Source organism: Lolium rigidum, chromosome 5 (assembly GCF_022539505.1).
Source record: "Lolium rigidum isolate FL_2022 chromosome 5, APGP_CSIRO_Lrig_0.1, whole genome shotgun sequence".
NCBI lineage: Eukaryota > Viridiplantae > Streptophyta > Magnoliopsida > Poales > Poaceae > Lolium > Lolium rigidum.
Window position 1 is genome coordinate 247,125,264 of NC_061512.1, and position 72,089 is coordinate 247,197,352.

The 72,089-nt window shown below is 44.9% G+C and overlaps 3 protein-coding genes across 3 annotated transcripts; 2 read left to right on the top strand and 1 right to left on the bottom strand.

The window, feature by feature from the left end:
• Positions 1 to 7,188: 7,188 nt before the first annotated feature.
• LOC124657413 lies at positions 7,189 to 8,344 on the bottom strand. The gene is made up of 2 exons (XM_047195967.1): positions 8,020 to 8,344; positions 7,189 to 7,913 (listed from the first exon to the last, which is right to left on the bottom strand). Exons 1-2 carry the CDS (start codon positions 8,342 to 8,344, stop codon positions 7,189 to 7,191), a joined length of 1,050 nt encoding a protein of 349 aa, XP_047051923.1.
• A 7,986-nt stretch (positions 8,345 to 16,330) lies between these two features.
• LOC124654911 (seipin-2-like) lies at positions 16,331 to 18,995 on the top strand. The gene is made up of 2 exons (XM_047193884.1): positions 16,331 to 16,854; positions 18,483 to 18,995. The coding sequence occupies exons 1-2, from the start codon at positions 16,348 to 16,350 to the stop codon at positions 18,927 to 18,929; spliced, it is 954 nt and encodes a 317-aa protein (XP_047049840.1). The 5' UTR covers positions 16,331 to 16,347; the 3' UTR covers positions 18,930 to 18,995.
• Positions 18,996 to 24,826: 5,831 nt separating this feature from the next.
• LOC124654466 (endoglucanase 24) lies at positions 24,827 to 28,772 on the top strand. Its single transcript, XM_047193462.1, has 6 exons — positions 24,827 to 25,058; positions 25,681 to 25,964; positions 26,997 to 27,434; positions 27,531 to 27,678; positions 27,842 to 28,008; positions 28,141 to 28,772. The coding sequence occupies exons 1-6, from the start codon at positions 24,827 to 24,829 to the stop codon at positions 28,468 to 28,470; spliced, it is 1,599 nt and encodes a 532-aa protein (XP_047049418.1). The 3' UTR covers positions 28,471 to 28,772.
• Positions 28,773 to 72,089: the final 43,317 nt, after the last annotated feature.

Genomic DNA, 72,089 nt, shown 5'->3' on the forward strand with positions numbered 1-72,089 from the left:
ACATCACTCCGGAGGCGACCATGGCGGCGTAGAGTCCTCCGGGAGATGATTCCCCTCTCCGGCAGGGTGCCGGAGGCGATCTCCGGATCCCCCGAGATGGGATCGGCGGCGGCGGCGTCTCCGGAAGGTTTTCCGTATCGTGGTTCTCGTACTGGGTTTTCGTCACGGAGACTTTTTATAGGCGAAAGGGCATGTCAAGAGGCGGCACGGGGGCCCCACACCACAGGGCCGCGCGGCCAAGGGGGCCGCGCCGCCCTAGGGTGTGGCCCTCCGTGGCCCTCTTCGTCTCTCCTTCGGACTTCTGGAAGCTTCGTGAGAAAATAGGCCCCTGGGCTTTGATTTCGTCCAATTCCGAGAATATTTCCTTACTAGGATTTCTGAAACCAAAAACAGCAGAAAACAGCAAGATCGGTACTTCGGCATCTTGTTAATAGGTTAGTTCCAGAAAATGCACGAATATGACATAAAGTGTGCATAAAACATGTAGATAACATCAATAATGTGGCATGGAACATAAGAAATTATCGATACGTCGGAGACGCATCAAGCAACACAAAGGAAGATTAAGTTTCAGCGGTTGCTTTCAACTTGTAACATGTATATCTCATGGATATTGTCAACATAGAGTAATATAATAAGTGCAATATGCAAATATGTAGGAATCAATGCACAGTTCACACAAGTGTTTGCTTCTTGAGATGGAGAGAAATAGGTGAACTGACTCAACAATGAAAGTAAAAGAATGGTCCTCCATAGAGGAAAAACATCGATTGCTATATTTGTGCTAGAGCTTTGATTTTGAAAACATGAAACAATTTTGTCAACGGTAGTAATAAAGCATATGTATCATGTAAATTATATCTTACAAGTTGCAAGCCTCATGCATAGTATACTAATAGTGCCCACACCTTGTCCTAATTAGCTTGGACTACCGGATCATCGCAATGCACATGTTTTAACCAAGTGTCACAAAGGGGTACCTCTATGCCGCCTGTACAAAGGTCTAAGGAGAAAGCTCGCATTGGATTTCTCGCTGTTGATTATTCTCAACTTAGACATCCATACCGGGACAACATAGACAACAGATAATGGACTCCTCTTTTATGCATAAGCATGTAACAATAATTAATAATTTTCTCATATGAGATTGAGGATATATGTCCAAAACTGAAACTTCCACCATGGATCATGGCTTTAGTTAGCGGCTCAATGTTCTTCTCTAACAATATGCATGCTTAACCATAAGGTGGTAGATCTCTCTTACTTCAGACAAGACGAACATGCATAGCAACTCACATGATATTCAACAAAGAATAGTTGATGGCGTCCCAGAAGCATGGTTATCGCACAACAAGCAACTTAATAAGAGATAAAGTGCATAAGTACATATTCAATACCACAATAGTTTTTAAGCTATTTGTCCCATGAGCTATATATCGTAAAGGTGAATGATGGAATTTTAAAGGTAGCACTCAAGCAATTTACTTTGGAATGGCGGAGAAATACCATGTAGTAGGTAGGTATGGTGGACACAAATGGCATAGTGGTTGGCTCAAGTATTTGTATGCATGAGAAGTATTCCCTCTCGATACAAGGCTTAGGCTAGCAAGGTTATTTGAAATAAACACAAGGATGAACCGGTGCAGCAAAACTCAGATAAAAGACACATTGTAAACATTATAAGAATCTACATCGTCTTCCTTGTTGTTCAAAACTCAATACTAGAAATTATCTAGACCTTAGAGAGACCAAACATGCAAACCAAATTTAGCATGCTCTATGTATTTCTTCATTAATGGGTGCAAAGCATATGATGCAAGAGCTTAAACATGAGCACAACAATTGCCAAGTATCACATTACCCAAGACATTTATAGCAATTACTACATGTATCATTTTCCAATTCCAACCATATAACAATTTAACGAAGAAGAAACTTCGCCATGAATACTATGAGTAGAAGCCTAAGGACATACTTGTCCATATGCTACAGCGGAGCGTGTCTCTCTCCCATAAAGTGAATGCTAGGATACATTTTATTCAAACAAAACAAAAACAAAAACAAACCGACGCTCCAAGAAAAGCACATAAGATGTGACGGAATAAAAATATAGTTTCAGGGGAGGAACCTGATAATGTTGTCGATGAAGAAGGGGATGCCTCGGGCATCCCCAAGCTTAGACGCTTGAGTCTTCTTGATATATGCAGGGGTGAACCACCGGGGCATCCCAAGCTTAGAGCTTTCACTCTCCTTGATCATGTTGCATCATACTCCTCTCTTGATCCTTGAAAACTTCCTCCACACCAAACCCGAAACAACTCATTAGAGGGTTAGTGCACAATAAAAATTAACATGTTCAGAGGTGACACAATCATTCTTAACACTTCTGGACATTGCATAAAGCTACTGGATATTAATGGATCAAAGAAATTCATCCAACATAGCAAAAGAGGCAAAGCGAAATAAAAGGTAGAATCTGTCAAAACAGAACAGTTCGTATTGACGAATTTTAAAACGGCACCAGACTTGCTCAAATGAAAATGCCCAAATTTAATGAAAGTTGCGTACATATCTGAGGATCACTCACGTAAATTTGCTTAATTTTCTGAGTTACCTACAGAGAATTTAGCCCAGATTCGTGACAGCAAAGAAATCTGAAACTGCGCAGTAATCCAAATCTAGTATGAACTTTTCTATCAACGACTTTACTTGGCACAACAAAACACTAAACTAAGATAAGGAGAGGTTACTACAGTAGTAAACAACTTCCAAGACACAAAATAAAAACAAAGTACTGTAGGTAAAAATCATGGGTTGTCTCCCATAAGCGTTTTTCTTTAACGCCTTTCAGCTAGGCGCAGAAAGTGTGTATCAAGTATTATCGGAGGGTGGTGCATCATCCTTACCTTGGGCTTTAGGAGTTGCCTCAACAATGCATGTTATCTTATCTATGTAAGTTTCAGAGGCTCCCTTTTCATTAGTCTTAGACTTGCTACTCTCATCAAACAAATTTTCAGGAACAAGCCAAGCATAGTTATTTTCTAGTGCATCATTCATAGCTAGGAGTTTACATGGTATTGGTGCTTTGATCTCCCCTCCATCATCAATATTATTAGTGTATCTTATTCTATCCATGTCCATCTTTTCAAGGAGACTAACAAAATTAGTATGAGAACCAAGCATATTAAATTTAGCAAAGACATTTCTAGCTTCTTTTGCTAGACCACCAAATTCTCTAAGAAGGGTTTCTAAAACAAAATCTTTCTTTCCCCCCCCTTCCATATCACCAAGTGTAAGGAACATGTGTTGGATTATAGGATTGAGATTAACAAATTTAGATTCCAACAGGCGAACTAAATGCGCAGCAGCAATTTCATAAGTGGGAGCAAGGTCTACCAAGTGTCTATCTTCAAAATCTTCAATGGTACTAACATGATTGAAAAATTCTTCTATATTATTTCTCCCAACTATAAACCCACGTCCTACCGGTATGTCTTTCGTGGTAAAATTAAAAGGAAACATGATGAATCAAGTAAAGTAAATGCAAGTAACTAATTTTTTTGTGTTTTTGATATAGCAAACAAGATAGCAAATAAAGTAAAACTAGCAACTAATTTTTTTGTATTTTGATTTAGTGCAGCAAACAAAGTAGTAAATAAAACTAAGCAAGACAAAAACAAAGTAAAGAGATTGGGAAGTGGAGACTCCCTTGCAGCGTGTCTTGATCTCCCCAGCAACGGCGCTAGAAAAAGAGCTTGATGGCGTGTAACTCACACGTTCGTTGGGAACCCCAAGAGGAAGGTATGATGCGCACATCAGCAAGTTTTCCTCGTAAAGAAACCAAGGTTTATCGAACCAGGAGGAGCCAAGAAGCACGTTGAAGGTTGATGGCGGCGGGATGTAGTGCGGCGCAACACCGCAGATTCCAGCGCCAACGTGGAACTCGCACAACACAAACCAAGTACTTTGCCCCAACGAAACAATGGAGGTTGTCAATCTCACCGGCTTGCTGTAACAAAGGATTAACCGTATTGTGTGGAAGATGATTGTTTGCGGAAAACAAGAGAACAAGATTGCAGAGATTGTATTTCAAGATAGAGAATTGGACCGGGGTCCACGAGTTCACTAGAGGTGTCTCTCCCATAAGATAAACAAGCATGTTGGGTGAACAAATTACGGTTGGGCAATTGACAAATAAAGAGGGCATGACCATGCACATACATATTATGATGAGTATTGTGAGATTTAATTGGGCATTACGACAAAGTACATAGACCGCTATCCAAGCATGCATCTATGCCTAAAAAGTCCACCTTCGAGGTTATCATCCGAACCCCTCCAGTATTGAGTTGCTAACAACAGATAATTGCATTAAGTATTGCGCGTAATGTAATCAGTGACTACATCCTTGAACATAGCACCAATGTTTTATCCCTAGTGGCAACAACACATCCATAACCTTAGAGGTTCTTGTCACCCCTCCGCATTCACTGAGACATGAACCCACTATCGAGCATAAATACTCCCTCTTGGAGTTACTAGCATCAACTTGGCCAGAGCATCTACTAATAACGGAGAGCATGCAAGATCATAAACAACACATAGACATAACTTTGATAATCAACATAACAAGTATTCTCTATTCATCGGATCCCAACAAACGCAACATATAGAATTACAGATAGATGATCTTGATCATGTAGGCAGCTCACAAGATCCGACAATGAAGCACAATGAGGAGAAGACAACCATCTAGCTACAGCTATGGACCCATAGTCCAGGGGTAGACTACTCACACATCACTCCGGAGGCGACCATGGCGGTGAAGAGTCCTCCGGGAGATGAATCCCCTCTCCGGCAGGGTGCCGGAGGCGATCTCCTGAATCCCCCGAGATGGGATTGGCGGCGGCGGCGTCTCAGTAAGGTTTTCCGTATCGTGGCTCTCGGTACTGGGGGTTTCGCGACGGAGGCTTTAAGTAGGCGGAAGGGCAGGTCAGGAAGGGGCACGAGGGCCCCACACCACAGGTCGGCGCGGCCAAGGCCTGGGCCGCGCCGCCCTAGGGTTTGGGCGCCTCGTGGCCCCACTTCGTCTCCTCTTCGATCTTCTGGAAGCTTCGTGGCAAAATAGGACCCTGGGCGTTGATTTCGTCCAATTCCGAGAATATTTCGTTACTAGGATTTCTGAAACCAAAAACAGCAGAAAACAAAGAATCGGCACTTCGGCATCTTGTTAATAGGTTAGTTCCAGAAAATGCACGAATATGACATAAAGTGTGCATAAAACATGTAGATAACATCAATAATGTGGCATGGAACATAAGAAATTATCGATACGTTGGAGACGTATCAGCAGCCTTCGAGCAATTATCGGGATTGAAAATTAACTTCCATAAGAGTGAATTGTTCTGTTTCGGCGATGCCCAAAACGATATGACTCAGTATACAGAGTTGTTTGGTTGTGGGCAAGGCCATTTCCCTATTCGGTATTTGGGTATCCCGATTCACTATCGGAGACTTACCCCGGCTGAATGGAAGATTGTGGAAGAAAGATTACGTAAACGCCTTAGTAGTTGGAAAGGCAAATTGCTGTCTCTAGGAGGAAGACTGGTACTCATTAACTCGGTACTAACAAATATGGTATCGTATATGTTATCATTCTTTCTTCCGCCGAAAGGAATTCTGCATAAACTCGATTATTATCGATCCAGATTCTTTTGGCAAGGGGACAACGAGAAAAGAAATATCGATTGGTTAAATGGAGTATAGTGTGTAGTCCCAAAGATCAAGGCGGACTTGGAATTCATGACCTGGAGGTTAAGAATTCTGCTCGCTAGGTAAATGGCTTTTTAAGCTTCTTACCGAGAATGGGACTTGGCAAACTATTCTCCGGAGAAAGTATATTGGCTCAAGACGCTCTCCCAAGTGGTTTGGAAACCCGGGGACTCTCACTTCGGGCTGGTCTCATGGCAACGAAAAATATTTTCTTTCGTCATGGTACTTTTTCTATTAAGAATGGAGCACAGATACGTTTCTGGGAAGATGTTTGGTTGGACAATGCTTCCCTGAGTGAACAATATCCTGCTTTGTATAGTATTGTTCGTCGCAAAGGTGATACCATTGCTACCATCATGGCTACCTCACCTTCGAATGTGACGTTCAGACGGGTTTTACTTGGACAAAGGCTAACAGCATGGAATACTCTAGTTCAACGGTTGGGTGATATTCAATTATCCCCTGAACCGGATGAATTTAGATGGAATCTTCATGTAGATGGCTCTTTCTCAGCTTAAATCTTTATACAATGCAATCCTCCATTCTGATTTACCAGTTGATAATAATAAGAAAATTTGGAAGATGAAGATACCATTAAAAATCAAGATTTTTGGATGGTACCTTCGTCGAGGAGTTATTCTTACTAAAGATAATCTTGTTAAGCGGAATTGGCATGGAAATTCACGGTGTGTTTTCTCGTCATCATGACGAAACCATCAAACACCTATTCTTCCAAAGGCAGCTTTGCGAAATCTATATGGTCGATCATCCAAGTAGCGTCTACCCCTGTATCCCCCGACTAGTGTGGCAAATGTCTTTGGCAATTGGCTTCATGGTGTTGATTCAAGGTTTAAGTTGCTTCTTAGGGTGGGGGCGCTTGCAGCTTATCCGGGCGCTATGGCTATGTAGAAATGACAAGATTTTTAACGATAAAAACTGTTCTTTGTTGCAGGTCATCTACGGATGTACGGGTATTCTCCGTTCGTGGTTACCTCTTCGACGGGCGGAGAACCGAAACCTATTTACGGAGGTCTGTACACGGTTGGAGGCTACGGCGAGGGATACTTTTTTCCGACATGGGTGGCAGCATAGTCTAAGGATTGAAGCTCCACACTCGTCTTAGGCGTTATATAGTTTATCGTCTCGATATGTATTTCGCCTTTTTACTTTTATTGCTCGTTCTGGACATTTGAAACAGCTGTGTGCATCCTGGTTATGCAGAGGTTGGATGTAATTGCTTGCCAAAGTAATAAAACATCCTTTATCGAAAAAAATACACACCTTATTTCTTCTTGTGCAATATAGTTAATTATACGCGGCCAACTAACATGCATGCATGTTTGCATCCTTAGTTGAGTTATTCACTGATACCATAGTCCATAGATATGTGATTGAACATCTGATTGGAGGCTCAGTTTACGCTGCCGAGGCAAGGAAATGGCTACCGCCAACATTGCGGTGGAACTTGGAGACGGCGCAATCAGTGGAGAAGAGCCCGCCAGATGAGAGGTACTTTGGCGCCCCACCCATGATTGGCATCTTGGCGGTGACGTTCATCTTGTTGATGTAGTCCATCCGGTAGGTCTGGGCAAGGACACCATCGACGTTGTTCGTGAGAGAATGGAACTTAAAACGGAGGTCAAGGTGCACGAGGCTGTCCTTCATGGTCTTGCCATAGTTGTGGATCTTCGAGTCCTCGTCGCTGATAGGCACCGCGCTGGCCGAGATGCTAAACACACCGGCAAGGTCCACCTTGACAGAGTTAACATTGTCTATGCGCTTCACGGATAGATCGGGGAGGACCTTGGACACCCACCGAGCGTTGTTGACGGTGTCTACTTTTACAGGCTCGCCGTCGAGGGTGATCTCGATGTGGTCATCATCCTCGTCCCACTCGACGGCCTTGCGAGCGCCGACGTAGAGGCGGTGGTCGCCGAAGGTGATGCCGAGTGCTTGTATCCACGTGAAGGTACGGTCGTTGGAGGGGTTGTGGTTGCCGATGAAGTGGGCGTTGATGTGGAGATTGGTGTCAGAGACGAGGCAGAAGTCCTGGTCCCTCCTACCGTGGAAGTAGAAGGTGATGCCGTCGCCGCCTGTGAAGCTAGGGTCACCACACGATGTTCCCGGGAATACTACACACCCTGGATAGAAGTGGTATCAGAATCAATCGAGATAACTAATTAAGCAATGTCCTGATGTGTGCATGCTTGCATGGATGGATGGATGGTGGTGAACCAAGGAACATACTGCATGTCGTCTCGCAATCGCTGCAAGACATGTAGCAGGACTTGGGGCAGAGATCCGGGCACTGCGCGATGCACTTTTTACCCCAGTCATCGTCACATGTATAGATTTTGTTTGGCTTGCTGTAGTCAGCGCGGTAGGGCTGGCCGTTTGCGTAGGATTTTACCTCGGTTCGAGGATGACCGTCTTCATAGGTCCAGTAATTGTCAGGGGGAGGAGGAGGAGGGTCGTATCCGCCCCCGCCGCCCCAGGGATCGTCCCCATTCCCGGGATTGGGAGGAGGAGGAGTGTTGTCCTCATTCCGGGGAGAAGGCGGTGGCTGACCCATGGCGCCTAGCGCAAGCGCCACCACTAGGAGGCAGCACCAGCCTAGCCGAGCCGCCACCGCCACGCCATTGCACCTGGCCATTACCTTTGCCAATCACTGGTGAACGGATCGATCGAGATGATCTAAGCTTCAGTGTGTGTATATGGATGACTTGTACTGTGCTGACCACAGCTTCTTATAGGCGATGGATGGCTCTGACTTTGTGAAATAAAGGGGCTAAAGTAGAGGTCAAGTGACTTAGTTTTGGCAAGTGGCGTAGGGGAGGAAAAGATACTCACAGATTGCAGGAACATTATGACCAAGTCAGTGTCGTCCAGTTGACATTAGCTATACCTATAGGCTATACATAATGAATATGTAAACAGTCTTACAATATGCAAAATTATGCATCTGTCCATGTCGGCTTCTGGATCCTCATTATCCATGAAGTGATGCAGTATGAAGAGCGTAACCAGCTGTAAAGCCCGACGCCATGTCGGCATATCGCTGCTTCTTCGGATCACGTCGTCAACCATGTCCTACGCAGATGCGTTGAAGCCATTAGGCCCTATTACTTTTTAAAATAGCAGCCTCTATCACGAGGAGCCAAGTCATTTAAATTTTCTACAAAACAAAAAAGCCCTAGAAAAATTAGAATCAATAATTTATATCATCTAAAAATATGGCAAGAAATTCAGTAATACAAACTTGTACTTAACAATCATGATGATTGTAGTAATAAAATTAGTGCATATGCATATTTCATAAGTAGGTCTAACTTTTAAATTTAAATGTTAAAATATTTGGGTTTGGCGGAGAAATAACGCTATTTTTAGCCATATTTAGCGTTCTAGCGCCATTCAGAAAGCTGTTAGCGAGTGATTCTATTTAGCGCTGAAAGTGCTTATTTTTAGAAGGAGTGTTGTGAATCCTCTATAGCATCGCTAGCGCGCTGTTTAAAACTTCGGTTAGGAATGAGCATGCTATTTTTCCAAGTAACTCAAACCGGTTGTGAATTTGGTCATGTCAACTAGATGTATTCGGAAGTGGAGCTCGTTCCTGGCTAGTATCAGCTTGCTTTGTTGCCTCTGCCCCCAACCCTAACCCTCCGCCCCCAACCCTCCGCCGCCGCCGCCGCCGGTAGCGCCGCCGGGGAAAAGTCCCTCGGGGTGTGGCGGCGGCGGGGGCCCTTCCTTGTCGCCGCGTGGAGATCGGCGGCCGGATCCCCACCTCCGCGATGCTTGGCGGAGCAGACGCGCATGTGATGGGCGATGGCGGCGGCGGCCCTCCTCCCGTCGGCTGTCCCCTGGCGGACCGGTCGGCGCGGGTGGGATGGGCGGCGCTGCGGTCTCCCTCTTCTCGTCGGCTTCCCGCAGCACTCCGGCAGGGGTTGGTGGTGGGCGGCGGCCAGACCCTCGGCCTGCGCCATGCCATCCACCCCCGCCTCGTTGGTGCGTGGAGGCGATCTCGGGCATCTTCCGCGACACGAGGGCGCCCGGGGCAGCAACATTGGGTTTGACGGAGGAGGTGGCCTCTTCTTCGCCGGAGAGGGTCGGCCTGCGGTTGGTGGTGGTGGATTTTTGATCTATCATCGCCATCCGGCGGTGAGATGGAGGTGCATGGAAGCCGGCGATGGTGTCGCCGGTGGAGGGTTGGGTTGGCCAGCCCGGGATGGTCGCCGACGTGGGGGTCCGGCCTGAATAAAGGCGGCCGTCCTAGGGCCTCTCTTGCATGAAGAGGAGGAACTACCGGAGGCCTGGACTCGTGATCTGGCCGGAGGGTTGAGTTCCGGAAGGCTCCGCCGGCGAATGTAACAGTGCTTTGCCTGAGTTTGCTGGATCGGAGGTATTCGGTCGTGCGCACCCATGCGTTTATTCCGACCGTTTGGTTCTGGAGGGAGCGGCGCGAAGCTCTTTTTCGTGTTGACATCAAGTGACTATGGATCCATGATGAAAGTCGGAAGAAGAGAATTTCATGAAGGCCGGAGGGGAGGACTAGCTAAGGGAGGTTCAAGTCTCCGCGCTGTTGAGGGGCTTGCTTGGTGTCCGGGCTTCACAGCAGCGGTATGAAAGTGGGGGCGACAACACATGTGAAGCGCAGAGTCCTACCTTTCGGGGTGAAAACCCAAGGTCCGGCCTTAACTCGGTTGTGCTCGGCGGTGACCTTGGTGGAGGCATTGTTTTGAGAGTTGGGACTATCTTCAGGGTGAAAACCTAAGATCTTTGATCGGGCGACGACGGTGTTGGAGCACTGTTCCCTTCTTGGAGGCGTCGTTTTTTGGAGAGTCTGCAATTCAGGTGTTGTCATGGTGGTGGATATATTGCTGTTGTTAGGTCCGTGATACTGTAGCGGGACTTTTGTTTCTTAGTTTTCTTTTCCTTTTTTTTGTTGTGTGCATCCGTAGTGCCATTAGGGTGGTGCGTTGTTGCAGAGGCTGGGTATAATTGGTATCTCTCGATATTAATATATTCCCTTTATCGAAAAAACTAGATGCATTCGGTCCTCATTATCCATGCATCCCCTTCCCCATCGACCAGAGACGGACGGAGCGACCGGAAATCTAGAATCGGTTCCTCTGCTTTTTTTACGTGCGTTGGCTGGAGGCAACAACCAGAATCGCGGGGCGGAGTTGGATGGATCGATAGCTCGTCGCGCATATGCATGGAAGGAGATTTGAAGGAAGAATCGACCCATGGTCTGGCTCTGACGGAAAAGCAAAGATAGTGCCCTCATCCTCCTCGTGTCCTCGTGCATGCATGACGCAATAACAAGCCGCTCTCGATCAATCGCAGACTAGAGTACCTTGATAATCTGAAGAAAGGTGCTCATGCAGGTATACGATGATCCTACAGGAAATAATGCACATGAGTACCTATCTCTTCCATGAGGCGATTTTTAGTCATGACACAGGGTTTTCAATGTAGATGCTTATAATTTAGCAAAGACTGCTTCTTCTCTTCAAGAGGGGCGCCATATTTAGCTTATGAATATGCCAGACTTTGTTTGTATTCCCCAGAATATTATAAATGAGAAAAACGCTATGTTCGACCTCAAAAAAAAAAAAAAGCTACCGCGGCCACTTAATTTCCATTCAGGTCAAATCATCCATATATAGCTAAAAAAACTGTTTTCAATCTTGGGATCCAAGGAACCCCGGACAGAAGGTTGAAAGGTGGCCCCTGGTCAGCAATATTGGATGTTCACGTTAAGAATGACATCGAAACTATCATGTAAGACACCTGGGATTTACCAGTGGCGGACCTTGATCATTATTATTGGAGGGGTAAAAAATGCTAGACGGGAACTGAGGGGGCGAACTTGGAGTATTTTGTGTTTTCTATGGTAAAAATTGGTAAACAATAAGTGGTATTGTGTACATTTCAATTAAGTTGGGGGGGGGGGGCATGGCCCCCTTTTGGCCTCCACTAAGGTCCGCGCTAGGCTCAAAACAGGTTTTCGCATAGCTATATTAATATAGCTAGGCGCCCATTTAATTTTCAATGATGTCAACTGCATCCATTGGATACACCGAACGAAGCATCACTCCGTAGACTCCCCCATCCGCTTCAATCCCCCGCAGGAGCCTCATGTACCAGGCCTCCCCCCATGTCGTCGACCACAAATTCTTCAGAATCCAGAAGTCGGCGCCGATAGGCTCATCGTATGGGTCGCCCTCTACGGTGGTGTTGTAACCCACTAGTAGCATTGCGTGAGTGAGGTGCGCGGTGCACGACCCTCTGAACACACCACCTCTGTAGTTATAAAACTCCGTGATGTTCCCGTTCAATGCCACAACAACAGGCCGTTCCGCCATGGCCACCTTTTGAGTGTCCTCTCGTTCCTCGGCCTCATGAAGTCCCAGTCCCAAATACCCATCGTATAGCGAGCCGCATAGCACTTGTCGACGACCATGTGCAGGTAGTCCATCTAGGAAGAGACCCCATGAGAGAGCTTCACACTCTGAAATGCGGCAGCCGGGTCGCCACCTTTGTAGCCAAACTGAGAGTAGCCATCACAGTCCACGCTCATAAATCCACTCTTTTTCTAGTCTTGAACGTGTCCTGGAAATCGAGTGCGGTCGTGATGGCGAACGCCCAGCAACTCCCACACGAGCCCTGGTTCTCTTAACTGGAGCTCGCCAAGCCACATGAGGGTTCAGAGGGACCGGAGGATACACTAAGCTTAAGGACATGTGTCTTTGCGAGGTGTTGATGGAATTCAGACAAGATTCAATTTGAGGTTTCCCACAAAAGGGAGACACATTTTGGAGGAAGATTTACAACTACTTTCATGAGCACAAGCACTTGTGAGCGATCAGGTGAGGCCTCGCTCACAGTAAGGTGGTCGCTGATCAGTAAGCAATGCACCAACTGCAACGCCTCGTATGACACGATGAAGAAGGGAAAGCTAGTGGCATTGGCGTTGGGGACCTGGTGGATCGAAGCTTTGGCCCACTTCAAGGTTGCCAACAAAATTAAGAATTTCAACATTGTCCATTGTCGGACGACAGTCGTGAGATCTATGGGTCCTATGATGCGAACGCAAAACACGGGCAATCCAGTCTCATCGATGTATATGGTGCCACCCAAGCGTGATGCCTCGTTGCAATCGATCACAAAGACGATCAAGACACTTTTACCCAATAAAGAGGTGTCAAGTAAGAAGATGGGCGAGAGGAAGCACCGGAGAAAAGAGGAGACAATCAGGAACTACTATGAGATACAAAGAAAGAAGCTTGAGATTGAAGAGATTAATGCACGTGCATCAACATAGGTGGTAGATAACAAGTAAAAGAAATTGGAGCTCGCCTTACTCACCGAGGAAGCTAAGATCATGACAACCCCACTGACCGACGCCATGTATTGTATTTCCCGGACATGGTTGGAGCCTTAGCGGAGGAGAAGAAGATGATCTTTGATCGAGACGTGCGATTCACTCGATTCCCTCTGTATCTCATACTTTTGGAACTTTGGGTATGCCGGCAAGGCCGGGATTGAACTACTTAACTTCCAATCATTTTCACCAAAATTTAATGAATTTGCAATTTATTATGTTTTACTTGAATTACTTAAAAATATGTTTGAAATCTGGATGTAAAAATACCTAAAATAACCAGACCGTGGTCGAAACGTGAGACGTTGTTGGGTCCGCTGCTAACTAGTACATACAGGCCTGGGCCTCTTCCATATCCTTCGCCTGCCGCAAACGGATCCAAACAAATAGAGGCTGCCCAAAATACGGGCCGTTGTTGGAGACATCCTGAATCCTGATACTGCTAGCGGAGGCGCGCAACCTGATGATCACGAGCAAGGCCCATTCCATCATTTGTCAGCAAGGAACGAAACACTACGCGATGTGTCATTTCGGAATCTGGTTATCAACGACCGCTTTTCCCAGCTGTCTCTGCTCCTTCCAAGGCCACGCGATGACACGCGGAGCGGTGGCCCGACGAGCGTGGCGACGTTTCCCAGACACGTGTGAGGATTCTCAGGTTGAATTGCACGAACCACCCTGTGTCTTCTTCGCAAACGCCGGTTGCACCCCTTTGCCTTGAGAGCCGGCTCACTATTTTGTTCGTCTGTCTGTAGTTATGTACAAATGCTCTACAAAAAGATGATTGTAATCTGATATATATATATCCATCACCTAAGCGATATTTCATTGGTCATACACATATATATAGTACTTTCCGCCCATAAAAGAATATTGATAGTTTATTTAAATTTAGATACCCCCACAGGAGCCTCATATACCCGGCCACGCCCCATGTCGTCGACCACGGATTCTTCAGCATCCAGAAGTCAACGCCGGAAGGCTTTCTGTACGGGTCGCGCGCCCTCTACGGTGGTGTTGTAGCCCACTAGTAGCATCATGTGAGTGAGGTCCGTGGTGCACGACCCTAACAAGTCCGAACACGCCACCTCTGTAGTTATAAAACTCCATGTTGTTCCCGTAACACAACATGCTGTTCCGCCACGGCCGCCTTGAGCGCCCTCTCGTTCCTCGGCTCCACGAAGTCCCAGTCCCGTATGCCCATTGTATAGCGAGCCGGGTAGCACCAGGTGTCGACGGCCACATACGGGTAGTCCATCCAGGAAGAGATCTCATGACGAAGCTTAATGCTCTGAAATGCGACAGCCTGGTCACCGCCATGGCAGCCAAGCTGAGTTTAGCCGTTGCAGTCTATGAGCTGTTGTGGCGATCGATCCACTCTTTCTCCAGTCTTCAACGTGTACTTAGGGCTGGCTCTTAGATTTTAGGGGCCCTAGGACGACATGACATCAATGTCCCAATAGTGGAGAAGCTTTCCTAGGATGGGGGGCATGCCCCCCTAATCTAGAAAATTCCTTAAAGATATGTATATATGCTAAATTTTAAATGTTAGTTTAAGCATGATTAGTGTTATGGGCCCCTTAACAATCTTCGTCAAGCTCCGTCACTTGGTCACACACAAAATACTTAGAAAATATTAGTATTCGGCAATATAAATATCACAGTATTAGTAATATTTACATTTAAAAGATCATGGTCTTCGGAATTTCGGTGAACATATTTGAGCGAGCACAATTACACTTGCATAGACGAGCGAGCACAAGTATAGCTGCACACATGAGCGATCACAATTCACAAATACATCTGCAGACACGAGCGAGTACATGTACGGAAGTACAGACGTGCACACGAGCAAGTACAAGTACAGAAGTACAGTCGCGCACACGATTAAGTACAAGTATAGTGCGCACACGAGTAAATACATGTACAAAAGTACAGTCGTGCACGTGAGTAAGTACAAGTATACTAGTACAGTCGCACACACGAGCAAGTACATATACAATTAGATAAATTGCGATAATATTTTTTAGACAGAAGTACTATTTGTAAACAAAGGTTTTCAAAAATAAAATGTGAGCAAATGTGCCAACCAATTTTAAACCGCCAAGTAAGCATCCTCCCATTGTTTCATTATAAATGATATCTTGTTTTGTGTACATGTGCAATCTCATGGCCATTTTGCTCTTCAGCTTTAGTTCAACCCTTTCTTAAATCCTTTTCTCAAGAATACCATAGTTTTGAAGCCCTAAGCTTGACACATTGGTATCGACGGCAAACACTAAGGGGGACAATGCAGGAGGAGCGCCACATAACAATACATGAAAATAGAAAAATGTTTGATGTATTTGCTTTACTAGAAAAATGTTCGATTACCGATATTTGTAGAAAATAAACAAGTGTCAAAATAGTAAAAACACACAAAATTAGTAATGTTGCGAGGGAGAGAAAAGTATGAACCACAAGGGTGTACCTGCAAAGTACCCGCCCGTCTTCTCCCATCGTCCACCGCCAAAAATTCCTCTCTACCCTTCTTGGAGGAAATCCTCCTCTTGTCCACCATGGATGCCGACGGCCCCGCCGCTCCGCTCTATCCGCCGATTGCCGCCGACGTTCCCACCCCCGCCGCCGCTTCCACGCCCCCCACCTCCGACGATGCATTCGTCGACGCCACCGACACCCTCCCTCATCCGCCGCCCCCGCCCCTCACATCGTCCTCCTCCACGCTCCGCCGCCGCCCGCGCCGCGCCAAATCTGTCAAGGAACCCGATCAGGTGCCCTCCTGCTGGGATTCCGCCTCCTCCACCGTCACCGCGGCCGACGAACCCGTCAAGGCCAAGCCCGATTCCTCCGAGGCCACAAGCGCGGCTTCCGCGGCCGACGAACCCGTCACTGCCGAGCCCGAATCCTCCGAGGCTACCAGCGCGGCTCCCGCCGCCTCCACGGTCACCGCGGCCGACGAGCTCGTCAAGGCCGACCCGCATTCCACCGAGGTCACCAGCGTGCCTCGTTCCCCCCCGCCCCCGGATGAGGAATTGGACAAAAAGGATTCCTCCGAGACCACCAGCGTGCCCCGTTCTCCCCCGCCCCCGGAGGAGGAATTGGACAAAAATGATTCCTCGTCTTCTTCGTCCGACGAGGAGGAGGCTGTAGCGCTGGATTACATGCCTCTGCCGCCGGCGGCGCCGCCGGGCATGCTCGAGTCCCTGGCCGTGCTCATCATCAAAGCGGTGGCGTTCCAGGTGAGCGCGCTCATCGCCTTCATCACCTTCCCGGTGCGGCTGCTGCAGTGGTGGTACCTCTTCGTCACCGACCCGGTGGGCTCGGCGCGGCGGGCGCACGACTGGGCGCTCGGGGCGGTGGGGCAGGCCACCGGCGCGGTGGCCGCGCAGCTCGGGGGCGGCGAGGGCGTGGGGCGCGTGGCGGGCAGGCTGGCGTGGGGGTCGCTCTGGGCTGTCTACGTCTGCGTGGTTCTCTGCGCGCTGCTCATCATGGCGTTCCTCGGAGGCGGGCTCTTGGTGGGGAAAATGGTGGAGGAGCCCGTTCAGGTGACGGAGACTCTGAATTTTGATTACACCAAGCCGAGCCCTGTGGCGTTCGTGCCCGTGCGGCGGTTGGTGCCGCCGCATCAGCGGATGCAGCTCGAGGTGTCGCTCACGCTGCCCGAGTCGGATTACAACAGGAGGCTCGGCGTTTTCCAGGTACCTTTCTTGCTGGTCCTTGTCATAGTGGTTTGGTATGATCGTCTCCTTGAAATTGGTCTTCGGTAATCGCTATCAAGGGAACAAATGATGCTGGATTAAAGTTTTGTCAAATGAAGTGATGATTACAGTTTTAGGGTCCTGCCAATTTCTGTGTTCCATCGTCTAGTTTCAGAAGCATAGATATAAGTTAATAACTGCAACTTTGTTGTGCATTCCCATGTTCAACTCCAATTTTGTTAGAAAAGAAGCTGCCTATCATAGAAGGTTTACACGTTGGGGTCTGCTATATATACACTTGATTTTAAAGTTCATCTGAACTATGCAGTGTGATTCAACCAGAAATTTTGCTCCACCTAATTTTGTTCTGTGGAATGAAAGAAGTTCGGGTACAGTCTTGTGAAGTAGCGATACAAATTGAGGCAGCGGTTGATGTTTGGTAATGCGCTTACTATTACTGAATTCAGCAAACTGCGTAAATTTCACTGGTTGATGTTTCATCATCTCTTTGAAAATGGTATTGCCCTGGGTTTGTAAGTTACACTAATACTGTGTAAAGTCTATTATCCAGTGTTATTGCTCTAACATTTCATCTCTGTCTAGGATGTTATGCAGAAAAAAATCCTACTACTTTGATTTGTAAAATGGAAATTGGACTATACCTACATAAACTCTGTTACCTAATTTCTCTTTCATTTATAAGTTCAAGGACACATATGTATGCAACTTGATTATGAAGAGAACATCTAGACAAAGATCGATATTTCTTATATAATCCAAGCATATGAGATTATATAATCCACTACAATGGCAATGGGAGCCAGACTACAAAGTAGATATTTGAAATGCAAAACCGCTGTGGATCTAAAACATGTTTGGTGGGATAGACATAGTGCACTCTGTATCAGGCTGCGAATGTCAATGGATTGACTCGGCTATGAAATTCAGTTGATGATTTATTTTCTGGCAGCAGACTCCCAACAAACAAACTTGCAACTCCAAGAGCTCAAACCTGAAGTCTTAGTAACATAATAACCATGGTTTGCAGCCAGATTGACCACATGTTTTCAATAAGACAGACCATCTCTGCTTCCGCAGTTCAACTTTGCTGATGAAATTCCTGTCTCGCCAACTAATTGTGCCATACTTTTTGAAGAGTGTCAAGGCATTAGATACCCAGTTCAGGTTTACAGAATTATGTGCGTTGCAAGCTTGTAGTTTGTATGCATGCATAATATAGATAATTCCAGTTGCAAAGCTCTTTATATTAGTTCAATGGATAATCCACTCTTAGGCAGCAGACTCCCAAAAGCAAACAAGCAACTCCATGTGCCCAAATCTCATAAGGTTTGCAGCCAAATTTGGTCGTATGTTTTTCAACAAGAGAGACCGTTTCTACCTCGACAGTTAAATTTCATGACGAAAATGTCCGTTTCTACCCAGTTCGTGCTTTCTTGATACATCTCTTCAGAATTATATAAGTTTCAAGCTCGTAGTATTAGTGTATGCACAATAATGATAGTTCAAGTTGTGGTGCTCTCCATGTTTAGCAGTATCTGTAGAAAATTGTATCATAGCATAATATTTTGTATCTCCATCTGATTTCCTTTTTTCCCCTTTGAGTTCAGGTAAGGGCAGAGTTTCTATCTGCAAATGGAGAAGTGGTCTCTGCGACGAGCCACCCATGCATGCTGAAGTTCAAGAGTGTCCACATGCATTTCATAGAAACTTTTTTCCAGAGTTTTTCTCTCTTGACGGGCTACTCGTCAGAATCCCAGGTCATCAGACTAAAAATGAGCGGTATCAAGGAGGCTTTTGAACCAATAACAGGAGTGACGATAATGCTCGAGCAGCGAGCCGAGTTTAGTCCTGGTGCAGGCATCCCTGAGATATATGCTGCATCGCTATTGCTTGAGGCTGAGCTTCCTCTGATCAAGAGAATACTCTGGAACTGGAGGTGGACTCTGTTTGTTTGGAGCAGCATGGGGTTCTTCGTTTTTGAGTTGTTGTTTGCCCTTGTTTGTTGTAGAACTTGTATATTTCCCAGGGGTGGGCATCATGCTGTAGCTCCTTAGGGGCAGCTCATGTAATATACACTTCGAAATAAATGCAAAGATGGTGTCACGGTCGACTACTAATCATGCTGACGATGCTAGTTTTTTCTTCCACCATGCCTAGCATTGACAGTGCATAGTACTAGATTCTCGCTGTAAAGAAAAATATAACCAATTCTACTGCTGTAACTCATATCAGAAATGTTTTTTGAATGATGGGAAAATGTTAAAGCATGCATCAATGCTGAACTCCAACTGCGTTTTATACAACTTCTGTCATGAAACTTCACATCCTCTGAGTAAAGAAGTTCGGGCCCAAGAAGTTATGCCTTTGTTTTTCTTTGGTTGCTGCTAGTACCATGAGGATTAATCATGCTTGTTATTGCTGAGTATCAGATATTCATTATAATGATGCTTCTGAAAGACCAATAAGCAGAAATGCTGTTCTTTTGCTGCAACAAGGTTCAATACTTCTGTGGCAGGTAGCTCTAAGAGGATTCATTTCAAGCTCAGCTATATCTTTCATTTCAGTGTTAACTTCACCAAGATGCTGTCACTTGATGCAGGATTGGAGTGCTCATGCGCTGTCTGCAATGTATAATTGGTTGTGCAGTCGATTAATCGATTACTCTGTAGGATATCATTGTCTTTTTTGTTTGGCTGAATCAAGTGGTGACAATTTCCCTGTACCTCTTTTCCTTTGAACCTTTAATCATTTATTCCTTTTATTGATTGCACGATGGATATTTCTCTTGATTGTGGTGTGAATAATGGCATTGCAGTAACAGGTTGTCGCCGTAGCCAGAGTGCAGCCGTGCAAGATGTCAGGAACAGGTATATTTGAGCAGTTGAGCACCAGTTTAGTCATAAATTCCCTAGATCTATACAATTGGTTTACTTTCTGTCCATCGGTACATTCGGAGTGCATTTGTTAAAATTCTTAGTCTGAATTTATTATCAATGGTACCATTCTACCAGCAAGAGACCAGCAAGGGTCTGTTTCTTCGGTGAGTCTGTTAATGGCATCCATGCTAACAACCACGAGTGAGATCCTGTAATAGTGTGTTCAGCGGCTTTAATTCTCTACTGGTTGGAAGGTCAGATTAATCTTGATTAAGATGCTAGATTGGATCATATACAGTATGCAAGTTGGTAAAGAAGTATTGTTTCATCCACTCAACCAAATAAACAATTTGGTTCTTTTTTTGAGCCAAAGCACTAGAGTATATTACACACGGGGCAAGATTATAAGATCTATTCAGAACAACCATGTTAAAGGGTGGAAATTTCCATATGAGACTCCAACTTTTTTTTCTCTCGCCATGTAACATGGTACTACTTGATAACCAATTACATTGCTGCAACTAGTATCATACATTGTTTTAAATGGTGGGAAAGTGTTCGATCATGCACTCATGCTGAACTATTACTAAGTACTATTTATATTTTATACAGCCTCTGACGTGAATCTTCCCATCCTCTGAAGTAAACAAGTTCTGCCTTTTTTTTTAACATGACGATGAGCTTTGCATGTGCATAGTTGTATCAGATATTCAGATTACATGTTAATATGTGTACTGGTGCTTCTGGATGGCCTGCAAGCAGATCTGTCGTTTTTTTTCTGCAACATGAGTGACTACTCTGTTTCTTTTTACAGCACATGAATAAATACTTATTTTGGGACAAGAAGTGCACATGAATAAATACTTCTGTGGCAGGTAGCGCCAAGAAAATTCTTTCAGACTCAGTTATACCTTATAAACATTAATTAGCTTCACCAAAATGCTGGCATTTCAAGTGGGGTTGGAAATCATCATGCCCGGTCTGCAGCGTGTAATTGGGTTTTGCGTTGATTAATCGATTCTTCTGCAGGATATCATTGCTCTGCTTTTTTTCCTTGGTTGACAAAGAATCCCGGTGACCACCGGCATTACTGGACAAAATGCCCCCAGAAGGTTTGTCAAAAGAACTCATAAATTCGTAAAAAATTGTCAAAACTATTTAAATTCGAATAAATTATATAAACTCCGTTGAATTTCGTTCTGTAGAAAGTTTTCTCAGTGGTATCCGGAATAACCGGTTTTCGGCGAGAACAAAAACCCTGGGGCTGAAGAAAGTGGTGAGAACTTTGCTGAATGAAGGCTTGTGCAGCAAAGGTGAACTGGTCGGTTCGTCCGTAGGATCTCGTTGTTTGTTTGGTTGGTTTTCGGCTGAATCAAGTGGTGGGGATCTTACTGTGCCTCTGTACCTTCGTCCCTTTGAACCACTGATAATTTGCTCTCTTGCTGATTACACAAGGAATGTTCCCGTAGATTAGCGATTTGGAAGTTGGCGTTGTGGTAAGCAGTTGCTGCTGGAGGCAGAGGTTGAGTCGTGCAAGATGTCAGGGACATGTAATTCTGCCAGAGCAGTTGAGCCCCAATGCTTAATAAGTGCTTAAAGCATGAGCCACAAAGTCATAATACCACGGATCCATACAATCGGACTTCCCGTCCAGCGTCCATCGGTACATTCAGAGTTCATTTTTCAAAATTCTTGGTCTGAACTTATCAGTAGTACACCCCTTCTACCAGCAAAGGGTCCGTGTCTTTGGTGAGTCTGTGGTGTCGTCCAGGGTAACAACCACGAGGTGAGGTGAGACTTCATTGTACCTTGCCTGCATCACAAAGAAATAAGATCACCGGCCTCTTTCCGTTGAGCTGTAACCCGTCTGCACCGTGCGAGAGGAAGTGGGCTTGCCACCCGCAGCAGAGCAGAGCAGAACGGTGGTTGCTTGCACGGATCCTGAATTGCTCAAATGGCAATACTCTCCTCGTCGTAGTGTCAAGGGATGAACAGAAGACCCGGATCTGCTGCTAGCTAGGGGACACTATCTGCAGGCTCCTCATGGTGCGAGTGTGCTGTGCTGAAACTCTGGTGACGCTATCGCTACCAGCATTCTATGGTCGGGGTGCACTGGCTGCGACTCGGTAGTGACACTGACGCGTGATCTGCTGCGAGCTAGGACCAAAGAAAAAAATAGCGCGCTATAACAAAATAGCGTGGGTCTAAAAATACACTATTAGCATGCTATAGCGTGCTATTAACGCTGACAATATAGCTATAGCGCAAAATAACGTATGGCATCGGCTTCCAGGATATGCTATAGCGTGCTATTAGCGTTGGAATAGCGCGCTATTTTTTTCCATGGCTAGGACCGAGGTAAACACGCCAAATGGTGACTGTCTGCCCGTCTACCGTGATGATCAACCTATCGACTTCAGCAGTGTCAGTGTGGTTCCCGTAATATACTCAGACATGCATCATGACCTATCGAGTATATGCATATCTACGCGAAGAATATGCAACGGCAACATCCAGCTGCAGATCGGCTTAGCTCTGCTCTTCTGGATTGAGAGGCCAGCATTAGGCTTGATTAACGGTATGCTGGATGACTTCACTACACACTCTACTCAAGTGGCAAAATAAAATTACTGCCGTCCAGTCAAGCAAACAATTTTGCTGCTGCGTAACCATTATCAAACCGAGTCTTGCGTCAGTCCCCACAACATGTTCCAAGTGTCTGCATTTTGTTTTGCGGGTCTAAGTGTATGCATTGTTTGATCCAAATCGTAATCACGTGCTCCCCCGCCCGTTAATCGCTTTAAGCACTAATAATTGCACTCTCTATAGATAATGCTAAACAATGCTGGATTGTATCGGACGCAACGCAACGAGTGTAATCTCACGCGTGTGCCACAGCTCACAGGACGCCTCATACAGCAATCATGTGCCTTGTGATGGATGTTCTAGCTAATGCAAGGTAGAATGATCACACCACGGCGAGATGCACATTTGCGGACAGGGCACTCTCGCGTAAACGAGAAGTCAAGTAGGAGTACATAGGATCCTCTCTCTCTCTCTAACATTAGTAATTTCTCCGGATCAATTTAACATGCGTGCACATAGCTAAATAAATTACTTTGACTGTTATTTGGTCAACAATATATGAAATATATGTCACCAAAATTATATCATTGGAAACCTTTTTTTAAATACGAATCTAATAGTATTGATTTATAGACATATAAATTTATATTTCATTGACTAAATTAATGGTTAAACTATATCTTAAATTACGTGCGCGCATGTTAAACCCCCAGAGAAAGTAGTGTAGATGGGGTCAAGGGATGGAAGAATCAAGACCTGATTTTCCTAATTTAGTACTAGTGCTCTTTCGCTAACTTCGGAATCTTATTTATTCATTTATGTATTACTTTCTTTGGTCTTCAAAATTTTGATGTTTTAGCCATCCGTGGAGTCTTTACAATATGGAAGCGACTATCGATTAACGACGACATCATCCTAATCTCGGTTGCATCTTGATCTTTAAAATATAGGAGCTACTATTGCAAAATTAGTTCTCACTGAGATGGCGTCACTTCAATCTCAATTGCAACCAATATGCTTCTCTCAGACATGCATCATGACATAAATCCAAAGGTTTGCATACTATTTTCTAGTTGCAACTTTCGTGCAAGTCTAAACATAGAATGAATCACCATGGGATCCAAAAGCACGGGACTTGATTCGGCTCAAACTTAATTCTCAGTCGATCGAGCAAAATCGTTGATATGTGATTTTGATAATTAACCTCTTCTAATTATAAAACCTAGAAAGTTTGTTGTGTCATGAAATTTATTTCCTAGGAAAAATCTATGCATGCTGATTTCGCACACCCAAGTAAAAATCTATAAACTTGATGCTTGAATCATTAGAGGTTTGATAAAAAAAAGTTATCCAAAATAACTGTCTAGACTCCGTCCCCTTTGCCACATGCACTGATAGTTGCCTCCACCTCATGTTGTAGCATCTTCTTCCGCGCCAATAACGCCATTTCTAGCTTACAAGTCTTACTATTTCAATCCGTCCAATGGTTTTTGTCGCAAACACTGACTTGAAGTATCGTCATGCCCCACTCAGGCATCTCATCTTCCTCGCGTTCCTCCTCGTATTCTTCGAACCTCTTTCATTATCTTCCTCCCCATCGGCATTATAATCCCGAACGAAGGTAGAATAATTCTATAGCTAATCATTACTAGATATACATGTTATATATGACTAGATATGTAGATAACATTACCATGCCTTGCACGCAGCACTATAGTGACCTTTATCAAATCCTGCTCTAGGCTGGTGCCAATGCATCATCCCACTATAGCCTCCCCACGTCAGCTTTTACCCTCACTCTCACCCCACTCTCACCGCACGGTGCCAGTGCACGGGTTATAGTGCCAGCTCTCACTTCTCTCTCCTCCCTACCGCCCTCACTAGCACCGCTATCGCCTCCCTCTCGCCCCGCTCTCACCTCCAACGCGGGCTATAGGCGGGCGGTACCACGCCCTACCGCCGGGCGGTGGAACCACCGCCCGCCGCTACCGTCTTGCCCGCCTGTCGCCTCACTCTCGCCCCGTCGCGGGCGGTAGCGCCCAGCCTTCAGCCCGCGTTGGCACGAGAAAAAAAGGAGGGTAGGCGCGCTATTGGGTGGATATTATTTACCACGTCATTCCCTAGGGAGGTACGGCAGCCCTGTCGCCTGTCGGTGCTCGACTACACACTACCTGACGCGTCCCGACTATCCTACACCAGACGTGCGTCGCACCCTCCCACTGCCAGTGGGGCCCACATAGTCTCGGTCCCATCCGCAGTGAGACGGAGCTCCTACCCCATTCCCCAGCAGGTCCCTAGTCGCTACCTCCACCTCACCTCACCGCACCAACCGCCGCGCGGCGAGCCTGCCTGCCTAGTTAACTGCAGCAGCTCAGCGCCACCGGGCTAGCTCAGACCCCGACCGGAGCATCCTCTGCCTCAGCTGCCCGCGCGCGCGCCGGAGGAGGACGGCGAATGCGATAGGAGAGAGGCAGGCGGAGCGCGCGGAGATGGTGTCCAAGAGGGGGGGCTGCTGCGGGTGGCTGATCGTGGCGCTGGTGCTGGCGCTCGTGGCCACGGCGGCGGTGGTGGCCATCATGAAGCGGAAGCCCGGGGGAGGAGGCGGCGGAGGCTCCAGCCGCCGCCCCAAGCCGCTCCCCGTCCCCGGCCCGCCCGGGGACGTCGACTCCAAGTACGGTGACTCGCTCGGGATCGCGCTCCAGTTCTTCCAGGTCCAGAAGGGTGAGTACCGCCATGATGCTCTCGCGAATCGACGGTTTTTGCTCCGAGTCATTGCCCGTTTGTTGCGCCGGGATCGCAGGCCTGTTTTCTGTGTCGAGTTTCGCTGTGTTCAGATTCAGTCGTGCGCCATCTTCGCGATGGGTGGTGGAGAGGCCAGTTCGCTCGCTTCGGGTGCTCTGGTGGACTGTGATGACGAATTTCGTACTAGCTAGTAGCTACTGCCGACGAAATCCGTGCCCGACGGTGGTAGAATTTTGGGATTTTTTGTGTGGCCAGTTGCTCTGGCCATCACTTCCTGATGATTTTGACATTCAGAGAGTGGAGAACCTGTCCACTGACTGCAAAAAAGGCTGTATTTTTTGTGGTGCTTTCGTGTTGCTGCCGGTGTGTGCTGGCTTGCAGATTCCACTCAGTTCTTCTCATCTAGCTCTGAATTCGAATGCTTTTGATTTTGCTCTCAGGGTAGGGATTGCTACCTTCATACTTTGGCATTCCCGGACACTGACAGCAATGCGTTTCTTGGAATGCCGGCTGAGCAAAATCGCCAACCATTGCTGGCTTGCTGCTTCACCAGCGCCGATCCGTCCGAGAAACCCTCGCTGATTCCTGTTCTCTTGTGCAGCGGGGAAGTTGGTGGACAACCAGATCCCGTGGCGGGGCGACTCGGCGCTGGACGACGGGAAGGAGGCGAAGCTGGATCTCTCCAAGGGGCTCTACGACGCCGGGGATCACATGAAGTTCACCTTCCCCATGGCGTTCACGGCCACGGTGCTCGCGTGGTCCATCCTCGAGTACGGGGACCAGATGACCGCCGCCAAGCAGCTCGACCCTGCGCTCGACGGGCTCCGCTGGATCACCGATTTCCTCATCGCCGCGCATCCGTCAGACAACGTGCTGTACATTCAGGTTAGAACTATTTTGTGTACTTCTCTGCGTGTAGGTACAAAGTTTAGTGTATTTTAGGAATTTTTTTCGATAAAGGAATTATATTAATATCGAGAGATACCAATTACATTTTAGGAATTAGGATGAAGATTTGTTTAAAGGGATTTAATTATGGGTTTATTATTGGGGCCTGGCCTGATGGCAGTTCAGTAGAGAGGAGAGTTTGGTTGGTACTTGGTAGGGAAGCAACAGTCCAGGTGAGGTGTCATGATCAGGACACCTAATGTTTAGGAGGCACTGAGTTGTCTGCTTCATATGTTCAAAATGACACATTTGTTGGGATCCTTGGCTAGCGATCAGACAAGGGAAAGATCCCATGTTCCTTTCATTTCTTTGCCTTTTTTCTTGTTTTGTCTTTATAGCTGCATTCTTTCATTATGTGATCCCCCTGGTTCCATTAAACCTTTCTGTTTTCATGTTGAACGAGTGGTGGCCTTTGCCCTGTGATGCATTCCTGGTAATGTAACTCGACACACTCTTGGTTGCTTTAATGGAACCAGGGGGGTAAAACCCCTTTTATCTATAAATGTGAAGTTGACCCTTGAATTAGAGTACAATCTTTACTGAAGAGTTGGAATTTATAACATCTTTACTGTAAATGTGAAGTTGACCCTTGATAGTAGGGGATCTCAAGTGTTTTAGTCAACTGCGTTTAGTCAGGTATATTGGGTAGGGTGTAAACTGCATGATCTACTGAAGCATAGAGTACAATCTAACATTATAAACAAACTCTTTCCCGAAGAATAATGTTTTTATTCTGGTAAAATCATTCAATTTAAGCTGTAATTCCATGAAATCAGATCGAAGCATTAGAAAATTAGGCAACTAAATCACTATCGCTGTTTGTCCATCTAACTTGAACCATCATTTGGGTAGCCAATTTCAGCTTCAGGTGTTGAAAACATGGTTTATTTCTAAGAACAGAAAGCAATACACCACCTGTCTTTTCGTTTTATCACTGGGACTAGCTTTTGACAAATTGTTACCTTGTAGGTTGGTGATCCTGATCTAGATCACAACTGTTGGCAAAGGCCAGAAACAATGACTGAGAAAAGGCCGCTCACACAGATTAACCCAAAGTCCCCTGGATCAGATATCGCTGCTGAGGCAGCAGCGGCCATGGCAGCAGCCTCAATGGTTTTCAAATCCAGTGACACAAAATACTCGGATACACTTCTTCAACATGCACAGAAGTTGTTTACTTTCGCTGATACCTACAGAGGCATCTCTAGTGACACCTATCCAAAGCTCCAGAGCTATTATAATTCAACTAGTTATGTTGATGAGCTCCTGTGGGCAGCGAGTTGGCTCTATCACGCGACAGGAGATCAGACGTATCTCAGTTACGTGACTGTGCAAAATGGGAAGGCTTATGCTGATTGGGGAAGGCCAACATGGTTCAGCTGGGATGACAAGCTCCCGGGGACACAGGTTTGCATGAACTAAACTGAATGAATTCCTTCTCATTATGATTCCCTTTGCTTACAAATATAAGAACCTTAAGTGATCTTTATCTATCCTGTGCAGGTTCTCTTGTCAAGAGTCAATTTCTTTGGATCCAAACAGACATCTAATGCTGAAAACATGGGGCTCAAATCGTACAGAGACACTGCTGAAGCTGTCATTTGTGGGCTTCTACCCGATTCTCCATCTGCCACTGGTAGTAGGACTGGCGGTACGTTGAAGTTGGCTGTTGTTTGATTTGGTTTTATGAGTCCATGTAGAGATGCTTTATGAATTATGGGTGCCTACCATGTTACCTGTCTGCGTAGAGAATTTTATGATATGCATCACAGTTTTGCATAGTTTCACATATACGAATTGTGATCTCAATGCAGGAGGGTTGGTGTGGATAAGTGGGTGGAATTCTCTGCAGCATGCCACAAATGCAGCATTCCTTGCTGTTGTTTACAGCGACTACATGCTGACGTCACAAACAGCAGCAGTGGAGTGCAGTGGAAAGTATTTTAGCCCAACAGATATCCGCAATTTTGCTATATCACAGGTGAATGCAGACTACTATTCCAGATACCTCTTATTTTATCTGTAATTTGCAGTTTCCAAAGTTTTAGCAGCACACAGTAAACCCTCTTTCTGTTGACATTATCTTATTTATTTTGCGATTTTCATATGTCAGGCAAATTACATATTGGGCGACAACCCAATGAAGCTTAGCTACCTGGTGGGATACGGGAGCAACTACCCGCAGCAGGTACACCACAGGGGGGCATCGATCCCCTCAGATGCTAAAACAGGCTGCAAAGGATTCGACTACCTCCACTCGACCAGTCCGAACCCAAATATTGCCACAGGAGCCCTTGTGGGCGGGCCATTCCAGAATGACTCCTTTGTAGACTTGCGTGACAATGCGGTGCAGACAGAGTCAAGCACTTACAACAGCGGCACCTTGGTAGGCCTGCTCTCAGGTCTTGTCACTATGTCGTCCATCGCCAAGACATTCACATAGAGCTTTTTTCAAGTGGCGACGGCTTTCATCATCCCAGGAAGCATGAATAGTCAAGAGATTTTCTTGGATCTGGCGATGATAATGCACAGGCATTGAGACGCCTTGCGGTTAGGTGGTGATTAGCAATAGTTAGTAGTGCCATATTTTTCTTGCTTGGTTTGCCGGTGTACCTGTGGTAGCTTACGAGTATTGTATTAGTAGAGCTGATTTCATTTGTTGATTCTGAGGTGTTTCCATCTTGGTGGTTTTGTGCCAATCTGTTATGGCTTCCCAATGAGACTTGCATTGGACATGTACAATCACATGTATGCGCTTTTTTTTTTTTTACTGTGTGTTCCATGCATAGAGAAGAACACCTGGCAATTATGCTGGGAAAAGAAACATGTGTTCATCGTGACATAGAATACTCCATGGTTGCTCCCATGTCCATGTGATTAGTGTTTGAAAAGCCACATACCACATGGAAGCACTATGGGAAGAAATGCATCCTTGAGCTTTTTGTGTCACTGTCCAGAAAATATACTGTATCACTTTATCTGCTTTGCCAAGTTTTAGCGTGAATCTTAATTGGAGCCCTTGTTTATTCCCAGTTAGAGCATCTTTATCCCCGCTTCTGCTCCGGTGCTCCCCCCTTGAGGAAAACTGGAATCGTTAAAACACATCAACGGTTCAGATCACGCGATACCTGTTCGGATTGAGGGTTAGTTTCGTCATTTCACGTTTCTGACAGATACGTAAAAGCCCTGTACAGGCCCGTATGGCCCGCGACTGTGCTGTACGTATTCTCTGTACCGTCTTGTACGTGGCGAAGTCACGTGCGTGTACTGAAGCGGAAGGGACGTATAAAACCTTCGTCGGCTGCTCCGCCTCCCTCGCCCCACCATTTCCCCCAAATCAGGTGCATCGGAGACGGAGAAAACCCTCTCTCTCGGCCACTTCATCTTCTCCACTCCCGCTCCACTGCTAGTTCTCTTCTCAAATCCCTTCTTCTCCGCGCATTTCCATCGAATCGGAGGCCGATGGAGGGTAGCAGCTCCACCGCGAGGGCGGCCGATCGTCGCGTTGGTCAAGAACACCGGCGCTCCTCGCGTGGCGGAGGCAGATGTGGTGCCGGGTGGATGGAGCCGTCGTGGTGCGGCCGCGTCGGGCGGAGGCTTGGTGCTGACGGTGGCGGATGAGCAGGAGCACGGACTCGGCGGCGAGATCGTGCCGGATCTGAATGTGCAGCCAATGGCGGAAGACCCTCTGGTATGTGCTATCCTCTCAACTCCTCAGCTTATTTGCCCTTATTTGATGGTGATTAGGGTTAGATCAAACCGAAGAACAGACGAATCATATATGAATTGTGATAAGGGCTTGATTACTGTGGACCAAATGGATCTAGCAGATTGTCCTATGGTTTGTGTATGTTGGCAAGGGTTTTTTTTAATGTGGTTTGACATCCGTGTGCATTCGTAGTTAAGGGGGGTTTTATTGTCATGTGACCCCAATTTATATACCCTGTGCACAATTTATCTGGTTTGATTACCGCGTGCACAATTTATTTGTTAGTAGTATCATCAATTGTTTGCTACAGAGCTTCATTAGTATGTTTTTATTACATGATTGCATAATTGCTTTAGGATTCACATTGATTTCTAAATCTATGGTAATGTTGTTGTGCTCCGGAGTGTTATCTTGCTATGATGGCAACAACATTGACATAATAATTTGTTCCCTGCATTTATTTTGTAAAAAATATTATGCGATCACAGAGTTATGTTCAATTTTATCAATTAGTATATATACATGATTGTACACAAACATATGGGAAAATATGTAGTTACTATAATTGTACATCACCACAGTATGAATAATAGCATGTGTATCTATTATTTGAAAAGGTATGATTTGGCAGGACCTCCACTTATGGGTGTTAGAAGCTAAAAACCCCTAAATGCTGCTTAGTTAACATCTTATGGTAATGATTGCTATAGAATCTGGACTCTATTTCCTCTATGAAATTTATTATTATGAGCAACATTATGGTAAGGTGAAACATAATATTGACTATGATTACTCTATGATATTAAGATCAGTATTAATGATAGGTTGACGGAATTATGTTTCACCTTAACATAGTAGGAGAAATATAACGTTACTCGGCCTGTTATTGTAATGATTGCAATAAGGATTTGTAGTATATGTGTTATGCTTGGTATGATTGCAATTTAGATTGACATAATAATCTGTATATATTCCATCAGCTTGGTGAGACCTCCTCTGTCCGCAAGAGGAAGTTTGAGGAGTTTGATGACTCGGAGGACTCTGGCCACTCCTACATTTCCGGCGAGGTCGAGTCCGGGGACGCCGTGTCGGTAAGAGAGCATTCTCAATATTGATTGTGCATGGTTGACAAGTTTATTGAACTCATTGTCTGTACAATAGTTGTGACATATGATTGTGACATTGTTGTTTTGCAAGTACAACTCGGATGCTTCATCCGATAATGAAGTCGACAAGTACAATGTGTTGTCATATGAGAAGAAGGTGGAGGAGAAGATCTGGGCTGAGGGAATCAGTGCTTACATGAAACCTGATGGGAGGTACTACTGCAAGTTCCATCCCTCCAAGCAGGTTCCTAGGGATGGTATGCGTGAAGGACTTGTTAGCCATGTGAAGGAGGTGCACCCGAAGGATCTCCGCGACAAGGCGAACCATGCTGCCCTGAGGAAAGTACTGGAGTACTATGGTCAGGATTGACTGAATGCCTGAAAAAGTTAGTGAAGAAGTACATCATCAGTAGATATGATGATGTTAAGTAATGTATGTTATTAAGAACTGCTAGTTTATGTGTGCACCTTCGTTATGGTGCGGTAACTATGTATGGACTTGCTAGGCATGTGAACTTTAGCTATGGTAGCTATGTATGCACCGTACTGAGTGTGCTAGATGGTATGTAGCACACTGTGTTTGCTTTTACTGGTTCTTCACTTTGTTATAAGATAAGTGAAGTTATGGATGGCTACAAAGTATTGTCAGCCTTTTTATCTACCATCCATGTTCTGTTGGAAAAATGGTAGTCCATAAATATTATCTTGTTTGCAAGGAAATGGTAATTCTAAAATTTTGCTTGTTTGAAAATTTGATAGTTCAGTAATATTGAGTTATGTACCAATTTGATCTCTGTCATAATGTATTCAATAGTTTAAAAAACATAGTAGATAAGTTACATGAATGAATAGCAAGCCGCTATGTGATGAGAATAGCAACCACCAATGTCATGAGAATAAAACGAGTAGCAATTTCATATATTATTTGTATACTGATATTTCATATGTGAATTTAAAAAATCGAATTTGTAAAAAGTTCATATACAGAAAAAGTACAAAAGATGCATTGAAGGTTGGCAGATCAACCCAACCTTGTATGTTTTCATTAATTTGTTTTCGAATTGTCCTTTATCAAAATATATACTTGAAAGTATACTCGATTGAAATAAAATGGTAAAGTTTATTTTTAATTTTTTTAATAATAATTGATATTACATACATGGGAGCCTATAAAAAATTGAGGTGATTTAGAGATGGTCGAAAAAATCACTTGCTCTACGACGGACCGTTTGGTATAACTTTAGCCCCATTTTTTAAGCAAGTGATTTTTTCGACCTCCTCCAAATCACCTCAAAATTTATAGACATGGTATGTAACACAATCAATCATGGAATGTGAAGATATTTTTCATTTTTAGATATTCTGGAATAACTAGTAGATGCTCCATGGTTGGGAGGTGCCGATACTAGGGTTTTAGGGTCAAAATGGGTCTACCATGGCCTAAAACAGATCCAACCACCTTGGATGGGGCTAATATTTGGAACACTTGTGCATGGTGGTGTGCCCCACCCTTTTTGGCTTGGTGTTTCTAGGTTGGTTTTTACATTCATGGTGATCCCATGGTTGGGAGGTGCCGATACTAGGGTTTTAGGGTCAAAATGGTGTACCATGGCCTAAAACATACCCAACCACCTTGGGTGGGGCCAATATTTGGCACACTTGTGCATGGTGGTGTGCCCCACCCTTTTTGGCTTGCTCTTTGTAGGTTGCTTTTTACATTCATGGTGATCCCATGGTTGGGAGGTGCCGATACTAGGGTTTTAGGGTCAAAATGGTCTACCATGGCCTAAAACATATCCAACCACCTTGGGTGGGGCCAATATTTGGCACACTTGTGCATGGTGGTGTGCCCCACCCTTTTTGGCTTGCTCTTTGTAGGTTGCTTTTTACATTCATGGTGATCCCATGGTTGGGAGGTGCCGATACTAGGGTTTTAGGGTCAAAATGGTCTACCATGGCCTAAAACATATCCAACCACCTTGGGTGGGGCCAATATTTGGCACACTTGTGCATGGTGGTGTGCCCCACCCTTTTTGGCTTGCTCTTTGTAGGTTGCTTTTTACATTCATGGTGATCCCATGGTTGGGAGGTGCCGATACTAGGGTTTTAGGGTCAAAATGGTGTACCATGGCCTAAAATAGATCCAACCACCTTGGGTGGGGCCAATATTTGGCACACTTCTGCATGGTGGTGTGCCCCACCCTTTTTGGCTTGCTCTTTGTAGGTTGGTTTTCACATTCATGGTGATCCCATGGTTGGGAGGTGCCGATACTAGGGTTTTAGGGTCAAAATGGGTCTACCATGGCCTAAAACAGATCCAACCACCTTGGATGGGGCTAATATTTGGAACACTTGTGCATGGTGGTGTGCCCCACCCTTTTTGGCTTGGTGTTTCTAGGTTGGTTTTTACATTCATGGTGATCCCATGGTTGGGAGGTGCCGATACTAGGGTTTTAGGGTCAAAATGGTGTACCATGGCCTAAAACATACCCAACCACCTTGGGTGGGGCCAATATTTGGCACACTTGTGCATGGTGGTGTGCCCCACCCTTTTTGGCTTGCTCTTTGTAGGTTTCTTTTTACATTCATGGTGATCCCATGGTTGGGAGGTGCCGATACTAGGGTTTTAGGGTCAAAATGGTCTACCATGGCCTAAAACATATCCAACCACCTTGGGTGGGCCCAATATTTGGCACACTTGTGCATGGTGGTGTGCCCCACCCTTTTTGGCTTGCTCTTTGTAGGTTGCTTTTTACATTCATGGTGATCCCATGGTTGGGAGGTGCCGATACTAGGGTTTTAGGGTCAAAATGGTCTACCATGGCCTAAAACAAATCCAACCACCTTGGGTGGGGCCAATATTTGGCACACTTGTGCATGGTGGTGTGCCCCACCCTTTTTGGCTTGCTCTTTGTAGGTTGCTTTTTACATTCATGGTGATCCCATGGTTGGGAGGTGCCGATACTAGGGTTTTAGGGTCAAAATGGTCTACCATGGCCTAAAACATATCCAACCACCTTGGGTGGGGCCAATATTTGGCACACTTGTGAATGGTGGTGTGCCCCACCCTTTTTGGCTTGCTCTTTGTAGGTTGGTTTTTACTTTCATGGTGATCCCATGGTTGGGAGGTGCCGATACTAGGGTTTTAGGGTCAAAATGGGTCTACCATGGCCTAAAAAATATCCAACCACCTTGGATGGGGCCAATATTTGGCACACTTGTGCATGGTGGTGTGCCCCACCCTTTTTGGCTTGGTGTTTCTAGGTTGCTTTTTACATTCATGGTGATCCCATGGTTGGGAGGTGGCGATACTAGGGTTTTAGGGTCAAAATGGGTCTACCATGGCCTAAAACATACCCAACCACCTTGGATGGGGCCAATATTTGGCACACTTGTGCATGGTGGTGTGCCCCACCCTTTTTGGCTTGGTGTTTGTAGGTTGGTTTTTACATTCATGGTGATCCCATGGTTGAGAGGTGCCGATAATAGGGTTTTAGGGTCAAAATGTGTCTACCATGGCCTAAAAAATATCAAACCACCTTGGGTGGGGCCAATATTTGGCACACTTGTGCATGGTGGTGTTCCCCACCCTTTTTGGCTTGGTGTTTCTAGGTTGGTTTTTACATTCATGGTGATCCCATGGTTGGGAGGTGCCGATACTAGGGTTTTAGGGTCAAAATGGTCTACCATGGCCTAAAACATACCCAACCACCTTGGGTGGGGCCAATATTTCGCACACTTGTGCATGGTGGTGTGCCGCACCCTTTTTGGCTTGGTGTTTCTAGGTTGGTTTTTACATTCATGGTGATCCCATGGTTGGGAGGTGTCGATACTAGGGTTTTAGGGTCAAAATGGGTCAACCATGGCCTAAAACATACCCAACCACCTTGGATGGGGCCAATATTTGGCACACTTGTGCATGGTGGTGTGCCCCACCCTTTTTGGATTGCTCTTTGTAGGTTGGTTTTTTCATTCATGGTGATCCCATGGTTGGGAGGTGCCGATACTAGGGGCCGTTTTAGGGTCAAAATGTTTCTACCATGGCCTAAAAAATATCCAACCACCTTGGGTGGGGCCAATATTTGGCACACTTGTGCATGGTGGTGTGCCCCACCCTTTTTGGCTTGCTCTTTGTAGGTTGCTTTTTACATTCATGGTGATCCCATGGTTGGGAGGTGGCGATACTAGGATTTTAGGGTCAAAATAGGTCTACCATGGCCTAATAAATATCAAACCACCTTGGATGGGGCCAATATTTGGCACACTTGTGCATGGTGGTGTGCCCCACCCTTTTTGGCTTGGTGTTTCTAGGTTGGTTTTTACATTCATGGTGATCCCATGGTTGGGAGGTGCCGATACTAGGGTTTTAGGGTCAAAATGGTGTACCATGGCCTAAAACATACCCAACCACCTTGGGTGGGGCCAATATTTGGCACACTTGTGCATGGTGGTGTGCCCCACCCTTTTTGGCTTGCTCTTTGTAGGTTGCTTTTTACATTCATGGTGATCCCATGGTTGGGAGGTGCCGATACTAGGGTTTTAGGGTCAAAATGGTCTACCATGGCCTAAAACATATCCAACCACCTTGGGTGGGGCCAATATTTGGCACACTTGTGCATGGTGGTGTGCCCCACCCTTTTTGGCTTGCTCTTTGTAGGTTGGTTTTTACATTCATGGTGATCCCATGGTTGGGAGGTGCCGATACTAGGGTTTTAGGGTCAAAATGTGTCTACCATGGCCTAAAAAATACCCAACCACCTTGGGTGGGGCCAATATTTGGCACACATGTGCATGGTGGTGTGCCCCACCCTTTTTGGCTTGGTGTTTCTAGGTTGGTTTTTACATTCATGGTGATCCCATGGTTGGGAGGTGCCGATACTAGGGTTTTAGGGTCAAAATGGTGTACCATGGCCTAAAACATATCCAACCACCTTGGGTTGGGCCAATATTTGGCACACTTGTGCATGGTGGTGTGCCCCACCCTTTTTGGCTTGCTCTTTGTAGGTTGGTTTTTACATTCATGGTGATCCCATGGTTGGGAGGTGCCGATACTAGGGTTTTAGGGTCAAAATGGTGTACCATGGCCTAAAGTAGATCCAACCACCTTGGGTGGGGCCAATATTTGGCACACTTGTGCATGGTGGTGTGCCCCACCCTTTTTGGCTTGCTCTTTGTAGGTTGGTTTTCACATTCATGGTGATCCCATGGTTGAGAGGTGCCGATACTAGGGTTTTAGGGTCAAAATGTGTCTACCATGGCCTAAAAAAAATCAAACCACCTTGGGTGGGGCCAATATTTGGCACACTTGTGCATGGTGGTGTGCCCCACCCTTTTTGGCTTGGTGTTTCTAGGTTGGCTTTTACATTCATGGTGATCCCATGGTTGGGAGGTGCCGATACTAGGGTTTTAGGGTCAAAATGGTCTACCATGGCCTAAAACATACCCAACCACCTTGGGTGGGGCCAATATTTCGCACACTTGTGCATGGTGGTGTGCCCCACCCTTTTTGGCTTGGTGTTTCTAGGTTGCTTTTTACATTCATGGTGATCCCATGGTTGGGAGGTGGCGATACTAGGGTTTTAGGGTCAAAATGGGTCTACCATGGCCTAAAACATACCCAACCACCTTGGATGGGGCCAATATTTGGCACACTTGTGCATGGTGGTGTGCCCCACCCTTTTTGGCTTGGTGTTTGTAGGTTGGTTTTTACATTCATGGTGATCCCATGGTTGAGAGGTGCCGATACTAGGGTTTTAGGGTCAAAATGTGTCTACCATGGCCTAAAAAATATCAAACCACCTTGGGTGGGGCCAATATTTGGCACACTTGTGCATGGTGGTGTGCCCCACCCTTTTTGGCTTGGTGTTTCTAGGTTGGTTTTTACATTCATGTTGATCCCATGGTTGGGAGGTGCCGATACTAGGGTTTTAGGGTCAAAATGGTCTACCATGGCCTAAAACATACCCAACCACCTTGGGTGGGGCCAATATTTCGCACACTTGTGCATGGTGGTGTGCCCCACCCTTTTTGGCTTGGTGTTTCTAGGTTGGTCTTTACATTCACGGTGATCCCATGGTTGGGAGGTGCCGATACTAGGGTTTTAGGGTCAAAATGGGTCAACCATGGCCTAAAACATACCCAACCACCTTGGATGGGGCCAATATTTGGCACACTTGTGCATGGTGGTGTGCCCCAACCTTTTTGGATTGCTCTTTGTAGGTTGGTTTTTTCATTCATGGTGATCCCATGGTTGGGAGGTGCCGATACTAGGGGCCGTTTTAGGGTCAAAATGTGTCTACCATGGCCTAAAAAATATCCAACCACCTTGGGTGGGGCCAATATTTGGCACACTTGTGCATGGTGGTGTGCCCCACCCTTTTTGGCTTGCTCTTTGTAGGTTGCTTTTTACATTCATGGTGATCCCATGGTTGGGAGGTGCCGATACTAGGGTTTTAGGGTCAAAATAGGTCTACCATGGCCTAAAAAATATCAAACCACCTTGGATGGGGCCAATATTTGGCACACTTGTGCATGGTGGTGTGCCCCACCCTTTTTGGCTTGGTGTTTCTAGGTTGGTTTTTACATTCATGGTGATCCCATGGTTGGGAGGTGCCGATACTAGGGTTTTAGGGTCAAAATGGTGTACCATGGCCTAAAACATACCCAACCACCTTGGGTGGGGCCAATATTTGGCACACTTGTGCATGGTGGTGTGCCCCACCCTTTTTGGCTTGCTCTTTGTAGGTTGCTTTTTACATTCATGGTGATCCCATGGTTGGGAGGTGCCGATACTAGGGTTTTAGGGTCAAAATGGTCTACCATGGCCTAAAACATATCCAACCACCTTGGGTGGGGCCAATATTTGGCACACTTGTGCATGGTGGTGTGCCCCACCCTTTTTGGCTTGCTCTTTGTAGGTTGGTTTTTACATTCATGGTGATCCCATGGTTGGGAGGTGCCGATACTAGGGTTTTAGGGTCAAAATGTGTCTACCATGGCCTAAAAAATACCCAACCACCTTGGGTGGGGCCAATATTTGGCACACATGTGCATGGTGGTGTGCCCCACCCTTTTTGGCTTGGTGTTTCTAGGTTGGTTTTTACATTCATGGTGATCCCATGGTTGGGAGGTGCCGATACTAGGGTTTTAGGGTCAAAATGGTGTACCATGGCCTAAAACATATCCAACCACCTTGGGTGGGGCCAATATTTGGCACACTTGTGCATGGTGGTGTGCCCCACCCTTTTTGGCTTGCTCTTTGTAGGTTGGTTTTTACTTTCATGGTGATCCCATGGTTGGGAGGTGCCGATACTAGGGTTTTAGGGTCAAAATGGGTCTACCATGGCCTAAAAAATATCCAACCACCTTGGATGGGGCCAATATTTGGCACAATTGTGCATGGTGGTGTGCCCCACCCTTTTTGGCTTGGTGTTTCTAGGTTGCTTTTTACATTCATGGTGATCCCATGGTTGGGAGGTGGCGATACTAGGGTTTTAGGGTCAAAATGGGTCTACCATGGCCTAAAACATACCCAACCACCTTGGATGGGGCCAATATTTGGCACACTTGTGCATGGTGGTGTGCCCCACCCTTTTTGGCTTGGTGTTTGTAGGTTGCTTTTTACATTCATGGTGATCCCATGGTTGAGAGGTGCCGATACTAGGGTTTTAGGGTCAAAATGTGTCTACCATGGCCTAAAAAATATCAAACCACCTTGGGTGGGGCCAATATTTGGCACACTTGTGCATGGTGGTGTGCCCCACCCTTTTTGGCTTGGTGTTTCTAGGTTGGTTTTTACATTCATGGTGATCCCATGGTTGGGAGGTGCCGATACTAGGGTTTTAGGGTCAAAATGGTCTACCATGGCCTAAAACATACCCAACCACCTTGGGTGGGGCCAATATTTCGCACACTTGTGCATGGTGGTGTGCCCCACCCTTTTTGGCTTGGTGTTTCTAGGTTGGTTTTTACATTCATGGTGATCCCATGGTTGGGAGGTGCCGATACTAGGGTTTTAGGGTCAAAATGGTGTACCATGGCCTAAAACATATCCAACCACCTTGGGTGGGGCCAATATTTGGCACACTTGTGCATGGTGGTGTGCCCCACCCTTTTTGGCTTGCTCTTTGTAGGTTGGTTTTTTCATTCATGGTGATCCCATGGTTGGGAGGTGCCGATACTAGGGTTTTAGGGTCAAAATGGGTCAAAATGGTGATCCCATGGCCTAAAACATATTTTATTAATGTTGTCCATATTTACATATCAACATTGTTCATGATAAGTATAGACTATAATTTTGTTGTTTAATTTCGTTGGCCCAACATGGACCAACCAAAATGCCTTATGCAACAATAATGAAAGTGAAAAAATGTTATTAAAAAAAGGCACAACCCGAAACGGCGGATGGAAACGCACCATTACGATCTTCACGCGCGCCACGATCTTATCGTGCATGGTTTGCGCATGGCATGTTCCGGAAATGACGGACGACGTGGTCGGCCTATAAAAAGGTGTTCGTGCTGCCGTCATTGAGATCGTGCAAACCCTAGCTACAGCCGCCGCCACCGCCACCGCCACCGCCCGCGCAGTCGCCCTCTCTATTCTTCTCGCCTCCTCCGTCTCCAAGGCTCTCATCCCCGCCACCGCCGCCATCTGCAAGGCACCCTCACCTGAGACCGCCGTACCCAGGAATCTTCTCCACGCCAGGCCCAACACCGTCACCTAGATCTCATCGGAGACAGACCAAGACGGTTCCAACACTGCCTCGTCAAGTAAGTACACATCAAGACCTTCGTATCTACATCGTATGAAGCAACTAAAATTTGTATAGTTTAGAGTCGCCACTCCTCTAGAGTCGCCGCTCCTCTAGAGTCGCCCCTCCTCTAGAGTTGCCGTGTGTCTTCATATTTGCAGTTGTTAGAATAATTTTCTTAAGTGTTGAATCTGATTAGGACTTGGAGTTGTTGTGCTGGTTGTGTGCATGCATGTGCACACCTGTAGTCAATTCGTTTAGGTTAAGTAAAACTTTAACGTGACTTCATGCCCGAATATGTCGGATCCGAGCCGATCCTTTGTCGGCAGTTTTCCTATATATGCATCGCTCTTGTAGCATGAAAATAGCAAACACTGCAATTATCGGTTTTTAAGATGTAAATTTTATTGAGGGGTTTCATATATAGGCCGGCAGATGTTTGCTCTCAATTTTTTTGTATAAAATTTCACCATGATTTGTCCGTTGAAAGCATATCATCTCACACATCGTATGTACAATAATGTCATCTCACGCATCGTATGTAAAATCATGTTGTATTCAAGTCTCCCTCTTGCACATTTAATTTAGTTTTTTGTACGTGACATATTACTTTCGTAATATAGTGTTTTTCCTTGATAGAATGGACGAGCTTAGGGGTGAAGTTTGCTGCAACATCGAAAAATGGTGTAGGCTCATGGCCCGTCTTACCGTGGATCAACGTGCTAGACTAGCTCTAACTAATTTAAGAAGTATGATGATGATTCCTTCTGTGAAGATGCGTACAATATTGATCAGGTACACCTTCTCACATGTATATTACGTAATATTTCATCACATGTTCATATGTCATTTGTAATTCGTGGATTATTTTTGCATAGTACTTATTGATTCATCTTCATTTTTGTTCCAGGGTTCATGCTTGATGTTTTTGACCCCGCCATCGGTACATTCGAAATAGGAGAGAACAATGGCGCGGTGTCTCTTGGTTTTGTTGATGTTGAGTGTCTCCTTGGTCTGGTTAATGAAGGATTTTCTGCTGGGGAAATACTTACCGAGGAAGGTGAAGACGTGAAGCATCGCATCCCACCACAGTTCATAAGCAAATCAACCGGTAACATCGTTATCGACGAATTAATTGACGACATCATTAAAAGTAAACTTGCCGATGATGACTTCCTGAGGAGGGTAGTGCTAGTGCTTCTGGGAACAGTACTTGCTCCTATGGCCACGAAGATTGTCCCACACAAGTTCTATGCACTAGTAGAAGATGTGAACCGAATGTCAAAAATCAATTGGAATGCATTCACTCTGTTGGATAGCATTAGGCTGGTAAGAAAAGGTAGACAAATCCGTCAGTGGCCAAAAGGGAACTTAGGAATGTTGCAGGTATGTATGGTCTTATGTCGGAGTGTTGTGCATACTACATCTCACTGCATTTTTCACGTATAGATAATTAATTTACTCTCCTTTGTTTACATGCATGCAGTACTTGTACTGGGAAAAATGTCAGCCGCTAGAAGGCGACTGTGCATTTAATCCTAAACTGTCCATGCGCCCTCTAATGAGGAACTGGAATGAAGCAGCTGCCACGCGGAGAGACAATTTTGACTATGAGAATGGTCGAGGTCGTGGTAACGTGAAGGTACTAATTTCAGTGTTACGAATAGGCACACTTAATTTTGTAAATACTCAATTCAAAACTGTAGTACTTAACTCTTGCATTATATAACGTGCAGATTGATGAAAATATCACTGAAGAGTATCGGATGATGGAGCCAGTTGTGCCAGATCATGTGGCTGCTCATCAGAATAACGCCAAGCCCGCGAGTGCTGTTCCAAAAAAAAACAGGCTCCAAAACCCATTGATAACGGTCGGACGGAAATTCGATAAATCGTTTAACGGGTTACCTAGATGCACAATTGCGGAAGATGTTGGCTACCATCCCTGCCTTATGTGCTCGGGTGAAACGCCTAATTGTTGTGTCATTTTCTTTTGTTATTGAAAATGCAATCGTTCATGAACTTATATATTTTTGTGTTGCAGAGAACATTGGAGATGTTTAATAAGGAAGGCGTGACTTACAAACCAGCAGCCGCACCGGTTTCCGGTAACATGGAGGACCAGGAAGATGTCAACTCTTTCCGGAACGGCCCTCGTGATAAAAAAGAGTTCATGTACAAGGAAGAGAGCGATTCAGCAGGAGGTGGAGATTCTATTCGTATCATTGACATGAACCTGGCTGATGAAGTTGATAAATTGGAAAAAAAATTAAAGGAGCCTGCTAAGAATGGTACTACCAAGAATGCAAATGATGCTATGCGCACACCGACAAGGCTGGTGGACTGAATGGTACTCCAGCAGGAAAGCCATTTGGCGATGTTGGTAGCACACCGGATAATCCGTTCATCATTGAAAATGCTGATCCGGTGACATCAGATTCAGAAATTGATCTTGACGCAGTAAGTATTAGCAAGTTCTTATCTAAATCAAAGGAAGATGAGTTGGCTGGGAAGAGGAAGCGAACAATTCCCAAAAAATTTCAATCTCCCTATGCTCTAGACAGACGCACCAAGCGTCAAGTCCGTGGTTCATCCACAAAAGGTAGTTTATTTGTCCCATTATTTTTAATATTCTCTATAAGAAATGTTGTATTTGCTAATCATTTTCATATGCATGCAGCTCTGAATTTCGATGATAAATCTGGAGCAGATAAAAATGCAAAACCGGATGCATCATGCGATTTGACGGCTGAACTTGTAGACGCAGCTATAGTCTTCCTCGAGCTTGCATCTCGCTCAGACCAGCACAAAAAAAAGAATGTTTACCGGAGTGCCAGGGGCGATGAAGTTAACGCTGAGCGGCTACGTGTTGTTCTCGACGAAAAATGGTTGTCCGATGATGTAAGTGTGTAGAACACATCTATTCCATACATTTAATATTTACATGTATGTTATTAACATATAATGTCATTATGTTATTCGCAGGTCATTGATGGTTACATTGGGCATTTGAACCTCCGTGTTGGGGATGATCGCTTCTTGTGTCCAGCATGGAGATCAAAATATCTAGTAGACCGGGCAATTGCCGGAGACAAACCCAAAGAATCCAGCAAGAACATGGATAGCGCGATGGTAAGATCTCGGCGCGGTTGGTAGAGTGTTGACGGAATACACCGTCCGTGACAAGGTACGTAATATATGATTGTTATAAAATATTGTAGTACTCTGCTAATAAACTTGCCGAATGACATCTCATTTTTTTCATATGTTATAATTTTTTGCAGGTTTATTTTCCACTCAACATTGGCAATACACACTGGACGACCGTTGTCATGCACATACCGAAGCAAGAATTCCAAGTTCTCGACTCGCTTTATCCTCTAGAGTTTACGTTGGAGACCGTTGAGGCACTTGTAAGTGAAAAACAAATTGTCCACATTACTTCTAACACACCGAATTGCGCAAATTAGCATAACTGTTATCTCTCTACAGCGGCGCCAAATTGCAGATGACATGCAAGTGGCCAACGAAGTCACGAGTGGAAATCATCCCGACGTTTCAAAGTGGCCGATATTAGAGTACGACATGCCGCAGCAACATGACGGGTGAGTTAATGTTACACCAATTTAAGTTTATGATCAATACATGAGAGGATTAACGTTATCGAGATTTTGCATTTACAACAGGAACTCTTGTGGATTGTTTGTGATGGAATGCATGGAGCATTGGGATGGGGACCGGATGATCGCAGAGATTTCACAGGTTTGTTAAAAATCGTCTGTATGTACACCCTTGGATTAACAAAAATGTGTTACATCTAACCCATATTTCGTAATATTGTATAGATCAAAATTAATGGAAGGCGAAGACGAATTGTCGCTGAAATGATGTTATCACCTTCGAACACGTTAGAGATGGTGAAAGAGAGAATTCGGTCCGTCGCTTCCAGGATCAACAAGAAGACATAGAAAATGGAAGATAAAAGTTTGAGTGGTTAGGTTTTAGTCCCGAAGAAGGTTTCCTGACCATGAATAGCTTTTTTCCTTCTATCAACTATGTTATGTTGTCAAGTGACCATGAATACTTTTTTCGTTTTGTTCAAGACATATGGCTATCCTATTATTTTGTTTGCTTAATCATATATTCTTGTTTCTTGTTTTATTGAGGTGCACATACAGACACACACGTACATATTTGTTGATCATGATTTCTTGATGATTTTTCAGTTGCACACAAACACTGAAAGTAACATTTAAGCTACATACACAAACACAATGTACCAAGTCGGTATCATTTTCGTTGAAGATTTTTTCAGGTGTAGACACACGCTTTGCATTTGTAAAGAATCATACACCAACATAGTAGCCTTTTTTCAGCTACACACTCACACACACTAGAATTTTTCACGTACACACATCAATTTCGTTGAAGATTTTTTCAGGTGCACACACACACTTTGCATTTAGTCAAGTAGTTCAACCCATTTACAAAACCGTAGTATCAACATACACACTTCACAGAACATAGATCTATCTAGGGTGTGTTTGGGGCAGCACCACTCCAATCTATCTTCGGCTTCTTCTCCTCTGGCCACTCGTCCCAGTGGCCCCCACGAAAACGAGGAGGGCTTGTTTGATAACACATGGGAAAACTCCAGGACGCGGCACTCCAATATTCATGCCCATCAGTGATGCGAGTGTATGTCCACCCTTCATCCCCACTTGGGCGCTTGGTGCCGGCCAATTCTTTTCCTTTGCTCGCTGCTCGATGAAGAAGCCTTTGTGCCGCCCGTTGAACCGGGTTGCAATGCAGTTGGTGTTGCTTGCGGAGGTAGCCGGTGGCGCTGTCCATAGTTGCATTGACGGATTATATGGTACGGCTTGTACGCCACAAACCCATCTCTCGGCTGCATACTCCAGATTAATTTCATCGAGGGGATTCTTCTCCCGTAACTTGTGCCTGGACGGATGGGAATTCTTTCTTCATTCCTTTGTAGCTCATATCGATGAGTGCGGCTGCCATGTCAGCCATCCCGGTCCTGTCGCGTTCAAGCCGGAACAAGTCCCGCAGATCGATGTGGTACTCAATTGGTATCTCAATATTCCAACTTCGCCGCATTGCTATTCTGTCATTTCTGATATCGACGCTAGCAAAGTGGACACCACTGCGTAGGAAATCCATGAGTTTGGGACACCACGGTTGGCTACTGCTCCACCATAAAAATGGAAAAGATTAACTGGTAAAATATTGTTGGGAAAAAATGCTGAAATTGAGTTGTGAAATGCAATGAAATTATGTGATAATATTTCATTCCTACGTGTCATTTAACATTTTTTGTCTGAACTTGAATGGAAGTACATATCATGGTTCATATCAGTACATTCAAATGGATTTAGAAGTTCAGATTTTATCCTTAAAGATGAATGAGTACCAAGTACTATGTTTGTGAGGGGGATTTACCATAACTACGGGCACATGAGTAACTAAATAACAACTAAGTAACCACATCAAAAATATCAAATCACAGTAAATGAACTAGCATGAAGCATCAAATCAAGATGATAGAGGTTATGTAAAACCGGGTTTCATATTTCAAGTTTGCAAGAGCCACTGTAAAAATCAAATATACATACCTTGACCATTGGTAGACCAATACGTGATCTTTCATCGCCAGTTGGACGACGGCGATCCGATAGTCACCTTTGTACTCCGGGTCGCAGTACTCGAAGTCCAGGCCCATGAACTTGTATTCATCCTTGCTCAACCACTCGCTCGTACATGTCCACAATCTCGGCTGCTTTATGGTTGTCGTCGGTGTAGACAACCTCAATCTCGGCTTGATGTGCGACAATCTTCCGGATTTCAGTTTTGTGACTGGTAACCTCCCATTCCTGATCCGTGTCACTGCTCTGATTGCTAACCTCCCTTTCCTGATCCATGTCAGTGCTGTGATTGCTGAACTCTCTTTCCTGATCCATTTCGAGAGGTAGACGAAGAGGGCAGTGTGGAGAAAGGAGGAGAAAGAAGGGGAGGGAAGATGAATCGGTGGGAAATGCACTGCAGAATAAATGGCAAATGAGGAGGAGAAAGAAGGGGAGGGAAGATGACTCGGTGTGAACTGCCCCGCACAAAAAATGGCAACCGCCCAGCCGAAATTAAACCACGTTATGTGGGAACACACCGAAATGGGCTACCTTTTTACGCGGGCCCCGCACAGCTTGAAGCTACGCAATATGGCCTAGATTTGGTGCATGATGACGCCACTTTTTATGCAGTGCTTATGTGATCGATTAATAGCAAACACCACTATGTCATGACAATAAAACATGCGTTAATCATTATTGAAACATAATATGCAGCACACACTAATGTCATGACAATAAAACATGCGTTAACAATTAATCAAACATAATATGTAGCACACACTAATGTCCATGTTTCATGACACAGCTTGTCATGTGTAAGCATTTAAAATACGTGGTGATTTCATAGTTGATCAACTAGGAGCTTCGGACCACCCTCCTTGCTACCACGAAACCAGAATATGTAGATGTCACCAACTTGCATCTTATTTTGCTTCACAACATCCATCCAATTTGAGGTAATCATGGCAGTTTTCCCTACTTTGCTCAAGACCATCCTAACTTTAGCAACTTTTCTATTCCTGGAAAAGACTTGAATTTCGGATGGTAATTTCAGATTCTTCACAATGTACTCCATGGTGTAGGCCTTTGAGAAGTACTGCAAAAGGAGTCAATGAGCAATCATTTGTTAGCAAAAAAATTTGACATACGCTTGGACAGTAATGATGGCTTATGATTTATTCAAAAATTGATTACCATTTTGGCTTTGCCCTTGATGATGATTGAATTTTTTATGGTGAAGACATAGAGGGGTCTACTTGGGTTGTGCTTACAAACTACACGCTTCAGTCTAGCAAGTTGTTCATCATCCATCTCCACCAGATTGGCAAACACACGAAGGAGTCAAAATCTGCATTCCCCATAATTCCCGGACTCGAATGCATAATTTTGGATATTAATGAACAATAATATATGTACTCGAAACATTATTGTTGGAAGGATCATTCTTACCTCTCATAGTAATTCTTTTCTCGCGCATCCCCAGGAGCAACAACTTCGAGTACGTGAGCGTCCATGTTCACCTTCATACCATTACGAGTGATCAAACATAGTTATAAAAAATGCATTTAATGTAACATTCATGATGATCTATGACATATGTTACATGACAACTTCAATAGTATGACCTCAAAATGTACAAGATTCAATCTTTTAGTACCGCATGTTACCGTAGCAGATCTAGGTGTTGTCGACAAATAGATGAGAATCTGATTGCGATTATCGTAGCGGATCTAGGTGTTGTCGACAAATAGATGAGAAACTGATTGCAGTTACTGTAGCTAATGTAGGTGTTGTCGACAAATAGATGACAAAAATGAATGCATATTAGGCCCGGGACATCAGATGAAAAACAGATCTAACATGGCGCATGTACTGGGCAATAATTGCTGCAGCTAATGTATGAGATCTATGTGTTGTCGACAATTTGATCAATTGTCAGAAACAACCGCACGGAGAATAGAGGGGAGATAGATGAGCAACAGAGGGGAGATAGATGATCTAGTTCCGGACGGATATGCATAGGGTTTTATCATACCTCTCACCGACGACAGCTCCACAATGGTACGCAGGGTTCTGAGGCGGCGACGGCAAAAAAATGGGAATAATTTATCGAGCAATCCCACGATTAGGGTATAAGAAAGCGTTGAGCTTGTATATAGGTGCGGGATGGGCCGTCGAGCCATTATTTTTTAGCTTTTCAATTTGGGTAATACTCGGGCCACCGGAACTATTAAGTTATCCTAATGCGGCCCGACCGACTCAACTCATTTATATTTTTATTCTGTAATTTTCTATTACAACATAAAATTGGTACACCTATGCACATTACGGTGCGGACATAGCTAATGTGGAGAGGAGGGCAACCAAGGCGACGCAAAGTGCTCAAAGATGCAACCACCAAGCATTCCGAAGCCATCAGCAATTTTCTCGGCACAATTATGCAGATGACAAGTTGCACCAGATGATGCATATGGATGTAACATGCAACCACCATCATTCCAAAGGCAAGACATAGCTAAGCATCAGCACACCAATACATACATTATACTTAATTACATAACTTAGTTCCACACATATTCACAAAATAAGACCATCAATATAATAGATGGTCACACTAGGTAAATAACTTAGTTATTTACAAAACTAACTTTGTTCAACACTCATTACTGACATAGTTCAACACCATAAAGCAAAAGCAACAACATCACATCAGTCCACAACATCTAGGCATCATCCTCGACAGAGAGCACCACCAGCAGTCCATAATGCTCTACCCTAATCTGCCTAGAGGTGCCAGAGATGGCTAGCTCCTCGGCATGCTGCCTCAGATGATCAAGCTTGCCACCCTTCGGCTTCGACTTGTGCCATGGACAGAAGTACTTCCCACGCTTCTTGAAAGGCAGGTCCCCATTATGCAGCTTCTCCAGGAGCTTCCTTTTGAATGACCCCATGTTCCTGCTGTCAACCGACTCCGCAAATCCCGTGAGTCATACTAGACAAGAACAATGTGTACAAATTACAATTACAGATGCAAACCAAACAAAATGAAATAGATGGAAGGGTACACAACTAAATATATTGCTCACCTCCAGCGAGCCATCGATTCCTCCAAGTCCCGGTATGGACCATCCACGAGCACCACCACCTCCTCCTGGTTTGCGGCATCGGCATCGGCGGGTTCTTCCTCCTCCTGGTTTGGTGGAGGCACAGGTTCCACCACCTCCTCCTCGGTTTGCTGCATCCGCGAGAATGAGTTCTTCCTCATGCTGGTTTGGAGGAGGCACAGGTTCCACCACCTCCTCCCGGTTTGCTCGCATCGGCGAGTAACAGGTTCTTCCTCATGCTGGTTTGGAGGAGGCACAGGTTCCACGTCCTCCCGCTTCCTCTTCCTAGACCCTTCGCCAACCTACATACCAAAAAGATAAATCCACACATTAATCCCCTCAAGGAAAAAGTCATCAAAATAGTTTGCATACCAAAAAATCAAAAAGGAAACAATAATCCATATCATATTTAATATTCTTTCATTGTATCATCTTATGTATACTCCTAACTCCTAAGTCCTTATTATTAATTACAAACAAGTAATGGTAATCATGTCATACAGAAATGCTTTATTTATTATTCTGTAATAGAAATGATTTTGATCAACATTTATTAGTTGCTGTATTTTCCTACGGCGCAGTAAATAAATTTGATAATAAAGTACCGAAACATGGAATTTATAAGCTAGGTTATGTGGACCATATCATGCAATTTGTAGTACCTATTGCAAAAGTAAAATACTTAAAAGGGTTAGACCTAGTGTAAAAACTAAGAATCACTATCATGATTTGAGATTCTAACTTGTGTTATGCATTTGTAATCAGGCATAGTTCATTTACATCAACTACTCCCTCTGATTTGTACAATAGAGATCCTTGTGCAACTATCCAGCACATGAACAAAATGAACAAACATCACGGCACAGCATAGAACATTAGTTAAGCTCCATAGTTGCTACCGTGATAACGTCAGAGTAAACCCCGAGCATAACCTACCCAGTATCAACATTATCAGAGCAAGTAATTAAGATGTTGTTTGGATAAGGTAGCCTGGTAGACCCGTTAATCCACAGGAAAAAAAGGGCGAACGAGCAGTTACCTCCATATGCAAGTCCGGCTTCACCTCCGAGACGTCGCCGGACGCCGGCGCAGCGAGCAGATCCGGCACGGCCTTCTCCGCCAAGGACGACGAATCCTCCTCCGCAGATTCCTCCGCGTCCAGATCCGCCCGTGCCGCGACCACCGGGCCGACGACGACCGACCCGATGACAGAGGCATCGACGACGGTGGACCTCGCAGCGACCGCCGTAATGCTGGACTCTCCACCACCGCCTTCGCCTCCAACCGCCTCCGCCGATGCAGCAACATCGACGGCCGCCAAGTTCTCCAGATCGTCCGCGCCAACTGCTACTCCCGCAGCTTCCATCGCCGCCGAATCGACTGGATCGGCGATGCGAAAACCTAAACTACCGGCGGAGTGAGGTAGATGGAGAGGGAGAGGGTTTTTTGGCGGAGAGATTCTCGGAGAGGTGGGGAACGGGGGGAAATGGCCGCAGATGTGGGAGACGAAGCTTTTATATGCGCGGACGCCTCCGCTCCCTCGCCAGGTAGCTTTACACGTCACCATAGCCTCCTCTCCCTTGCCACGTTGCTCTACAAGTCATCGGTTTAGGAGCTTTATGTTTGCCAAACATTACTTCAAATACACGATTAATATTTGTATTAGATTAGTATCATTATAAAGTGTATTTTCAATGTGAATCCAACGATACTATATACATATATTATAATCAAGATTTTGTTACTCAAATTTTAGGGGAAAAGTTTGTATTGGCGCGTGCACCTTATCCCTAGTATCGGCACCTCCCAACCATGGGATCACCATGAATGCAAAAACCAACCTAGAAAGAGAAATTAAAAAAGGGTGGGGCACACCACCATGCACAAGTGTGCCAAATATTGGCCCCATCCAAGGTGGTTGGGTATGTTTTAGGCCATGGTAGACCCATTTTGACCCTAAAACCCTAGTATCGGCACCTCCCAACCATGGGATCACCATGAATGCAAAAACCAACCTACAAAGAGCAATTAAAAAGGGTGGGGCACACCACCATGCACAAGTGTGCCAAATATTGGCCCCATCCAAGGTGGTTGGATATGTTTTAGGCCATGGTAGACCCATTTTGACCCTAAAACCCTAGTATCGGCACCTCCCAACCATGGGATCACCATGAATGCAAAAACCAACCTACAAAGAGCAATTAAAAAAGGGTGGGGCACACCACCATGCACAAGTGTGCCAAATATTGGCCCCATCCAAGGTGGTTGGATATGTTTTAGGCCATGGTAGACCCATTTTGACCCTAAAACCCTAGTATCGGCACCTCCCAACCATGGGATCACCATGAATGCAAAAACCAACCTACAAAGAGCAATTCAAAAAGGGTGGGGCACACCACCATGCACAAGTGTGCCAAATATTGGCCCCATCCAAGGTGGTTGGGTATGTTTTAGGCCATGGTAGACCCATTTTGACCCTAAAACCCTAGTATCGGCACCTCCCAACCATGGGATCACCATGAATGCAAAAACCAACCTAGAAAGAGCAATTAAAAAGGGTGGGGCACACCACCATGCACAAGTGTGCCAAATATTGGCCCCATCCAAGGTGGTTGGATATGTTTTAGGCCATGGTAGACCCATTTTGACCCTAAAACCCTAGTATCGGCACCTCCCAACCATGGGATCACCATGAATGTAAAAACCAACCTACAAAGAGCAATTTAAAAAGGGTGGGGCACACCACCATGCACAAGTGTGCCAAATATTGGCCCCATCCAAGGTGGTTGGGTATGTTTTAGGCCATGGTAGACCCATTTTGACCCTAAAACCCTAGTATCGGCACCTCCCAACCATGGGATCACCATGAATGCAAAAACCAACCTACAAAGAGCAATTAAAAAAGGGTGGGGCACACCACCATGCACAAGTGTGCCAAATATTGGCCCCATCCAAGGTGGTTGGGTATGTTTTAGGCCATGGTAGACCCATTTTGACCCTAAAACCCTTGTATCGGCACCTCCCAACCATGGAGCATCCACTAGGTCTTCCAAAATATCTAAAAATGAAAAATATCTTCACATTCCATGATTGTTTGTGTTACATACCATGTCTACAAAATTTGAGGTGATTTGGAGGAGGTCGAAAAAATCACTTGCTTAAAAAATGGGGATAAAGTTATACCAAACGGTCCGTCGTAGAGCAAGTGAATTTTTCGACCATCTCTAAATCACCTCAAATTTTTTTTATAGGCTCCCATGTATGTAATATCAATTATTAATAAAAAACATTTAAAAATAAAGTTTACAAGAATATTGTGGGGTACACCATGGTTAGTTGCACCCAGACACCCGAAACATAGGGTTTTAAGCGGAAACATGCATTTTTTGGGTAAATCAGGTAGATGGGCATGCTAGGGTGAGGCCACACTTGCACATGCCTGCACCATTCACTCTACAAGAATATTGGCCCCATCCAAGGTGTTTGAATCTATTTTAGTGCAAGTTAGACTCATATTCACCATAAAACCCTTTTCGCCACATCCTAATTCAAAAATATTCATAATGATAAAAATATCATCACATTCCATGTTTATTTGTGTTACATACCATGTGTGAAAATTTTGAGGACATTTGGAGGAGGTCGAAAAATAGGTTGCTTCAAAAAATGGGGCTAAAGTTCCGAACGGATATGCATAGTAGCCTTTTTTCAGCTACAAACTCACACACGATAGCATTTTTCAGGTACAAACAAAAACACACTTCCATTTCATCCGAAACCACATTTAATTTTTCATCCACACACCGAAACACACTTGCATGATATTTTGACATGACCACATCATTGGAAATAATTTTTTCATCTTGACATTTCCAATTACACACCTGACTAATTTGAATATGTTGCAAATAAAACAACTATTTGAAATGCTTGCATATTATTCCTACTACTAACCCAAACATTGCAACACACATTGTTGCTAGAAAGCAAATAATATTGTCCTTAGACTTCAACACTTTTCTCTGCATTTTCAATTGTATCTTCAAGGTTTTTTCTTTGTCTTCATTTTCGTTCTGCACCTTGTTGATCTTCTCGGATAGTTGCCCTATCACATATCTTTCTCTTCCTTTCCATTCACTTGTCAACCCACTCTACATACGCGCATGTATGTATTCCCCGAAAGAAAACATATCATATGAAAACATAGCATATAAATAAAGTTCACACATGAAATTATATGGTTTGAAAGTATACCTCATATGGACAACCCAAAAACCGTCTTCCAGTGTCGTAACCGTCGTTGCAAACACGGCGAGCAGGGAACACCGAGTGGCCACACCTGTTCTTTGTGTTCTTCTCAATACCGTAGTACAATGGATCAAACTCGTACTGCGGCAAAACATCAACAAACTGAACCATGCCTTCGTCATCATCCTATATTTCATCATATCAGATTATGGGTTATGGAAGAATTCTTTTAAAAAACAGCAAATAATCGGGTACTAACCGGCTCAACTAGGGTATGTGCTCGCCGCAGTCTTCATCTTCCCTCTCGTTGTAATGCACAACGGATGTAAGCTTCGCCCATCCGTGGTCGCCGTCCATCGGATCCGCTCTATCCGATGAGTTCACGATCGCGTGCAGCCGCCGATCACCCCCGCGGCGAGACATAGGCAACACAGACGAACCCTAACGGCGAGTTAGGGAACACTTTGTTAAATAGAAACGGCCCATCGAGTTAGGCTTTATATTTAATTGGGCCGCCAACTCTATCGGCCCAAGACATGCTATACCCACCACGTAAAGCTCAACATCCACGCATGCAAAAAAAATTGTTGGTTTATTATTTTAACATCATTTAGGAAAGATAATTCTTTGTGTTATCACAAATTTGTAATGGAATCGAAAATATTACGATTTATTGTGAAACATTATAGGAAAGAATAAAACTATAGTACAGAGAACCAACATGAAAGCAAACAATAATATAGAAAAAATTGAAGAAAAAAACAGGATACATAAAAGAGAAGCCACCCAGTAGAAATCAGCTTTACAAGAATTGAGTTAATTGACTCATAAAAAGAGAACATAGTTCAAGTACAAATCACTCATAAAAACATAATAAACACAAGTAATCCTTCCATGATTATTGAAGTTCAGCAAAAGAACATACAATTTCACATAAAAAGAGAGAGGTAGTTCAAATAGTCGCGACGATTACATAGATTAGCACAAAAGACACCAGAGTGAACATATCCACCACTTTACAAACAGTAGGTTCATCGTCTGAAACTTAAACCCCTACATCTTACTGGAAATATATAACAAAGTACGTGAAGTAATCACTCGATCACATCAACAGACATAAAAAGCATGCCCTCCATCTTAAAGAACAAACACAGGACTAACAGGCCAGCCACCAAGTTATTCTTAACACAGAAGTCGCTCCAACCCGACTTAAACCTGATTCTGCCATCAACGGATGTGTAGTAGACAGCATGGCTGTCATCATCATCCTCACCCCTCAGAAAGTAGATATCACCACTACGACGAACGTCAAGAACAGATACAATAGTCTTCGGGATACGCTGTGATATAATCAAAAAAAAAACCACATCAAAAAGACAATCATTCAAAAATGAACAGAAAAAACATATATCAAGGAAATTACCAGTGCATTGGAAGCAACATCATATGTAGATAGGCGATGTACAAAAACACCGCCAAGGCCCAGACCACGGTCGTAAACACGGCTGTTGATATTGATGATCTCAGAATTTTTAAGTTCAACAGTTTTTGAGATAAAGATGGATTTAGCATCTCCTTCAAAATAAAAAACTTCTGCAGGAAAAAACAATGAGAGAAAAATCCATGATAAAAAGAGCAGTTTGTTAAACACAAACAACAGATGAACAAAAAAGTGACAGCAAATTACCTTTGAATAATTCCTTGGAGTAATCTTCAATGTCTAGTGCAGTAACAAACACATTTTCTTCTTCCTCTATGATATCAAATCTTATCTTCTCATTCAGATGCATATCATAATCAGTGAGGAATTTCTTGTAGTCAGGACCGAAAATACGAGTCTTCTTGTCCATCTTGTCCAGCAGAAAACTGTAAACACCCCTGTCCCCAGACTCAACAGTCAAGGCATTACCAGTAGACTTGTTGATATACTTCCTAACATAGCAAGGGATGTTCTGCAACAAAGTTCACATTAGTAATCTTCCAAACCTATTTTCCGTGCATAGAATATTTAGCTGCATGGCAAATTAAGATTGTGGATACTAAATAAAAATGCAAATCTGCTAGTTGTGTGAAGTGATCTCATTTCACATTGTCTACAGTACTGTCTACAAGCTAACACCACAATTTCCAGCAAAGAATGAAGCTAGCAAACCTAAAAAAGCCAACCACCAAAAATTTCTTTATTCAAATATATGTGCTATATTACAAAACAATCAGTTCTTCCATCCACCAAAATGATACTGATGTATAACAACAACAGTCACACACTTGTGATGTTTGTTCAATCTGAAAAATAAATGGGGAATGGATTCTAAATACACCAGTAACACAACAAGCATATCAAAATAACTTACAGAGTATTCTTCAAAGTTTGTACGCATAGTAATGCGGAAGAACTCGGTTCCTTCAGCTTCATGTGGCAACCACCATCACGGTTTCCACAGATTGGACACTTCATCTAATATATGAATACAAAATTATTATAAATGATACAAATGGGCATATCTAAATTCATACAAGAAACCATATTCAACAAATGAACAACACTCTTGAGTACACTCGGAAAAAAATGAAATATCATAATTTCTCCGCATACCAAAAAGAGGTGAACAACATCCGAATGCTTACTTTACTACATTGTTCATATTGTTACTCAAATAAATCCTAAACCATTATGAAGTGCAAAAAATATAAATTAGACTCAAACCCTAAAGTAACAATCTAATTAAGAATTCATGCAGACCATAATTACTAGAAAGAAATGCAGACCACAATTTAAAATGGTTATAAGTGATGCTATAAAAAAATATTAAAACATACATAATCCCATTAAGAGTAAGAGGAAAAGTAAGAGGATAAGTTTTACGATTTTTCTCATCTTAAACACACATGCTGCATACAGAGAACAGCTCCATTAGGACCCAGCATAAATAATAGGGATAGAAAAGTAGGGGAAAGTAATACAAAGACAAAGACAAAAAAACAAGTACGAGAAAAGGACCACACCGAGTAGGACCGCACAGCACGTGCACATACAAAAGAAGGACTTCCGGATCCGGGTGGTGGATAGAAAAGGAAAGAAAAAAGAGGGCTTCCTCCGACAAGGAATTGATGAAAAGCGTCACGAGTCACTAGATCGAGTACTAAAACCGTCCGATCTGCTTGGATTTACCTTGTTCCCTCCTCTGCAACAGCCGGTTCAGACGGCCACCTCCACAAGCTCCGACGTTGACCAGGAGAGGAGAAGAACAGTCGACACTAGGGGATGGAGAAGAACCGACCGGTCCAGGAATGGGAGGCTTGAAGCAGAGTTAAATATGAACGGCCCAACAAAATGAAAGACAAGGCCCGCCGGTAAAAAAGCCCAGTAAACACGCAGTCACAAAAAAACCCAACCCAAAAGCCTGTCCCCGGAGCCCAACCCACGAGATAATGATGAAACATTTGCTGAATTTTTGTTTATTTGTCATTTCTATTTTATTTACTGAATAATGGCTAAACCTTCAAAATATTTCAAAAACTTCACCTGGCCACGTTAACTGTTTACGTGCATAATTAATTAGTAGTGCTGATTGTAGTTACATGTAGACCTGAAAAGGTATTGATTTTATCACAGTGTGTACAGATATGCATGCTCACTACTTAGGCCACTATTAAATGCAACTTAACATGGAAAAATCTTCGTGTACAAGCTATAAGAGTTGCCATTCAACATAAGATGATGCATGAGTCCACTCGCCGATGCCGCCGAGTACATATATAATGGTAACGAGTTCTTGTACTACCCGCATTGGAAATTACATGCTAATTATAAAATGCTACTTTTGTTGAATTATGTAAGTAGGACAGCTTATAGGCACTCACTTGTTGTTAAGTTTGCATTTCTTGCTGCGCCGGTTGTGACTCGGCTCTTTGCAAGCCCCGCACTTAATTTTGTGCTCGTCGTACGATAGAGGTCTTCCATTTTTAGACTTGGGACGGTTGTCATCATCTGAATTATGTGTACCTTTGCTCGATACTTTAATAGGATCCTGGACCTTAACCATGTTTCCTTCTCGGTCCTCCACATGTTCAACCGCTAATGAGCTTAGACAAATCGGAACAAGCACCCACCGTACCCTCCTTGTCGTACTCAATCGCCTTTGCTATCACGTCCTTTAAACCGTCCCCGTAATCGAGCCCAAAGTGTTGGGTGTTTGCATGCTCGCATGCATAGCTTGCGAGGATAACACACTGACCTTGCTATATTCAATTCTATCCGCTGTACCTGACCAACCTACTCCAAACATATCACTCGTTCGCCTAGTAGGCAGTCCATTTCTTGCGTCTTTTGATAACCGACGAAGAACACAACACTTTGGAATTTCAGATATTTGCAGAACACATAGAACATGGAATATATGTTTGCAAGGGAGTCCTTTTCGAATCATTCTCCTGCAGCTGCACTTTATAGTTTCTTTAGGATTTCCCGGTGTATATTCCACGGTGAACTCGCCTCTTTGGTTTATTATGCCATGCCACGACAAAAGTTTCAGACCCACATCCCAGCTTTCTTTCCAAAGTCACTATGCCGCCAACCGACCTCAAATCTAGCTGCAATATATAGAAGTTTGCCGGCGTAAACACGTGGGTAGCAAATACCTCCGCATCCCTGCAGCTTGTTACGGGCACAGGTAATGTCTGTGAGGCCGTGCAGTCATCATGCGCCTCGTTCTCATGGATGCGGGTAATGCAATTCTCATAGTGCAATATCATGTCCACCAAAGTCATTTCTCCATCAAGGTGCAGGTGAAGGCAGGAATTCAGACTTTCACTCCGCTGGTTGCTCTTCATACCAAGCCAAAAACCCTCTCGTCGAAAAGCTGCAGCCCACAGTGCCTCTTCCCGTACATCCTCCTCAACCAAATTTCCGTGTTCTCTCGTCTTCCATCTTTTAAAAAAGCCTGCCATCTCTCGCTCAAATTCGGCTATGGACGTGCTATAGTACAACATAGACCGGAACTCGCCCAACGACTTGTGACCGAGATGGATCTTCATATTTTTTTCAACATGCCAAGAACATATGCGGTGCCGTACATCGGGAAATACAAAGTGCGGATTGCCCTAATCATCGCTGAGTCGGCGTCCGTAATTACACTCAAAGGCTTCTTCCGACACATTGCCTTCGTAAATGTTTGCGAGCAACCACACATAAGTTTCTTCTTTCTCATCTCGAAACTATGGCACAACCAAAAACCGTAGTCCTACGTTGATTGTTCGGACCAACAAAAGGTATGAATGGCATACGATAGCGATTCATCTTGTACGTGCTCGTCAAACACAAGCACATCTCCATAGTCCTCATAGTCCCGTACATGCATCGCGAGTCACACCGTAACATTCTCTTCAGCCGTCCTTCTTCATCCAAGTCATAGTCGAAATAAAAACTTGGGTCCTTCTCCTTTCTGCTGAGCATAATGCCTATGGTCGTGGCAGCATCACCCTTCGCAAGTAGTTTCCTCTTTTCCTTGCCGCAAAGGTTGTACAGATCCCGTCGGACGTACCCAACGCCGCCATACCATCCACTTCTGCTAATCATGGAATCCATTATGGTGTGCTTCCTAATACCCGCAGCTCCCATAGCTAAGATCTCAGCCTTCCGATGATCTCTCGATTTTTCTATGCGACCAAAGAAAAGGTGTTTCATCCGCTCTTGCTAACGTATGACCGTGCTTGTCATCAAAACTATCAACATACCGTAAACCAAGTTTTTCATTCAGCTTCACAGTCATGTGCGCCTCACAGCTTGCATCGAGACAATGGTCCGAGCCTCCGGCTATGTCCCTCTTCGGTCATCAACTTTGGATCACGCTCACCTTCCCTTGAACACAAAAAACGCCTGTAACGCCTATGTTTCGTAATTTTTTTTGCTATATCTGACCTTATCCAATCTGATGCTGAATCCATTATCGTTGGCATAGCTGTTGTAGAATTCGAATGCAGCTTCTTCACTAGGAAAAGTCATCTCCTTTATCATCATGTACAACTCTATCGTATCCTCTGCCTGACAAGCTTGACTGAGGTTCGCGTCATCACCACCATCAACATGGGACTGTCACATAAAAACATAGCAGTCAAACTCTAATTTTTTTATGTGGCTATTAAAAAAAATTTGGTTTCCACAAAAAATTAACCAATACGTACCTCATTGCTATTCGACGACTTTGCTTCCACATAATGTTTGCCAACTACTGACTCATCATAAAAACAATTCTCCATGTCGGATTCACCATAATAGTCATACACATTTTCAAGTCCAAATATTTCCTGCAAAAATTTAAGACAACAAGTAAATGTACCTCATTACTCGTTTCCCACTTTCTAATGGTAATCTCATTTCATTGCATATCAAATAACAATTACACTACATGTACCTCATTGCTGTTTTCATCCAACTCAACATCATCACTAATATCTCTCTCATAATCATTGTCAATGTCGTCCATCTACATATTCAATGATAACATGACAATGTTAAAACATTTATCCTTCGCATTTGCTTTCCATGAAAAAAATTGAATATATCAAATACACTTACATTAATAATTGCTTCCATCCCATGCTCCGAGCTCATGGAATTATCTCGACCTTGAACCAACGAAAATATTCTCCCTCCCTGACAAAGATTCATTACCAAGCCCCGTTCTAGAATTATCTGACTCATCTCCATGAACTCCAATTCCAGGAACATTCTCTACCTCACAAACAACAGACATCGTCTCATCCATTTCCTAGCTACAACAAAAATCTCAAATTCAAGTACATCCGCATCAAATTCTTTCACAAGTTAAAATGACCCAACAAGAGGTGAGTTATCATGTACGTACCTACCAATCGATCGATGCGCCGGCCGGAGTAAACCTACACCCACCACAGGGGTCGATCGATGCATCCGAGGAGGAAGAAGCCGCTAGGCCACGCTCAAGGGCAAGAGGAGCCGGCCCTAACCCTAGCCACGCTCGCCAACACTTATCTGGTTGGAGCGATCAACGGCGACGGTGGAGACGGCCGGCGCGCCAGCGGCAGATCCCACCCGGGAGGAAGAGGAACCCTACCCCCACCAGCTCGGTTGATGCGTCGGGCTCGCGCTAGGGTTCCAACTAGGAGTAAAATGCTCACGGCGATCGCGGCAACAGAAGGGGACGTGCACGACGGCGGAGATGGCCGGCGCGCCGGCGGCAGATCGATCCCTCCCGAGAGGAAGATCAACCCTACCACCACCAACTCGTGCTCGCGCTAGGGTTTCCGACGACGGAGGAGTACAACTTCTTCTCACGACGATCGCGGCAACAGAAGACACATGCACGACGATCGGCGAGTTTTAAGCGGATTAGATCTTAATTAACTGCTCACATGATCACTTTTTTTTTTAAACGTCACGTACATATACCGTATCCATACATATGGGTATACACGGGCTGGATATGGGTTCGGGCTAGCCCAACGCTTAAAAAAAAAAACTCAATATGACCCCTCAACTTCACTTAGGGGGGAGCACCGGAGCATCCCTCCTTTATCCCCTTAAAGGTCCTCAAAGCTTTTTGGGCCGCGCCCTGAAGTATAACCGGCTCTAACCGCGCGTCCCAAAGAGCAATTCCACCTGGCGCGTCCCAAAGAGCAATCCCACCTGGCGTGGCTCCAATACGATGTCTGGCTCTAACCGCGCATCCCAAAGAGCAATCCCACCTAGCGTGGCTCCAATACGGTGTCTGGCGCCCCGAGGCCATCCCCTCTCCATAGGGGACGTCGCAGACGTGCTGGATAGAGTGAAAAGCGATGCGGGAAGTGGTGGGCCCGATGCGTCATTGACACACGAAATGAAGCGCTGCCGTCGCCTACCTCTCGACGAAATTAAATGACGTGCAGTGACGGTGCAGTTTCCACCGAGGCACAGCGACACGTCTCGTCACGTCTAGCTCTCCCTTCCGGCGTTAATGCGTGCCACCACTCCCTCGCCTCACTCCGGCGTATAAAAAGGGGTGCTCGCGCATCGCCTTTCATACAAACCCTAGCGCCGCAATCCCCAATCCTAGCCGCCACCATCTCAAGGAGTCGAGGTCGCGGGCCGCCCCATGGCTGGTTGAGGTCGAGGTTGTGGCTGTGCTGGAGCAGCAACACCTGCACGGTCGCCGTTTCTTGCGCCTTCTTCGTCTTCCGAGGATGAGTAGGAGTTCGATTTCATCATCGTCCTCAATGGCAACCCACTCGGCATCTAGAGGTTGCCAGACAAGTTCGACGAGTTCATCGCCGGAATCGAGCCGGCCGCGCTGCAGCTGCGGGATGCTGGCTGCGGCTTTTGCCGGTGGCCGATGGGTGTGCTCTTCGACGGGCGCATCAAGATGTACCTCCACACCGGCTAGGAGAAGTTCACGCGTTCCCACGACCTACAAGCCTGCTGCGTGCTCACCTTCTGCTACAAAGGCGACGACGAGATTAGCATGAAGGTGTTCAACGACACGTCCTGCCGCCGACACTACCACATTGACGACGAAGAGGACGATGATTGAACATGGCGAGTGTTCTTTCTTTGCATTTGCAGCGAAGATGGCCGCCGGTCAATTGAAGCCACTAGTGTGGGTTTATGTATGTTCTTCATGCGCATCAAAGAACACAAGGCACTCTCTAGCTGGATCTTCCAATTTGGGTGGCTGAGAGTGCCTAAGAGTGCTCTTTTTTCGCAGCGAAAAAGGCAAAACTGATGTACCTTTGTAGCTTTGTTGGAATTTGAGAGAGAAGAATTTGAGCATCTTTGTGTTGTTCTTGCCATTGCATTTCGTGCATCGGTTTGACTTCTCCTCAGTGATACGTGGAGGTGAAAGTTCGTGATATTCAGTTCGGGAGCTTTTTCCCGGAGCTAGTTACTCTTGGGTCTTTGGACCCTAGACGGGTTAGTGGTCTTCGTGGTGTTCTTGGAGACTCCAATTAAGTTGTGGAGATTCTTCGAGGGCAAGGCCTTAGTGGTGATTTATTGGGAGGCTCCAATAAAGTTGTGGAGATAGCCCCAAACTTTGTACGGGTTCGGTGACCATCCTAAGGTTCCATAGTGGATCGAGGTCTTCCCCTTTGGTGGGAAAGGGTCGAGGAGAATACTGTGAGGCCTTCGTGGCGTTTGGAGTGATTTTCCCTCCACACCGCTCCAACGGAGACTAGCACTCACAAGAGTGTGAACTTCGGGATACATCGCCGTCTCCGTGTCAGCTCGATTATTTATATACCCGAGCTATTTACTCATGCACTTTACTTTGTGATAGGCTTCGTGCTTGAAGTTATATATCTTGCTATCACATAGTTGCTTGTCTTGCTTAGCATAAGTTGTTGATGCACATAGGCGAACCATATTTATATAGGTTTTGTGCTTGACAAATTAAACGCTAGTTTTATTCCGCATTTGTTAAGCCATATTCGTAAAAGTTTTAAACCGCCTATTCACCCCCCTCTAGGCGGCATCCGTGTCCTTTCAGCGGAATCATCGGACGCGGCCCGGCGGTTTTGCCTGTGTTTTCACAGCCTCGGTGCATCGTCGGAGGACGCCACTGCCGACATTGTAGTCCTCTCGCCATTGCGAGTCCTCCCACCATCATCAGCTTCGCCGTTGCCGAAAGAGGTGAGCTCTCGTGCACCGTGCTTTCAGGTCGCAAGTCGGCTAGGGAGACCATTGCCTGCATGTCCCTACGGAGGCATTGGATTGCCCCCGCCCGGTGAGGTATTCGATGAAATGGGTCAACTAATTTGTCCCATTTCACTTTTTTTAGATAAAAGGTCGCCCTAGCCTCTGCATCAAAATGATGCATATGGCCTCTTTATTACTTTATTGAGAGTGTGAAGTCCCATTTCACTTGTAGATCATGGTGGAGAGCGGCGACGAGTTCTTCTACAAGAACATCATCGACACATCCTCAGACGACGAGTTCGACGATGTCTTTCTCACGGAGGTTTCGTCATCCACGAGCACAATGTCGGGCAGATCCCCGTGTACCGGGGGGTCCTTGCCAGAACGTGCTCCGGCCTTCGGCCGCAAAAGAGAATGCGGCCACGACATGCTCTTCCACGACTACTTCCACTACAACACGACATTGTTCACGCTGCAGATGTTTCGCCGCTGTTTTGGATGACCGGATCGTTGTTCAACCGGACAATGGATGGCGTTAAGGTCTACGATGACTACTTCATCGCCAAACAGGATGCATTTGGCAAATTAGGCTGAAATGCACGACAACAATTAGGATGGTAGCATATGGTGTGGCCGGTGACTACGTAGATGAGTATATCCGGATGAGCGAGTCCAGCTGCTTGTAAGTGATGTACAGGTTCTGCAGAGCAGTGATCGCTGTGTTTGGTGAAAATTTTATGCGCCAACCTACTGCAGAGGATACAATCCGTCTGTTGTCAATCAACGCTTTCAGGGGATTTCCTCGGATGCTTGTGTTGGAGATATGCCCAAGAGGCAATAATAAATTAGTTATTGTTATATCTTAGTGTTCATGATAAATGTTTACATCCCATGCTATAATTGTATTAACCGAAACATTGATACACGTGTGTTATGTAAACAACAAGGAGTCCCTAGTAAGCCTCTTGTATAACTAGCTTGTTGATTAATGGATGATCATGGTTTCGTGATCATGAACATTGGATGTTATTAATAACAAGGTTATGTCATTAGGTGAATGATATAATGGACACACACCCAAATAAGCATAGCATAAGATCAAGTCATTAAGTTCAATTTGCTATAAGCTTTCGGTACATAGTTTCCTAAGTCCTTCGACCATGAGATCATGTAAATCACTTACACCGGAAGGGTACTTTGATTACATCAAACACCATTGCGTAAATGGGTGGTTATAAAGATGGGATTAAGTATTTGGAAAGTATGAGTTGAGGCATATGGATCAATAGTGGAATTTGTCCATCCTGATGACGGATAGATATACTCTGGGCCCTCTCGGTGGAATGTCGTCCGATTAGCTTGCAAGCATATGATTGGATCATAAGAGATGACATACCACGGTACGAGTAAAGAGTACTTGTCGGTAACGAGGTTGAACAAGGTATGGAGATACCGATGATCAAACCTCGGACAAGTAGAATATCGTGTGACAAAGGGAATTGGCATCGTATGTAAATGGTTCAATCGATCACTAAGTCATCGTTGAATATGTGGGAGCCAATATGGATCTCCAGATCCCGCTATTGGTTATTGCTCGGAGAGGAGTCTCGACCATGTCTGCATAGTTCGCGAACCGTAGGGTGACGCGCTTAAGGTTCGATGTCGCATAAGTAGATTCGGAATAGGAGATGGAGACCGAATGTTGTTCGGAGTCTCGGATGGGATCCAAGACATCACGAGGAGGACCGGAATTGTTCTGGAAGAATTCTCGCTGTTTTGTATTTCAAGAAAAGTTGTTCTGGAAACATTCTCGGAATTGGACGAAATAAAAACAGAAGTTCTTATTTTTCTGTCACGTAGACGGAGTCCAAAGGGGAGACGGGGAAAGGCCAGGGGTGGGCCACACAACACGCCGGCTCGGGTCCCACCCAGGCCGCGCCAGGGTAGTGTGTGGGCCCACCAGGCGCCGACACTAGATGGGTTTCGTGAAACCCTAACACTAGTTCCCGACTATATATAGAGGGATAGTTTGGCCGGCCAAGGCTGCTCCGTACGCAACCCTAATTTGCCACCTCTCCTCCCTCCCAGTTTCTCCTGCTCCGGCTTAGGCGAAGCCCTGCAGGAATTCTTCTCCACCACCACCACCATGCCGTCGTGCTGCTGGGATTCCGTGGAGATCTACCACACCTCCGCTGCCCGCCGGAACGGGAGAGGAAGGAGCTTCATCGACACCGTACGCGCGACCGAGTACGGAAGTGCCGCCGGATTGCAAGCACCGGGGATGATCGTCTACACCAACAACGAGATCTAATCTCGTAGGCTTTGGAAATCTTCGAGGGTTAGTCTCACATCAATCTCGTTGCTTCGATCTTGTAGATTAGATCTTGGGTGTTCCATAGATTAGATCTTGGATTTATTCGTCTTGCGGTAGGAAAACTTTTGTTTTCTATGCTACGAACCCCTTTAGTGGTATCAGAGCCATGTCTATGCATAGATCTGTTGCATGAGTAGAACACAATCGTTTTGTGGGCGTTGATGCTTTTGTTGCTTTAGTTTGTGTACTTTGCATCTTGCGGGATGGTGGGATGAAGCGGCCCGGGCTAACTTTACATGACCGCGTCTCATGAGACTTGCTCCACGCTTGACATGCAACTTGTATTGCATAAGTGGCTTTGCGGGTGTCTGTCTCTCTCACCATAGTGAAGATTGTAATTTGCACTTCTATTGTCAACACTAGTATCACCGTTGTGGTTGATGTTCGTAGGTAGATTGGATCTTACTCGAAAACCCTAAACCACGTAAAATATGCAAACCAAATTAGAGGCGTCTAACTTGTTTTTGCAGGGTTTGGTGATGTGATATGTCCATGATGTGATGATGATTATATTTGATGTATGAGATGTTCATTATTGTATTATGGCAACCGGCAGGAGCCTAATGGTCATCTTTAAATTTGTTAAGACCTGCGTGTCTATTCATCATGTAATAGCTTTATTTCAAGTAGTTGTTATAGTAGCTATAAGTGATGGACAACCATGAAGCGGTGTCATGGACCTTGGTGCAATGCTGGTGATGATGGAGATCATGCTCGTGTGCTTTGGAGATGGAGATCAAAAGTACAAGAAGAAAGGCCATATCATATCACATATTATGAATTGCATGTGATGTTAATCCTTTATGCATCTTATCTTGCTTAGATCGCAACGGTAGCATTATAAGATGATCCCTCACATTAATATAAAGATAATAAAGTGTTCTCCCCTCGTATGCACCGTTGCTACAGTTCGTCGTTTTGAAGCATCTCGTGATGATCGGATGTGATAGACTCTACGTTCACATACAACGGGTGTAAGCCATGTTTGCACACGCGGAATACTTGGATTTGCTTGACGAGCCTAGCATGTACAAACATGGCCTCGGGACAACGAAAACCGAAAGGTTGAACACGAGTCATATGGATGATATGATCAACATGTTGATGTTCACCATTGAAGCTACATCATCTCACGTGATGATCGGTTTTGGTGTAGTGGATATGGATCGTGTGCCACTTAACAACTATGAGGGATGTTGTATTAAGTGGGAGTTCATTAGTAATTAGATTAAAACATGAACTAATTATCATGAACATAGTCTCGAATAGTATTTTGAATTAAATTTGTAGAATTGGCATCCGTTATCTACCATGCGCTAGTCTTGTAATTGAGATAGAAATACTGTTAAGTCTGACAAGTAACTTTACGGACCGGTACCGTATTGTTAAAGAATCAAGATATGATTAAGTCCTAATGCAAAATTTTAGAAAACCTCACATTGATGATTCAAAGAGCAATGGTTTCAATTAGTACCAAATCATCTTGTCTCCGTGAAACTTGATGTTCAAATCCGTTTGAAAAGTAAGGAGCTGGAAATTTTGTTTTCATAAATAAGCAAGGTATGAGATATATGCGATATCTAAGTCCTTATTGCAAGATGATAGAATATAATCTAGTGAGACTACATAAACTCATAAGTTTTATGGGAATGTACGAAGGTTGAAGACGCCCGGCATCCCGATCCTCCAACTAGTTGGGCACTAACGATATTCGCATATCCATGAAGTGATCGTCCTTAGTATGCACCGTTGCTAAGACTTGTCGTTTCGAAGCATCACGTGATGATCGGGTTGTTGGAGATATGCCCAAGAGGCAATAATAAATGGTTATTATATATCTTTGTGTTTATGATAATGTTTACATACCATGCTATAATTGTATTAACCAAAACATTGATACATGTGTGTTATGTGAACAAACAAGGAGTCCCTAGTAAGCCTCTTGTATAACTAGCTTGTTGATTAATAGATGATCATGGTTTCGTGATCATGAACATTGGATGTTATTAATAAACAAGGTTATATCATTATATGAATGATGTAATGGACACACCCAATTAAGCGTAGCATAAGATCTCGTCATTAAGTTATTTGCTATAAGCTTTCGATACATAGTTACCTAGTCCTTATGACCATGAGATCATGTAAATCACTTATACCCGAAAGGTACTTTGATTACATCAAACGCCACTGCGTAAATGGGTGGTTATAAAGGTGGGATTAAGTATCCCGAAAGTATGAGTTGAGGCATATGGATCAACAAAGGGATTTGTCCATCCCAATGACTGGATAGATATACTCCGGGCCCTCTCGGTGGAATGTCGTCTAATGTCTTGCAAGCATATGAATAAGTTCATAAGAGACCACATACCACGGTACGAGTAAAGAGTACTTGTCAGAGACGAGGTTGAACAAGGTATAGAGTGATACCGATGATCAAACCTCGGACAAGTAAAATATCACGTGACAAAGGGAATTGGTATCGTATGTGAATGGTTCATTCGATCACTGAAGTCATCGTTGAATATGTGGGAGCCATTATGGATCTCCATATCCCGCTATTGGTTATTGGTCGGAGTGAGTACTCAACCATGTCCGCATAGTTCACGAACCGTAGGGTGACACACTTAAAGTTGGATGTTGAAATGGTAGAACTTGAATATGGAATGGAGTTCGAATATTTGTTCGGAGTCCCGGATGAGATCCCGGACATCACGAGGAGTTCCGGAATGGTCCGGAGAATAAGATTCATATATAGGATGTCATTTTATGTGAATTAAAATGTCACGGAAGGTTCTATGGAAGGTTCTAGAAAAGTCCGGAAGAAACCACCAAGGAAGGTGGAGTCCACATGGGACTCCACCTCCATGGCCGCCAACCCTAGTGGGGGAGGAGTCCCAAGTGGACTCCCCTTAGGGGCCGGCCACCCCCCCATATGGGAGGTGGAAACCCCACCTCTAGTGGGAGTCCTAGCTTGGGTAGGTTTCCCCACCATATGGAAGGTTTTTGGTTCGGGTCTTATTCGAAGACTTGGAGACCAACACTTGGGGTTCCACCTATATAATGAGGGGCCAAGGGGAGGGCGCCGGCCACCCAAGAACCACAAGGTGGCCGCACCCCTATAGTGGCCGGCGCCCCCTCTCCCCAAACCCTAGCGGCCTCTCTCCTCCACCACGTCACGCACGCTTAGCGAAGCTCTGCTGGACTTCTCCACCACCACCGACACCACGCCGTCGTGCTGTCGGATTCAAGAGGAGCTACTACTTCCGCTGCCCGCTGGAACGGGGAGGTGGATGTCGTCTTCATCAACAACCGAACGTGTGACCGAGTACGGAGGTGCTGCCCGTTCGTGGCGCCGGAACCGATCGTGATCAAGATCTTCTACGCGTTTTTGCAAGCGGCAAGTGAACGTCTACCGCAGCAACAAGAGCCTCATCTTGTAGGCTTTGGAATCTCTTCAAGGGTGAGACTCGATAATCCCCTCGTTGCTACCGTCTTCTAGATTGCATCTTGGCTTGGATTTCGTGTTCGCGGTAGGAAATTTTTTGTTTTCTATGCAACTTTATCCTACACGGGTGTGATAGATTCTACGTGTGCATACAACGGGTGCAAGCCAGATTTGCACATGCGAAATACTGAGGTTAAACTTTACGAGCCTAGCATGTACATACATGGTCTCGGAAAGTCGTCATGATATGATGGATAAAATTATGAGTGAAACTGTTCATCATATTACAAAGTTACTAATAGTGAAGTCTGGAACACTTGTCATATGATGATCAACTTCAAAGTAAGAACCTCAAGGTTATTGGTATTTGACCAATGGACCTAGAAGTTATTGAAGGTGAAGTATTTTCTGAGAATGAGGAAAGCTAAAAGAGAAACTGCAAAAGATATTTTGGCAGAAAGAAAGAAAAAGACTAGAAAGTCTAGCTCAGGTGTATATAGATGATATACATGTTATGAATATATTCCTAGTTTGGTCTCACAATGAAATTCTTGGGTATCTGTACCATATTGGTTGGTATGAAGTGTCATACAAAACAACGCAATACAAGAATACAATGGCCTAAGTGACTGACAAGGAATATGATAGGAATGCACGTCTGGAACAAAAATAAAGTGTTATTATGTTCACCGTTGGTATTCTATCTAGCCCTTAGAATTTATAATAAAGAACTTAATAATTGTTATTTTGCTCTGGTCAAATGAAAACAATGAGTTGTTCAAATTATGACATTACTCCATGTACGATGGATAAGTTATTATAAATCTTAATGGTGGAACACACATACATAACACTCGACGCTAAAATGCCATAAGGCAAATGATTTGAATTCCACTTATTTGTGGAACCGCCATTTAGGTCATGTTAGAAAGGAACGCATGAAGGAACTCCATGCAAATGGATTTTTGGAGTCATTTGATTTTTGAATCGTTTGGCACTTGCAAATCTTTTCTAAAGAGAATGACTAAATACCGTTCATAGGCCAAGAGTTGAACGGGCAACTAACTTAGTGGAAACATCCATGATGATATATGTGGTTCACTGGGCATAGTTGTGTGCGGGAGATTCTTCTACTTCATGAAAACTTCCAACAATGAATTGAGTATATATATGTGGATATATTCGATAAGGAAGAAGTTTGAAACATTTGAATGGATTCAAATAAATTTCAACATGAAGTGGAAATCATCGTAATAGAAAAGTCAAATATCTATGATTGGATCATAGTGGAAATATTTGAATTACGAGTTTTAGCGAACATCTAAGAGAGTTATGAAGTTGTTCTACAACTCACGTTTCTTGGAGTATCATAGTGATGATAAAGTGTCCGAGAGACGTATCCAAACCTTGTTGGATCAATGATGATATAAAATAATATGAAGCCATTATATTTTTGTGGATTATGCTTTAGAGACTACCGCTTTTACACTGAATAGAGCATCTGTTGCCTGCCAAAACCCATCGGCGAGCAGCGACGAGCAACACGAAGAGCCGGGAGGCTCCCAGGACTGCTGGTGGGCCCTGGTCCCTCAGTCAACGGCCCGCAATGCTCTGGCACACGTCCTGACGGTCGCAAGGGCGTGCCACCCGACCTATACCTGGTCAGGAAGGTGTTGGATTGCTTCGATTAGTTTCCTGCATGGTAGACACGTAAACATTAAATGAGCCTCGATCGGCTCTCAGGTTACCCTGCTTATCGGCTCAAAGAGCCGATTGGCCCATGGTTCATATTAGATCTTGCAATAACATGGGTATCCTGCTTCATTAATATTAAGCTAAATCGATCTACGACAGCTTAGGGTTTTCACCGTATAACCGGAACATCCTACACGTAGTTGAGCCTAGCAGATACGAAAGATGATGGAAAACTAACCCTAAAAGAGGCCTAAAAACCAACACGGAGTCGATTCCCGGAACATCCCTTCTAGGATCGGCAAACCATACCTAACACGCTACCGGATCGTTCAACCCGTTTGCAAGGCCTAACCATACGGATATCAAACTAATCCTTGAAGAACAAGGAGTAACTATAACAGATCAAATCTACTAAATAAAGACGAAGCAAGATGCTGCCCTTACACCTAAAATAGGTGTAAGGGCAGCTATATATCGAGGGGCAGCATAGCCAAGCAAGCATATCAGAAGAACAAAGATGCAAGCCCCAAAACATCTACGATAAGTAGTGTTACTCGCCATCAACAAGGCTTCAGTACGAGCAACACCAGATAACGAATAAACCTATACTGCCTAGATCGCAAGATGCGATCTAGGCAGCATGATGCTTACCCGGAAGAAACCCTCGAAACAAGGGGTGGCGATGTGCCTAGATTGTGTTTGTTGTGAATGTGATCACCCTCCTTTCTCAATAACCCTAGATACATATTTATAGTACGTGGACTTTCTAATTCGGGAACAAACCTAACCGCGTACGAGCTAAACTCTATCTCTTAATTCTAATCTACCATAATATACAGATACACGGGCAATCTAACCCAAACTGTCGTACAAAGCCGCTTCAGAGACACTTCATGCACATATCCTCCAAGCCCATCTCAATCACGGCCCATCTCCTGCTCTGGCTAAATTCTGGTGATAACACATGCCCCCCTAGTTTTGGTAATGATAATTTCAAAACCACTCTGTTTTTCCTTCGTAGGGTCACGTCGTGGCAGAGCAGAACCGTCACAGTATCCTTTCATCATGATGCCTTGCCTTCTCAACTTCTCTACACGATTTGACAGTTTTGACACCATGTCCTCGGAAACCGCCGTAGCATTAAATCTCCACTATATCCCCTTTATTTAACCGCGTCGAGCAGTCCGCTTCTTCATCCCCTTGCTCCGTAGTAGCCATCGGAAAACCCTCCTTCGCACCATGGATTCCTCCTCCTCCTCTACCTCATCGGATCTTTCCTCTCTATCCTCTTCTTCTCGTGAGCCGACGCCGGAGTGGGGCTCGTTGGCGGCGCACGACATCCTCGCCCCAACGACATGGGACAAGGAGGATCATGATTCCTCCGTCTGGTCCGAGGATGACAAGTCCTTGACCGACGGAGAAGACGACCTCCAGTTCCTCGTCGATGGGGAGCTGGAGGCGGAGAGCGAGGATGACTCCTTCTCCTGGGATGACTTCACCTCCTCCGACGAGGAGGAGGAAGAGGAGGATGACACCTCCTCCGACGAGCCGCTGGCGAAGCGCTTCCGCGCCGGGTCGGACGATGACGATGACGACGACGACGAGGAGGAAGAGGCCCCTGCCGAGGGCTACGGCAGCAGCGACGAGGAGCTCGCCGGTAGCAGCGCCGACGGCAGCCACGACGGCACCGACGAGGGCAGCAATGGCCCTTAGACTAGGACTACTAGCATAGGACTAGTAGTAGTAAACGACTCTTTTGTTCTTCCTCTCCTGAGCAATCGGCTCTTCTCTGTAAAAATCATCTTTATTAATGAAGAAAATGTTTCTATGTCGATTTTGCCTTCATACCAATTTTGCCGATTGTCAAAGCAAGTCAACGCGCAAAGAGCCGATGGCAGCGCATCGGCCTTCACCATAAAACGTGAGTAAGGCCAAATCAGTTGCCTATTTCAAACGGTAACCTGCAACCTTTGCCTGAAGAGTAAACTCAGATCCCCAAGTCGCCGTTCGAACAGATCCAACTTACAGCCACGCGAATCTCAGATCTCAATCGCGCAGATTCAACTCCGCAGCGAACCCAATGGCGGAATCATCCAACGCCAACGCTACGGTTTCTGGCTCCGAAGGTAATTCTCAACCGCTCCCCTCTATCCGAGCATAGCGTTAGAATTAACAACGAACATCCGAATTAATGTCTCATTCCGTCATTAATTTTTAGGTATCGTACATTCCGCCGCCGCATCCTTCTCTTCCAAATTCTCTCTCGTCTTGGCCCTCGTTCTACCGAAAGTCCTGCCCATTTGATTTCATGCGAGGCCAATAAAATTCCCTT

Bases quoted from the DNA above. Each gene is read 5' to 3' on its own strand.
- LOC124654911 (XM_047193884.1), top strand. From the start codon at position 16,348: ATGCTCGAGTCCCTGGCCGTGCTCATCATCAAAGCGGTGGCGTTCCAG. The intron at 16,855-18,482 runs GTACCTTTCTTG...CTTTGAGTTCAG, and splicing joins GGAGGCTCGGCGTTTTCCAG to GTAAGGGCAGAGTTTCTATC.
- LOC124657413 (XM_047195967.1), bottom strand. From the start codon at position 8,344: ATGGGTCAGCCACCGCCTTCTCCCCGGAATGAGGACAACACTCCTCCT. The intron at 7,914-8,019 runs GTATGTTCCTTG...ACTTCTATCCAG, and splicing joins CGATTGCGAGACGACATGCA to GGTGTGTAGTATTCCCGGGA.
- LOC124654466 (XM_047193462.1), top strand. From the start codon at position 24,827: ATGGTGTCCAAGAGGGGGGGCTGCTGCGGGTGGCTGATCGTGGCGCTG. The intron at 25,059-25,680 runs GTGAGTACCGCC...TCTCTTGTGCAG, and splicing joins GTTCTTCCAGGTCCAGAAGG to CGGGGAAGTTGGTGGACAAC. The intron at 27,435-27,530 runs GTTTGCATGAAC...TATCCTGTGCAG, and splicing joins ACAAGCTCCCGGGGACACAG to GTTCTCTTGTCAAGAGTCAA.